The sequence below is a fragment of the Aotus nancymaae genome, unplaced genomic scaffold (genome assembly GCF_030222135.1).
Source record: "Aotus nancymaae isolate 86718 unplaced genomic scaffold, 86718_ANA_hifiasm-v0.15.2.pri h1tg000016l, whole genome shotgun sequence".
NCBI classification, from domain to species: Eukaryota; Metazoa; Chordata; class Mammalia; order Primates; family Aotidae; genus Aotus; species Aotus nancymaae.
In genome coordinates this window covers 9,503,525-9,575,613 of record NW_026988428.1, presented here as the reverse complement: position 1 = coordinate 9,575,613, position 72,089 = coordinate 9,503,525, and the positions used below count along the sequence as shown (strand labels likewise).

The window sequence follows — 72,089 nt, the reverse complement described above, 5'->3', positions numbered from 1 at the left end:
ATACTCTAATCTGACAAACCACACTTTTAGTTAAAAATAGGTTCCATAAAAAAAGTGGCTAGTCCAACCAGAATCAGCTGTAGATTTGTCCATTTGTAAGGCAAAAATACAATCCCACCAGTATGCTATTAATTCGATCTTCATGTCTTGAGTAAATATTTATTTTGATTAATTACTATATCATTGGAAATAAGCTTGTTGTGATTTATTTCACTGACTTTTGTTCAGCAGACAATCAGCAATGACATTGTAGTTGTCAACATTTGTGTGTACTTCTCAGACCATGCAATATACTTCATCTAGTAAAATGCTCAGTGGCTTTGTGATTTCCAGTTTGAAAAGCTATAACAAATATTTTTTGGCTTTTAGGGTCCACTACATCTACAGTTAACTATTTAGCTCATTTTTTTATTGTACTTTAGGTTCTGCAGTACATGTGCAGATCATACAAGACCGTTGCGTAGGTACACACATGGCAATGTGGTTTGTTTCCTCCATCCGTCTGTCACCCACATCTGGCATTTCTCCCCATGTTATCCCTCCCCGACCTCCCCACCTCCCTGCTGTCCCTCCCTTGCCCCCACCAACAGAACCCGGTGTGTGATGCTACCCTCCCTGTGCCCCTATGTTCTCATTGTTTAATACCTGCTTATGAGGGAGAACATGCAGTGTTTGATTTTCTGTTCTTGTGTCAGTCTGCTGAGAATGATGGTTTCCAGATTCATCCATGTCCCTACAAAGGACACGAACTCATCATTTTTTATGGCTGCATAGTGTTCCATGGTGTATATGTGCCACATTTTCCTTGTCCAGTCTATCGTTGATGGGCATTTGGGTTGGTTCCAGGTCTTTGCTACTGTAAACACTGCTGCTATGAACATACATGTGCATGTGTCTTTATAGTAGAGTGATTTATAATCCTCTGGGTATATACCTAGCAATAGGATTCCTGTGTCAAATGGAATTTATATTTCTAGGTTCTTGAGGAATTGCCACACTTATCTTCCACAATGGTTGAACTAGTTTACACTCCCACCAACAGTATAAGAGTGTTCCTTTGCCTCCATGTCCTCTCCAGCATCTGTTGTCTCCAGATTTTTTAGTGATTGCCATTCTAACTGGTGTGAGGTGATATCTCAATGTGGTTTTGATTTGCATTTCTCTAATAATCAGTGATGAGAGCATTTTTTCATATGTTTGTTGGCCTCATAGATGTCTTCTTTTGAAAAGTGTCTGTTCATATCCTTCACCCACTTTTGGATGGGTTTGTTTGTTTTTCTCTTGTAAATCTGTTTTAGTTCTTTGTAGATTCTGGATATTAACCCTTTGTCAGATGGGTAGATTGCAAAAACTTATTCCCATTCTGTTGGTTGCCAGTTCACTCTAATGATTGTTTCTTTTGCTATACAGGGGCTCTGGTGTTTAATTAGGTCTCATTTGTCTATTTTGGCTTTTGTTGCCAATGCTTTTGGTGTTTTAGTCATGAAGTCCTTGCCTATGCCTATGTCCTGAATGGTTTTTGCCTAGGTTTTCTTCTAGGTTTTTTATGGTGTTAGGTCTTATGTTTAAGTCCTTAATCCATCTGGAGTTAATTTTAGTGTAAGGTGTCAGGAAGGGGTCCAGTTTCTGCTTTCTGCACACTGCTAGCCAGTTTTTCCAACACCATTTATTAAACAGGGAATCCTTTCCCCATTGCTTGTTTTTGTCAGGTTTGTCAAAGATCAGATGGTAGTAGATGTGTGGCATTGCCTCTAAGGCCTCTGTTCTGTTCCATTGGTCTATAGCTCTGTTTTGATACCAGTACCATGCTGTTTTGATTATTGTAGCCTTGCAGTATAGTTTGAAATCAGGTAGCGTGATGCCTCTGGCTTTGTTCTTTTCACTTAGGATTGTCTTGGCTATGTGAGCTCTCTTTTGGTTTCATATGAAGTTTAAGGTGTTTTTTTCCAGTTCTGTGAAGGTCATTGGTAGCTTGATGGGGATAGCATTGAATCTATAAATTACTTTGGACAGTATGGCCATTTTCATGATATTGATCCTTCCTAATCATGAGCATGGAATGTTTCTCCATCTGCTTGTGTACTCTCTTATTCCCTTGAGCAGTGGTTTGTAGTTCTCCTTGAAGAGGTCCTTTACATCATTTGTTAGTTGTATTCCTAGGTACTTTATTCTCTTTGTAGCAATTGTGAATGGGTGTTCGCTCATGATTTGGCTCTCTGTTAGTCTGTTATTGGTGTACAGAAATGTTTGTGATTTCTGCACATTGATTTTGTATCCCGAGTCTTTGTTGAAGTTGTTTATCAGTTTAAGGAGATTTTGGGCTGAGATGATAAAAGAAAACTTCAGGCCAATATCAACGATGAACATCAATGTGAAAATCTTCAACAAAATACTGGCAAACAGATTGCAACAGCACATCAAAAAGCTTATCCGTCACGATCAAGTAGGCTTCATCCCAGGGATGCAAGGCTGATTCAACATACGCAAGTCTATAAACGTAATTCACCACATAAACAGAACTAAAGACAAAAACCACATGATTATCTCAATAGATGCAGAGAAGACCTTTGATAAAATTCAACATCTCTTTATGCTAAAAACTCTCAATAAACTAGGTTTCAAAGGAGCATATCTCAAAATAATAAAAGCTATTTATGACAAACCAACAGCCAATATCATACTGAATGGGCAAAAACTGGAAGCATTCCCTTTGAAATCCAGCACTAGACAAGGTTGCCCTCTCTCACCACTCCTATTCAATATAGTATTGGAAGTTCTAGCCAGAGCAATTAGGCAATAAAAAAAAATAAAGGATATTCAGTTAGGAAAGGAGGAACTCAAATTGTCTCCACTTGTAGATGACATGATTGTATATTTAGCTCATTTTTTTTTAAGCTGAATGATTGGTCTCTAAATGTTGCTACAATTCAGTTGTTACCTTAAAAATATTTAAAATATTTTCTTGCATAAGACAAATAAAGCAAATTGTTAATATCAGCAATTCAAAGGTAAATATTATTTATTAATATTACTATTTAATAATATTGATTACTATTATTTATTGGTTTTCATTATATTTCTGTTGCCTATTTTAATTTTCACTTACCTTCTTTGGATTCAGATAAATAATTCTTTCTCATAATTTAGATAAATCCTTCATATATAAATTTTGTGCAGTGTAGCTATGGGTTACGAAAGAAAGTCTTGGAGAAAGAAAGTCTTCAATTTCTCCTTTTAAATATAATGTTTTATTTATTTATTTATTTTTGAGATGGAGTCTAGCTCTGTCTTCCAGGTTGGAATGCAGTGATGCAATCTCTGCTTACTGCAACCTCCACTTCCTGGGTTTAAGCAGTTCTCCTGATTCAGCCTGCCGAGTAGCTGGGACTGCAGGTGCCTGCTTCCAGGCTCATCCAATTTTTGGAGTTTTAAATGAAATAGGTTTTCACCTTGTTAGGTTATAATCAAACATAGCATTAAATTCAGAATACAAATTTGTTAAATGAAATTAAAAGAGTTAGCAAACTTTGAAGAAATAAAAATAGTATTACAAAACGAGCCTGCAAAGATTATAAAAGAATGATTTATTGGACAATAATTAGACTACACAAATAATAGCAGACAAAATCAAAGATAAATAGGAATACATAGTGTTACTGAGAACAACCTGAGTTAACCACTAAAAGCACATTTATGTTCCAAAATCATGACTATAGAAACTTTTAGAAAAAATAAGAATACATAAGCAGATACTCTTCTAGCCATCAGAACAATAACATCATCACATGTCACATGGCTTCTGGAAAACTCCATTGCTCGCTTATGAGATAATTAAAGTGAAAAGTACAAATAACATCTTAATATTATCAGAAAAATAATTTTTACCTTGTGGACTTCCTGAAAGGGTCCCAAGGTTCCTGATACACACTTAGAGAACTGTTGCCCTGAACTGTTTTATCATTGGCTGCTTCTCACTTAGGTCTCTGAGTCCTCAGACAGGCTTTGAACCACAAAACTGAAGTAGTCTTAGAACCTCCTTCAGTTATTCTCTACCATTTTAATATATTATAATTTCTGATCATTTACCACTCTTGGAAATTGTATTAATATTTAGTATATTTAGTAATCATTTATTTTTTGACTTTGGGCTTCTAGTATGTCACTTCCATGAAAATAAGGACTTGATATGTCTCTTTGGCTTGATAAAAGGTAGACTCTCCACACATATTTGTTGCAGGAAAATATTCTGGAATATTTTTCCAGAATATTGCTTGTGATTCTTCATGTGTCTATTTTTTTCAGATGAATTTTCATATAAGTTTTGTTATAGAAAAAAATAATATAATGGTATTTTAACATAATCACACTGATTTTTATAGGTTATAGTAGGAGAAGTCGGCAAGTTTGTCATTTGTGATGTGTTTTGACATCCAAGGGTAGATTGTCTTGCATTCATCTGTGTGTTTGTAAACACCTAGCTTTTAATTGCATCTGAAAAATAAATTATTTAACTTTTGAAAGCTCCATACTATGCCAGAATCATGATGAAATATGGATCCCACTTTAAGTATTAAATAATTTAAGATGATATATTTTTAATCTTTTCTTCAGGTCCATATTATTTTATTTTAATCAATGAGCCAACCAAACCTTGAAGATATAATCTTGTGATGGGTGATGCTGATAAAGGTTTCAATTTTGTTGTACATGATGAGCAAGAAAAAATTAAACTTCTATATATTTCACATAAAAGCGAGTAAAGCACAAGAAATATATAGCCTTCTTTTAAACTTCAAACTTCAAACCAAGGTGTTTCTCTGACATGTTCTTTGAAGCTCTCATAGCAGATAAACACCACTGTATGTGAAGCATGTCTGCCAGATGTTAAGGTATGATATATGTTGATTATCATATACATAGCAATTACACATAGCCTGGAATTTAATTCAAATTAAATAAGAATATATGGAATATAGTATTTCAAATATGAAAAAAATACATACAAATTGAACTATACTAACTACAAACAGAAAAGTGATGACATCAGGCGTTCTGCCTTCTTCTGTCCCCCAGTAATCAATGAGTGTATATGTAATTAGTGAATACATTCTAGCAGTTAAGACTTCTTTACAACATATGTACTGTGTGATATTAGGCAATTCATTTCACCGTAGTTTATCATTAAAACAAGAATGGTCACGTTTCTATCTCATAAATCTTTCTTTGTGAGCCTAAATGAGTTACTGCATGTAAAATCCTTGAATAATTATTTGCCTAAAGTAAGCATTCAACAAATGTTAGTTATTATTACTGTTATAGAGATCCATCGTTTTCAGCATTTTTGAAAGAGAGTAACAAGGAGGGTGTTGAATAGTACAGGAGCAACAAATTCCAGTTCCCCAAGATCAGAATCTTTGCTTCTGTGCCTTTCATTGTCTGCTCTGCAGGTATCGCTCTCCATGGATATAAACTCTTTAAACCTCATTTTCCACTTTGATAAAATAGAATTAAATACCTTTATCATGTGGGTGTTAAGTATTTAAAAAGTTGATACATTAAGCACTTAAAGCATTGTAAGCATATAGTGATTTATTTTATGTAAACTGAAACATACAAATTATGTTTACATAAATTACATTTAATAATATTAATATTTATAAATATATGCTTGATATTTATACTAATATTTACACTTAAAAGGGTATAAAACCAAGTAAAAATGATAACTTATCATAAATGTTATAAATAAAGTAATGAGGGAGTGAGAGAGAATAAAAAGGTTGAGACAGCAGAGAAGTCCTCCCTCTTGGATGAACTAATACTTAAACTTGCTAGGGAAAGGTGAGAAAGTAGAAGAAAAGGTGTTCAATTTAGAGGTTTCAGAATTTTGAATTGGGGCCGGATGGTAAAATCTTGGTGGTTGAGTGGCATGAAAATTGTGATTAGGCATGTAATGATGATGGGTTCATGGAGTTCATTCAATTTATACTATAGCTATGGATTTTGGATTTTTTAAAAGTGTTTTAGGATGCTAGTGATTATAAGCAGTAGAGCCCAAGAGGAAGAAGGAAGTCAAAATGGGACATAACAGTATTAGTTCAGGCAAGAAATGAAGAAAATGGCTTGGACTAGAGAGGTGACATCTTTAATGTCATTAATTTGTAATTAATGTGTAATGTCATTACATTACACAATTGCAATGTAATCAGGTGTAGGAAAAGAGGTAAAGCTTCTGCTCCACCCTCTGAAGGTTTGCTGAAAAAGAATTTACTGTAGGAGATTGATAAGAGACAAAGATATACAAACTTGTTAATGTGCATGGAGGAAAACCACAAGAAAGTGATTACCCAATAACCCAATGAGGTCCAGATGCTTATGTAGCCTTCTTCATAAGGAAAGGGGAGATGCAAGAAATCTGGCAATTTTGAGAAGTGCTGAATTATTTTTAGGGAGAATGAATGGACATTTTTTTGGAAATGAATCTGCAGCAAACCATGGTGGCATGAGTATACCTATGTAACAGTCCTGCACGATATGCACATGTACCCCAGAACTTTAAAGTATGATAAAAAGAAAGAAAGAAAGAAAGAAAAATTTAAAAAAAAAGAAACTTAACGGGACTGATAAGTTACAGGAAGGTCAGGAGCATAACTGCACTGTGAACCAAGGTTGTCTTAGTATGTAGACAGCTTCCCAGGTAATCTTTTGGTACCACCTTCTGAAGAATAGATTAAAAAGTCAGCCTAGGCCTGGTGACCACTGACTTTAGTCTTTTTTCTTCTCTGGTGGTTAATCTTTTCTAGTTATTTGACGAGATTTCCAGGGGTGATGAGTGTCTTAACACATTAACATTTATTTTTGAAAGATGGTTCCTTAGTCAGATAAGGAAATTCCAGAGAGTTGTTCCCTGTGCTTGTGGGGTGAAGGTCAGAGAGAGCTTGAGGCTGTTTTTTAGATCAGCATGTCAAAACATCGTATTTTGGGATATTGTTTTCTAAGCCCCAACATAGTGAACAAGTTAAAAACATAGCAATATTCCCTTATAAGTTCTACGACTTTGTATAGATTCTTCTGAGTTTTGTGTTTGCTATAGATTGATTGTAATTTGTTTATTATACTTTAAGTTCTGTGATAAATGTGCAGAATGTGCAGATTTTTTACATAAGTACACATGTGCCATGGTGGTTTGCTGTACCTATCAACCCATCATCTGGGTTTTAAGCCCCGCATGCATTAGGTATTTTTCCTAATGCTCTCTTTCCCTTCACCCCCTCAATCTCTGACACATAGACGCAGGGAGGGAAACATCACACACTGAGGCCTGTAGATTGATTATAATTTTAAAGCATATTAGCTTTTGTGTTTGGTGTTTGCTTGCATGTGTGTGTATGTGTTCACGTGTTTATGTTGGGTTTCTTTTTATTCATGGACCACTGCTTTTGTCCTTTGTGAATCAATACACAGTGCTTCTGTATGTGTTTCAGTGTGTATTTGCTAATTTTGATTAATTCTAATTTTTCTTTAAATAAATTTGACTTTCCTTTCTGTAAATCAGGTTTTTCCTTATTTTTTTCTGCTATTTTAAAGTTAGTGTCTTTCGATATGTGGAATTTTTTATGGTAAAATTTTTACTATGCTTTCAATACATATTTTCTTTTCCCCGTTGACTAGTTCATTAGAAATATTCTAAAATCAGCTATTTTATCAAGATATGAGCTCCAGAAAGTAAAGGTGACATCAGAAAAATGATCAAAAGCTTTTTAAAGTAGCTATAAAATGATCTCTGTTTCTTTCTCTCTAATTAAGGGCCTAATTAAGAACGTTAAAGATCCTATGCACTGAATTAGTAAATAAGTAATGGTAGAACTCAAATTAAAATCAATATAAACCTATAAAATAAGTGTAAGACAGTTTAAAATTTTTGATTTGCTCCTTATAAAAACCAATCATTTATTCATCCATTCATATATGAATATTCATGAAGACTTAGGCATCATTTTTCACTAGAAAACAACCCCCAATCTCAAGAAGAAGCACTAACTCTAGTTGGAAAAGATGCAAATAAATATACAGTTATGTTAACATGGAGTAATGTAGTTTGGTTATCTTCTCCAAATCTCATATTGAATTGTAATCCCCAGTGTTAGAGGTGGGACCTGCTGGAAGGTGTTTGGGTCATGCAGGAGGAACCCATGTCTTGGTGCTGTCCTGGAGACTGAGTGAACTCTCAGGAGATCTAGTTGGTTATGGGTGTGCGGCACCTCCCTACCACTTGCTCTCTGGCTGCTACTCTCAACGTGTGAACTGCTGTTCCCCTTTGCCTTCCACTGTAGGTAAAAGCTCCCTGAGGCCTTCCCAGAAATGGAACCAATGCCAGCACCATGATTCCTGTACAACTTGCAGAACCGTGAGCCAATTCAACTTCTTTCATTTATAAATTACGTAGTCTCAATTATTTCTTTATAGCAACACAAGAAAAGCCTAACACAAGGAAAGTGAAAAAAGTACTTTGGGATCATAGAGCAGCAGCCTCAGACCCAACCCTGTGTTATCGGAGACGGTTTCACAAAAGAAGGTGAATACCAAGATGGAGTTTTAGAGTAAAGAATGAGCTGATGTTAGCCAGGGGTAAGAGACCGAACAATTCCAGAAGGAGGGAGAGCTTTGTAAAGGTCCAAGTAAATGGAGGAGCCTAGGCTTTGGGAAATTTGCAGGCTCTCTGTGACAGAATTCATAAACAGAAGATCTGTAGGGGCACTCAAAATTAGAAGTAAATTCCTTTATCTTTGAATTAACTATAATGGCTGAGAACGCACCATTTTCCAAGGAGATAAATTCGTCAAAATTTAACTATGTGTAAGTAACATGTAAGATTAAAAATATTTTTCACTTAACCTATTAACAAATGAATACTTTCCTAAGAGTCCAATAGGCATATCCTCATAAAAATACAGTTTTAAAGACTTAAATAATCTAATGTGTGTTTTTTAGTACTAATGTCCTGTGACATGTTTTGAAAGTGACATAATGTTGACTCATTAGAAAATTGATTCCACTAAAAACAAATTAACCTCTAACAGCAAATGGTACAAGTGCTCCTTATTTTTAGTGTTGAAAGTTTTGATTCTGAAATTTAATATGTACCTGTCATTCCAAATATCCTTCCTCTGTTATATTTGCAAGGAAATGGGTGAACTTTAGGATTAAGTAGTTTAGAAACTTTTAGATGATACACATTTTCCAAGGTTATATGGTTTCTCCTAAGCTTCAGAAGGGAATTTCAGAAAATAGCTCTGGGGTTTTAAAATGCAAGTTGTATTTGACTTATTCATAAACCACAAAGAAATTTTCATAATAATTATTTCAACATTGAAAACTCCCATAATCCTCATAATCCCCATGTGTCAAGGGAGAGATCAGGTGGAGGTAATTGGATCATGGAGGTGGTTTCCCCCATGCTGTTCTCATCATGGTGAGTGAGTTGTCAGGAGATCTGGTGGTTTTATAAGGGCTCTTCTCTCTTTGCTCGATAGTTCTTCTTCCTGATGTCTTGTGAAGAAGGTGCCTTGCTTCCCTTTCACCTTTTTCCATGATTATAAGTTTCCTGAGGCCTCCCCAGCCGTGCTGAACCATGAGTCAATTAAACCTCTTTCCTATATAAACTACCCAGTCTTGGGCAATTCTTTATGGAACTGTAAAAACGGACTAAGACACCCTGCTTGGGTGGTTGACTCTGCAGTAGCAGAACCATGTACAGAGTGCATGGAGCATAGGGAAAGAAGGAGACAAGGGACCCTGGTGGGTTCCTGCATTAGTTTCGTATTGCTCCTATAATAAATTACCAAAAATGTAGTGGCATAAAATAACACAAATGTATTATCTTATAAATCTGTAGTTTGGAAGCCCAAAATGAGTTTCACTGGGTTAAAATCAAAGTGTCAGCAGAACTGTATTACTCCTGAAGTAGCTAAGACAGAATCCATTTTGTTGTCTTTTCCACATTCTAAGGCCACCAACATTCCTTGGCTCTTAAACTCACCATCTTCAAAGACCGCAATGGCCACTTGAGTCGTCCTTGCATCATATCAGTGACATTGGCTCTTCTGTCTCCTTTTCTGTTTAAAGCTGCTGTGATTATATTAGGCCCTCTCAGATGATCTAGGACAATCTCCTTATCTTAAGGTCAGATGAGTAGAACCCTTATTTCTTTCCAGCTACCCAAATCCCTTATTGTCATACAATGTAATATATTCACAAGTTCTGAAAACTAAAATGTGGTCACCTTTGAGAAGCCATTACTATACCTACAATAGTTTCCAAAACATTTTGTGAAATTATAGGTTCACTTAAATAAAATCTGTAAAAATATTTGATTAGAAGAAACTCTTGTTTAGAGCTATGACTTCTAATATGTTCAATAATTTAAAAAATAAATTATAGCCATACTACATGGGATTTTCTAGTATATACTCTAACATTAGAGAATTTGACTTTCTGTTTTTATGTTTTTCACATTCAGTTAGGAAGGGTTAGGAAGGTGAGTTGAGATGTGATCTTTAATAAAGTTATTCGGCTGTTATATCTCCAAATTGTTAATTTAGTATTCCTTAGGAAGCCAGGGGAAATAAAATTATAAGGGACTTATTCTGGGTCTGGTTAACATCCTTTCTGGGAATAGATTTTGGATTAGCCTAAAAAATACACTGGGACTTTTGCTTGTGGGTATGTGGATTGTTCTTCCCAGAAGTGATGCTGCACACTAGACTGGGCAAACAGAAGAGGGAGGGCCTGAGTGCTGGCAGGTCTGGATTTGGTTCTGTGATTATGACTCAGAGTGGAATCTCAAAATGAATTATAATCTTATTTTGCCACTTTGGAAAAAAGAAAAAGACAAGTACCTAAGTAGAAAAGCACACTGCAGTTGTGCTGAATCACGGATCACAACCATTGAAAACACTTTCCCAAATTTCTAATATCATGGTGGCTATGAACAGCATCAGGATTCATATTTATCTTCTCTCTCTCCTTTCTCTGTCTTCTTATCAATCATATTCATTTCATTGTTCTTGTGATCGCTTGTGACACCTGCCTGCCATTATTCTACGAATATATATGTGTTAATTACATATGCTCTGCACACAAACAGGGACTGAACAGAACTAGAAACTACAAAAACAGGGAATGTCTCATGACCTTTAGATTCAGTACCTCATACTTTATTATCCTTTATAGATAATTATTTCTGACATCCACTGTGGCATCAGCTATATGGTTAGAGTATATATTGAGAACATTTATTAGAAAAAGTTTTAAAAGGAAATAAAATATATATTCTTAAATATAGTTAATATGTGGCTTAACTTGAATTCCTTCCCTCCCTTTCTCAATTTCAAACATTACTTTATTCTAAAGAATATTTTAAAATGTAGAAAGGAAAAAGTAACACTGGGAAAGAGGTGAGTTTTAAACATGAATTAAATCCCAACTCCCTCTCCCAATTAAATCTCTCTCCCACCAAAACAAAAGTCTTTCTAAATGGGCGTGAAAGATGCCCATGATACTACTTTTCTTTTCTAGAATATGATTCTAAAGTGCCAGGTGTAACCGGGTCTCTCTAAAGAGGTTTCATTATCTAAGCAGGGCTCCATAAGTAGTTTATTTTAATGCTTTATTCTTTAAAAGAGACTTTTACGGTAGTGATAGCCAAAGAAAATCCAGTTCATCATTCTTAACAAAGATAATAACAATTAACATTTATTTGGTGATTCATGACATAGGACATTCTTGTATGTGTATTATTTTACTTGATCCTTATTAAAACCCAGAGAAATACAAATTAGTCTATATTAAAGATGAGGAAAGTCAGGCCTCTGGCACAGGACTTTAGCCTCCAAAATTCTATGACTTTTCAGTTCGAACAACTTTGAAATAGATAATATTTTCTCTAAGATTTTCCCTATACCTTTGGGTGGTGGCTCTCCCACCAGCCTTTTCTACCACCCTACTCCCAGCCCTGCCCCAAACTCAACTCAGATTCTTCTCCCATACATAGCTCACGTAAGCCCTGGGACTTTGCATTCGGTATGCTGCCTCTACCAGTTTCAGTTACTCTTGTTTCTGTCAGAGCCCCATGACAATTTACCTTTTATTTACTTTCCTGCTTACTTTTCTTATGTATATGTATGTGTGTGCCTGTATCCCATGTTAGAATGGGCCCATGTCTGTTATTTACGGCGTTTTCACTATGGTACTTTTAGTATCTAACACAACATTCTGCACAGGTAGGAATTCAAATATTTGTTAAATGAGTCAATTCACAAATGAAGATCCTGGTTTAATCTAGTCATTGTTCAAATTTTATACACACCAAAGGATTCTGAATTCTATTAGGTGCATCTTGGGTACCTTGTAAGAATTGAACCAAAATGGGGGGCAGTGCAGAGATGAAGTGATTTCCTTGAAGATGTTGGGAGACACCAGAATTTCCCCACACTTCTCAAGCCATATCATGCAATCATTTGAGTTTGATTCTTTTGCATCACAGTGGTCTCTTAAAACTCCTCCTTCTCAACCAACATTTGTTTCAAAATTATTCACATTCTGGATTCCACAAATTTAACGGTCTGTCTTTGCCAATTTAACAGGTATTATTATCACTAAAGTTGCCTGTAAATGATAAGAATATAGGACTTGAGGGCAAGAGATATTATTAGTTCTTCCACTAACTTGGTATTCTTTCTGTTCTTTCTCTGGGCATTCATGTAACCTCTTCGGTCTTTACAATCTTTAACATTTTTGAAAAGTTAATGAAGTATAATTAGGTAAAAAACACAAAAATAATAGCAAGCATATAAAATGCTATTAAAATGAGATACCATTTTGAACCTATAAAAATAAGATCAAATAAGTGTATTTTATTTTATTATAGTGCTAATTTAAGAAATATTTTCAATTAGTCATATGTAACCAAACGTTCATATGCTTTGATCCAGTAATCCCAATAGATACATAAAATATTAAGTGATTTATAATCAGAACAATGTATGTTTCCACACTGCATAATAACAGAAACAGAAGAAATTCTAAAATAGAAGACAAAGAACACAGATAAGTGATTATATAGTTACTTCAAACAATAGAATATGCATTATTAAAATTATACAGTATAATATAATAAAGTGGAAACAATACTATTCAAGGAATGTAAATCAGTAAACATGTAATACAAAAGTTCATTATTTCTATTTGCAGTGATATAACAATATGCACTTGGATTGCAACACAATGAAGCAAAATAAAGTTAATTAAATCGTTGAAAATAAAATTTAATTGGATCATTGAATCGATTATCTCCTTGAGCTAATGATTTCCTTTAGCTTTTATTTAGTATTATAATTTTGTACAACTGTATCAATAAATAATTTCCAATGCAGATATCGGATTTGTGATTGCATGAGACCTTTTTCAAAATCATGATTTAATTCTCTCATTTTATTAATGCATTCTTACTCTAACCAAAAATAAAGTAAAATATTTACCTGTTAAACTTATTTGAGCATTTTTGATGAAACCTCACAAACTTTTCATTTAATTTTTACACTGGTAGTTTTGGTAGCTTTATGAGATGGAATTACACTTTCTGATTTGAGAAAAGAAAAATTATAAGTCAAAATTATATAGTCTATGAATGCCATCACATTTTTATATAGTATGATAAACATTATGATCTATTTTGTCAAGTACTTCTCTCATCCATATATCTATGTTTATTTTAAAGAACATAGTGTGGCCGGGCAAGGTGGCTCACGCCTGTAATTGCAGCACTTTGGGAGGCTGAGGCGGGCAGATCACAAGGTCAGGAGTTCGAGACCAGCCTGGCCAACATGGTGAAACCTGTCTCTACTAAAAATACAAAAAGTAGCCAGGCATGGTGACCTATAATTTCAGCTACTCAGAAAGAATTGCTTGAACCTGGGAGATGGAGGTTGCAGTGAGCTAAGATAATGCCACTGCCCTCCAGCCTGGGTGACAGAGCAAGCCTTCCTCTCAAAAAAAAAGAAAAATATGATTACTCGGAAATCATTACCTCATTTAAAAACAACACTGTTTCATAAGAAATACACACTCCAATGACCAGAGAAGACTTCTCAGACATTATGCCTATTGTAAACATAAGCAAAACCTCAAACAAGACGGCCCAGTTTGCAAAAAGAAATCTTTGAGGTGACTGTTTTTAAACTTCATTAACTCTAAATTTCCATTTCATCAGTAATGACACTTCATAGTTCCTAAAGACCATTCCCTAAGGGGTGTGTCTAACTCACCAAGACACACAACTCCGTAACTGTGGAGGTGACTCTCCTTCATTTTGCTTGCTGAAAATAATGTGGTGTTTTACCACAACTGCAGTTTTTTGGTTCCAGAACCAAACCAGAGAATTTCATTTGGTTTTCTAATTTGGTCCAGCTGTAGAAATAGATCTCTCTCCTTTTCTTTTTTTCTTTTCTTTTCTTTTCTTCCTTTTTTGCTTTCCTTTCCTTTCTCTCTCTTTTTTTCTCTCTCATTCTCCTTCCTTCCTTCTTTTCTTCCTTCCTTTTTGTTCTTCCTTCTTACCCTTCTCTTCCTACCTTTCCTTCCTTCTACCTCCTCACCCTCTCTCTTTTTCTTTCTCTTTCCTGAAATCATTCTTTGGAAACTCATAGCAAAACAGAAGTAATCTTATTGAAAGGGTAAGTTTCCATCATCAAAATTGCTAGTAGCACACCAGTTTCATAGTGCAGATGTCCTTGAATATTTACAAGAAGTCATGAGGAGTATACTAAATGTGGTAGTACTGTGTCACCTTGAGCTTCCCCCGCCCCACCCCCACCCGGTATCCAAATACTCCTTCAGCTTCCTCTGGCACTCTGGAAGAACTCAAGTAACAAAACATCCCTTTCATTTGACCTCCCCTACCCCCTGCCACGATCACTCCAAATTAAAAGAAAGAAGGTAAATAAAAGGAAAGATAAAATAATAGTTTTGAATAATATTTCCACCTTTTGAATAATTGTTTTGAAAGTGAGAGACCAATCAAATAGTCTCCTTTGTTTAACCATTCATTTATTCAATTCACTCATTCAGTCAATACAAAAAGTCCAACTGTGTGTCTGAAATCATCCTGTGTTATGGGAACACAACTAGAAAGGAAGGGTTTCTTTCGTTAAAGAGCTTATGTATTTAAGAGAAGAAAGGTAATTAAAACATAAACAATGTAATTTCTTAAAATAGCATGTGTTATGAAAAATAAATAGATGAAAGATTGAAAGTGATGAGAGTATATGTTGTTTTATATCAGTATAAGTGGCAGTCAGGGAAGTGACATGTGTGCCCAGATCTGGAAGTATCTTAGGCAGAGAGAAGAACAAATATAAATATCCTGAAATAGGTCAAGCTTATCATGTCAGTGGTAAGAGTTAAGTGCAGAGAGCTGGGCAAAGAAGTAATCCTGTATGGCCTCATCATTTGTGTTGTTGTCCAGATATAATAGACAATAAGAACAATAACTTCTTGAATGTTTAATTGTAGAGTGATAGGATTCAATCTAACTTTTATAAAGGAACCGAAACTGCTGAGTGAAACAGTGGAGTAGAGAGAGAGAGTAAAATGGAAGCAGAAAAGTCCCTCAGAATATTTCCTAGTCCAGGGAGGCAATCGTGGTGTTGAATTGGGTGGTAGCAGGAGAGATTATCAACAAACAATATCGAGGACGTGTTTCAGATGGGTCACCAGTAGTACTTGTCAATGGATTATCAAAAATACTTCATACATTTTCAATGAATGAATAAATGGTGCTATATCATATAGGTAAGTAAGAACCTGTTCACTTTTACAACCCTGAAGCCATAAAAATCATATGTTCTCTTGGAAGAAAAAGGCTAAGCATACTAATAACAATTAGCAGCAAACACATTTAGAAACCAGGTACACCACTAGTACTTCAAAATTGATGAGAAAAAAAAACTATACCTCTAACATTTAGGGTGTCCACAATCAGTACATAAAGCTGTTCCTTCCCTGGTGATTAAAAAAAAAAAAAGTGCTCCACTCACATTTTTATTATTCCTCTATTTCACTTATTTAACAAATATTTATTTACTGCCTGCTACGATCCAAGTCCCAAGGAAGTAACATAAAGAACCACATAGGCATAGTCAAATTGTTTCTGTTAAAATTCTGACAATTTTGCGTCATTTTCTTCGAGGTTTAGTGCTGTGGAGAAGTCTGAAGTAACTATCATTGTTTTTTTTTTTTTTCCTTTGTACACGGTATGTTTAATTCATGTTTGTTCCCGTTTATATTTGTGTGACTTTTAAAATCGATATTGATGTTCATATTTGAAATTGAAATACTTTACCAGGTTTTATTAATTTTTTAAATACTTCATTGGCCCACTTTCAGCCTGAACATTCAAACTTTCAACTCAGAGAATGTTTTTCTGCTTTGTCTTTCATTATTTTTCCTACGCTGTATAGATTAGTTTCTTTTTAAAGATTACCAGTTAGCCACAAGGTAGACTTCCCTTTTCACTTTTACTTTTCATCACATTATATCCTTTCATCTTTGTGTCTTTTCTTTGGCCCCCTAGTAGACAACTAATATAAAAAATGTGTCCGTTTGAATTTCTGTAGTGTTTATTCACCTCTGTACTGTTTCTGAAACTATATATTTTTTTCTTCTCACATTGTATTTCATTTATTTAAACTCTGCCTACCATCCAGTTTTTTATTTTTTCTATCTCAGTATCTCTTATTTCATACATACAATTTATTCAGCATTAACTTAGAGTAGAAGATAGAGCTGTCAACATTTGTTTCCTAAAAAATGATTTTCAAACGACTGCTTTATTTCCACAACTTCAGTGTTTCTCTTTATGTTACATAATCTTTTCATAAGATTGTAACTATTTTAAAATGCTTTCTCATCCCTGAGTGATTTCTATCCAGTCTGGCATTTTCAGGTTCTATTTGACATACTTTTCTTCCAACCTTTTTTTTTTTTTTTTTTTGGATTTTGATTGACCTTCAGAAAGTACATTCATTTTGACTCTTGTTTTCTTTTTTGAGATGGAGTCTCTGTCACCCAGGCTGGAGTGCAGTGGCATGATCACGGCTCACTGCAATCCCCACCTCCCGGATTCAAGCGATTCTTCTGCCTTAGCCTCCTGAGTAGCTGGGATTATAGGCATGCCCCAGCACACTCACCTAGTTTTTGTATTTTTATTTTTTTATTATTGAACTTTAAGCTCTGGGGTACTTGCACATCCCGCAGGGTTGCTGCGTAGGTACACACGTGCCATGGTGGTTTGCAGTCAGTCTCCTTTCCCCGTCGCCTGCATCAGGCATTCCTACCAGTGTTTTCCCTTCCCAGCCTCCCCACCCCGCGCTGTCCCTCCCGTAGTCCCCCACCCCTCAACCTACCCCAGTGTGTGATATTCTCCTGCCTATGCCCACGTGCTCTCATTGTTCAACACCCCTCTATGAATGAGAACATGAGGTGTTTGTTTTTCTGCTTCCAGCTTTTAAAGAAGAATCATTTTAGATATTGAGTGGGAAAATTAAGTGGTGAGCAACATTTTGTGTTTTTACAGGGTGTTTTTTTTGGGTGTGAATCTGCTGAGCTAAGAGGAAGTTTCTAATTCCATTACCTGGTCATCTTATCTTGCCAGATACAGTAAAAGTGAAATTTAACAAATAACTTAGAGACTCAAGAGCCTATCTGTGACTCTCTCAAGAAACTTAAAAACAAAAGCCTAGGTAAGATATTCTTAAAATGAATTGCCTGTTTCCAACTTCACGTTGTTAAACATGAAATACTATCACCTATGCAATTTTGCATGAACTTATTGAAATTCTGATCCCCAAATTAGTGCCAAAAAATAGTTTAATAAAGTCGCAGTTTAAGGATTTTAAAAGGTCTTTTTACTCTAGAAATTAACTTTAGATCATGTTCTTGATCTCCTCATTCTGACCAGCAAAGGATCATTATTTTAGTGGTAAGATAATGCGGTGGGAAGTATGCACGGAAGACTCTTTAGTTTTATTCCATGACTCCCCTTAGTCTATGAAAATTACTTTATGGCTTCCCAGTTCTTTTTTTATATCTGAGTTTGGTTAAGAAAACTCTTCCTGGAGTCTAGCAGGGCATTTATCAATAATGTAGTTCATTGTGTTGCTGAAAACTTGCAGCTTCGGGTAAAGAACCCACCAAAAGTTTTCTCTGGAGAGCAGTTCCTCATCGGGGATTTCATTCTCTAGCCCTATCACAAAAGGAGGTGCCATGATTAGTGCTCACTAATGTAATGTGAGCGGAAGTGATGATTGGCATTTCTAGGGGGAGGTGTATGTGAGATGAGGTTTCATTTTTCACACTCCCATCTGCCATTTGCCAGCTGAATGCCAGATGCCAATCCTCTCAGGAAAGGTGGAGCCACAAGACAGAAGGAGTCTGGACCCCTGCATCACCACAGAAGGGCAAGTTGCATATCAACCAATATCCATATTGGACCTGTTTATGAGCAAGAAATTCTCTTTTATTGTATCAAATCACCAGTGGGTAGATTTTTTCCCTAAAACATCTAGTGTCATAACTAGAACTAATTCACGTTTAGTTTCTTATTAGGATGGTGGAAAAAATCAAATCAGTTGTTTGTAACTTCCCAATGTTTCTCAAAAGTATCTCAAAATAAGACACAATAAGTAACTAGATGTGGGAAAACTCCCACCATTTTGAGTTGCCTTTTCACAAGAAACACAAATTGACTACCTCATCCTGCATGACGGTGACGTTTTTGGGGAATTTGCTGTGTGTTTATAAGAAACCATATGGGATGGAATTTCAAGAAATACTTCATGTTGTTTGCACATCGCACCCTAAACATGTTCACAAATCTCTTTTGGTCTTTTTGTAATAATGAGTCAATAACAAAGGATGAATTTCCTAGGGCCATCTCACACTTTACACTCACCCTTCTCTTCAGTCCAGAAAGCACAAATACTATTTAGATTTATGTATTAGGGAAACCATAGCATGGAATAGGAAAATTTAACACAGATGCCATGTATCACTACCTACACAGCCCACTGGATATATCCCTTCAAAGCTATTCCCTCCTGGCCATCTCTCTCTTTATAACCTCTACTTTGCCATGTTGTCCATGTTACTGGAGACAGATCTCACATGCAGGACTAATATTTCCCACGTGTTGTCTTTTCTTATCTAAATTAATATATGATAACCTAAATACACACAATGAGTTATGACAGATGTATACACTTGTGAAACTAATAATTTGTACAGAACTTTGCCATCATCAACTAAAATTTTCTCTTTCTCCTTTGCAGTTCATATCTCCCTTGGCCCTCTTTTTATTACTATTACATTTTATAAATAAATTACTTTATAAAATAATTTCATTCATCTCTGAATGGACATTTGAGTTGTTTCTAGTTTGGGGTTATTACAAATAAAACTGCTATGAAGATTTATGTCCAAGTCGTCTTAGTGTGGATATGTGTTGTCTACGAAAAATACTTTTAAGTGGAATAACTGGATCATATGGTAGGTGTACATTTAACTTACAGTAATTATCAAAAATGATTTTTAAGTGCCTCTAATATTATACCTTGTCACCACAATATGTGAGAGCTCCGGTTGCTCCAAATTATTTTAAAGACTTGGTATTAGGAGTTTTAAATTTTAGCCATTTTCATAGGTACATAGTAATATCTTACTATGGTTTTAATTAACATTCCCCTGATGACTATTGGTATTAATTTTATGTGGTTTTTGAATATTTATATTTTTTTTAAGTTTTATTTATAATTTTTGTAGGTACATAATAGGTATATATATTTATGGGGTACATGAGATGTTTTGATATAGCAATGCCTATGAAATAAGCAATCATAAATCACCTCAAACATTTATCCATGAAGCTGCAAACAATTCAGTAATACTCTAAGTTATTTTAAAATTTTCAGTGGAGTTATTATTGACTACAGTCGCCTTGTTGTGCTGTCATATAGTAGGACTTATTCATTCTTGCTATTTTGTTTTATATCCATTAACCTTCCCTACGTCCTCCCCAACCCTCCCCAACCCTCCCTGACCTTCCCAGCCTCTGAGAATCATCCTTGTACTCTCTATGTCCATTGGTTAAACTGTTTTGATTTTTAGATCCCACACATAAGTGAGAATATGGAATTGTCTTTCCGTGCTTGGTTTATTTCACTTAACGTAATGATCTCCAGTTCCATCTATGTTGTTGCAAATGACTGGATCTCATTATATTTTATGGCTAAATAGTACTCCATTGTGTATATATGCCACATTTTCTTTATCCATTCATCTGTTGATAGACACTTAGTTGCCTCCAAATCTAAACTATTAAAAGCAGTACTGCAACAAAACGTAGGAGTGCAGATATCTCTTTGATATACTGATTTCTTTCTTTTGGGTATATACCTAAAATAAATTAATTGAATATTAGAAATAGGAATGCTTTTGCACTGTTGGTGGGAGTGCAAATTAGTTCAACCACTGTGGAAAACTGTGACAATTCCTCAAGGATCTAGAACCAGAAATACCATTTGACCCAGCAATCCATTTACTGGTATATTCCAAAGAATTATAAATCATTCTACTATAAAGACACATGCACACATATGTTTATTGCAGCACTATTCACAATAGGAAAAACTTGGAACCAACCCAAATGCCTATCAATGATAGACTAGATAAAGAAAATGTGGCACGTATATGCCATGGAATACTATGCAGCCATAAAAAAGGAGGAGTTCATGTCCTTTGCAGGGACATGGATGAAGCTGGAAGTCATTATTCTCAGCAAACTAACACAGGAACAGAAATCTAAGCACTGCATGTTCTCACTCATAAGTGGGAGCTGAACAATGAGAACACATGGACACAGGGAGGGGAACATCACACATTGGAGCTCGTAGGGGGGTGGGGGGGCTAAGGGAGGGACAGCATTAGGAGAATTACCTAACGTAGATGATGGGTTGGTGGGTGCAGTAAACCACCATGGCACATGTGTACCTATGTAACAAATCTGCACATTCTGCACATGTATCCCAGAACTTAAAGTATAATGCAACTAAATTTAAAAAATAAAAATAAAAAAATATATATATATATATATATACACACACACATATATATATTCTCTTTTATGAAGTGGATATTCAATAATTTGCTCATTTTCGAATGCTAATTGATCTTATTAAACTTTGAAATTGTACAAACACACACACACATAAATACGTACACATAGACACTCTGGATAGAAATATTTTGTTAAATACATGTAGTGTAAACATTGTCTTTCAGTCTGGTGCTCTCTTTTTTCTTGAGATGTCTTTTGAAGAGCAAAGAATTTTAATTTGATAAGGTTTAATGTATCACTTTTTATATAATAGTTTATGCTTTTTGTATCTTATCTAAAAACTGTATGTATCTCAACCTTGCAAAGATTTTCTCCAATATTTTCTTTAAGAAGTTTTTAAATTTTAGCTTTTAATTACACTTACACATTTTGGGTTAATTTGTATATATAACATTAATATAAGGTAATAGTCAGTGTGGATTTCCCATACCAATATCCAGTTGTGCCGGCACCACTTGCTGAAGAGATTTCCTTTCCTGATTGAATTGACTTGTTATTTTGTTGAAAATCATTTGATTGTTTATGGGTGGGCTCATTTCTGCACTGTTTTCCATTCAATTGATCTTTATGTCTGTCATTTTGCCAATACTACTATATCTTCATGAAAAGACTTAAAAGTGTAAGTTATCAATTTTTCCTCTTTATAAAGGGCATTGTATCCATTAGATTGTTTGCATTTTCATAAAATCTTTAGAATTAGCTTATTAATTTCTATATAAAGACTATGTAAAATTATGATTAGAATTGTGATAAGCTATATGTCAGTTATCAATACTGAATCTTTAAATTATGTATATGGTACATGTGTCAATTTTTCAGGTCTTCTTTAATTTCCATTGTAAATATTCTATATATTTTAACATATATATTACACATATCTCTTGTTAAATTTATTCACATCATTTTTTTGAATTCAAGATAAATTTTAAAAAATTCCAGTTTTTTGCTATTAGTAAATAAAACTTAAACTGATTGCTGTACACTAATATTGCATTCTGTGACCATGCTAAATTCATTTATTAAGCTAGTCGGTATTTTTTATTCATGTATTTTTGATGGACATGTACATATCATTTTCAAGTGAACATCATTTTATGTTTTTTCTTTCCAATTTTCATGTTTTTCATTTCTTTTTTCTACTGTACTATCTAGTACTTTCTATTCAATGTCTAGCAGAAATGGTGACCACAACCATTTTCCTGATCTTAAGGGAAAGGCATTCTGTCTTTTCCTGTTTACAAACAGTATCTCAGTTAATGGCCTTAAATAACTTCAGTGGTAGGGACCTTAATCTTGGTTCTCATTTGGATATGCCTATTGTCTCACAGCTTGTGAACACCAAAACAAAGACTACGCAAGTTCAGATTGACCATAGGCTTTTATTCTCTTTTTGTTTAATTGCTATTTTTATAGATTTACGGAGTTACATGGATACATTGCATAATGGTGGAGTTTGGGCCTCTATATGCCTGTCACCTGAAGAGTGAACATTATGCTCAAGTAAGTTTTAAAACTTCATACCTCTCCCATTCTTACTACTTTTGGAGTCCCTATTACCTATGACTTCACTGTGTGTGTCCATGTGTACTCATTATTTAGCTCTCACTTCTAAGTGAGAACATGTATTATTTGATTTTCTGTTTCTAAGTTATTTTATTTAGCATAATGGCCTCCAGCTCCATCCATGTTGCTGAAAAATACATGATTATTTATTCTTTTTTATGGTTGCATAGTATTCTATGGTGTATATACACCGTATTTTATTTATCCAACTATCCATTAATAGACACAGGTCAATTCTGTGTCTTTGCTATTGTGAATAACCTACAATAAACATACAAGTGCAGGTGTCATTTTGGTATAATAATGAAGACTGGTCCTTTTAATTAAACCAGATGAAAATAAAGAAAAAAAGAATTTAAAGAAATGAACAAAGACTTCTGGAAATATAGGACTATGTGAAGCATCCACACCTAAAAGTTATAGGCATTACTGAGGGAAAAGAAGAAAAAGTAAAAGGCTTAGAAAATGTATGTGATGAAAAATTTCAGGAAGACGTCCCTGGCATAGCAATAGAATTAGACTTCCAGATACAAGAAGCTCAAAAAACACCTGGAAGATTCTCAGCAAGACAAATCTCATCAAAGTATATAATCATCAAACTATCCCAAGTCAATATGAAGGAAAAAAAAAAGCAGAGAGAAGCATCTAATCATTTATAAAGAAAATCCCATCAGACTAACAGTGAGCCTCTCAGCAGAAACCTTACAAAGCAGTAGAGATTTGGAGGCTATTTTTAGCTTTCTTAAAGCAAAAAGAATGCCAACCAAGAATTTTATATCCTGCTCAGTTGAGCTTCATAAATGAAGAATTAAAGTTTTTCCCAAGCAAGCTGGTAAGGGAATGTTTTACCCCTAGACTGGTCCCAGAAGAAATGCTCAAAGGAGTTCTAAATATGGAAACAAGGGGCAATGCTTGCCATCATAAAAGCACATGATAATATAGGACTTACAGATACCATGAAGTGATTACACAATTGAGACTACAAAGCAACTAGGTAACATTATGACAGGAGCAAAACCTTGCAGGCTTTTATTCTTAATGCCTGCTCTGCACTGCCTCAAGAGAAGCTGGGCCAGAGTCTGCAGCTAAATTTCAGTCCTCCACCCAGGCTGCCTGCAACAGGCTTAGACCCCCCCGACATATTCTCTCTCAGCTTTGAGACCCGGTCTGTGCCAGACACACAGCTGAAGCTCATTCCAGAAACTGCCTTTGCCAAGCCAGAGCTGCATTTTATGACCCATTCATCCAGCAAGGGTATGGCTCTGTGCATGGTGGGGGATGGAAGGCATAAATGGGAAAGAGAGGGAGTGAAGGAGTGAAAGGGTAGAGGACATGGCACTAAGAACATGGAGCCACTAAAAGAAATCTTTTTCTTCCCTAACTTTGTTAGTTCCTCAACTCTGTTTCCCCTGGATAATGGATTAAGCCTATGTCTAATCTCATAGGGCAATTCACTTACTAATCAAAACTCTTTTATTTATTCCTTGTCTCTTTTTCTTATCATAATATAACCCTATCTCACTGCTGATTGTGAAACAGCAATGAGATTGTATCAGTGAATATGCTCATAAACCAAAAGCTGCCATATAAATGAAAAGTAACTTGTCATTGTTATTTTTGGTACTGAAAGAAACTCCAAGAATGTACACAAAACTGAAATCATTTTGTTATTTCTGAGTGTCACAAAGGACCAAGGTTAAGGTGCCATAGAAACCTATAGAAAGATTGCTTTTACATTATTACATGATTTTCACCTTTTGCAGACGATACCAAAGTAGATCTTTCTGGGAAAGGAATTTAAAAGTGGATGTTAGTATCTGGGAAAAAATGTAGGCTCTGTGACTATGACAGCAGTTTTTAAACCTGGACTAAATTGTACAACCCATTCATGAGTAGTTAGAGTTTTTGCACTAACTTTCCCTTCCAAAAAACTACTAACTCTACTACTCTAGCATTTCTCTTAGGTAGATATATCTCTAGTATACTTCAATAAGAGTCACTGAAGCGAGGAAGGTATATATTTTTTTTCAATTTATCTATCCATCCAGATGGTGTGAAAAGAAGAATCATCTTAATCAAAATAACAGCACCCAGAAACATCTGGTCCCATAAGCTTTGTTTATCATTTCCTGAACCTCAGTAAAAGCTTTGTCTTGTGATTTGTAGGTGGCCTGGTATTTCTTACAGTGTTCCAGATGTTTTTCCTGAAGTCAAGACAGCCACAGGAAATTTGTTTAACATTATAATTTTTAATCATGAACGGGTATGCAATACTTTTGACTTTCATTTCCTTTCAGAACCTTCTCAGATATTGTCTTTTTATTTCATTTTAAAGCTTATTGAAATATCTCACTTTCACATTCCAAAGTTATCTGTTAGAGGGAAGAAAATATACATTATTTGTTTCTATTTTCTCTAGACCTAGCATAGTTCCTGTCATAAGTCCTCAATAAATATGTGAATTAGTTGAGTAAATGAATAAATGGTTAAATTATAATTTTATTTTCTCTCATATAAACATGTTAAGATTGCAAGATGATAAAGGCACACATACACGTTCCTGGTTTTGTAAAAAGAGGGGGGAAAAGTAAATTATTTCAAAAATTTTTTTTCATATCAATGTCAGACCAAGTGGCAATATGGTTGCTTTATAAACTAGTCATCAATATAAATATTTACAGAATTATATGGAGCCATTTTATGCTATGATTCCATGTAAAAATGGCCTTTGCTATAGAATTTGTAAGTGTTTTTATGATTTTCTAGTTAAATATGCTGGTATAATGCCTGAGGCTCACTGAGACCTCCTGCAGTTTCAGGAATATGCTTTCTTTATGCTATAAGACTGTTTATAACTGTCAAACCACCAGCAAGTTATCAACTCACATTCAAAATAGGCACCAAGCCACACTTTTGTTAATGTGAACTCTTGAAGAAAACAGAAACTAGACTGTTTTTATAATTTTAAAACTCGTAAGTCAAAACACAGGGTTTTTTTAAAAACAAAAAAACAATAATTTCTTTCTCAAGAGGTTTTTTTCTTTCCTTGGTGGTGTTCAAGCAAGAACTGTTTTGGAAATGCTGACAGGATCATAGCAAAGGCATCCAGAAGGAAACATATAACATGTTTATTTATCTTAGAAACCACAGAACATTGCAAAAGGCCAAATTGGCCCTGTAAAATGTGTTGCTAACATGTACAGTATGATTGCTTAGTTTGGATAAAGTCAAGTCATTTCTGTGCTGATAAAGAAGGACCACAATCTAGATTCTGGCATCTCAAGAATTTATGTCTACAGCTCAACTCTTTCCCTTGAACTCTAAAATTCTAGATCTAAATCCTCCTTGACACCTCCATATGGAAGTTGAATATGCATCTCAAAAAGAACAGATTCAAAACCAGACATTTGATTCTCAGTTCTTCCAACTCAACCTCCCAGTCATTCCCATCTCAGTAAATGGTGACTTCATCCTTCCAGTGGCCCAGGCCAAAATTCCTGAAGTCATCTCTGTCTTTTCTCTTTCTCTCTCATGCCCCATCTGATCATTCAGCCATCTGTGGCCTCTCTGCCATCAAAACAAACCCATATTTTGATCCCTTCTCAACAATTTTTCTACTGTTATCCAGATCAAAGTCTTCATCATCTCTCACCTGATTATTGCACTAGCATCCTAAATATTTGCTTTTGACCTATCCCTGTTATCTTACAGTCAATACACACAAAAGGATCCTCTCAAAGACAGTTGAATCAAGTCACTTCTCTGCTGAGACCCCTCTAATAGCTCCCTTCTTACTCAGAGTAAAAGCTTATCTCTACAGTGGCCTAAAAAGTCCTACAAGATGCAGTTGTCATTACCTTTCTAACCTTGTATCATCTATTGTCTCTCCTGGCTCACTTTACTCTGTTCACGTTTGTCCTCTCTGCTCTTACTGGAATCTGTCATGTATTTTCCAAATTCAGGGCCCCTTTTCTTGGCTTACTCCCTTCAGTTCTTCACCTCCCTGCTCAAATATCACTCCTGATAATGTCTTTTTCCAACCATCCTATATAAAATAACAAGTCCCACCCCCTTCTTATCCCTTATTCCCCAGTTCTGCTTGAAATTCCTACACTTTAATTGTCATGTCCTGGAATGTCTCATCCTGCTGCAACATCTGCTGCAGGTGGCAAGATATTATTCATTGCTGTGTCTCTGTCACTAACACTGTCAAGCACACAGTAGGTTGTTAATAAATATAGGCTGAATAAATGAAGTAATGTGTGCTAGTAGATATATATGATCAAGACAGAAAAGTTGGATTATTCTGGTATTTTTGAGTATATTTTTAAATTGATTTGTGTTTCTATTCTTGTTCCTGATGGCCTGGAAGCATTCATTCAGTCCTACAGTCCCTACAGAATGTGTGGCCTGGGAAGGCTCTCCTTATCTCCAATGCCTAAGTGATTGTTGGGAGTCATAATACTCAGGAGGCAACCCACCCAGTGCTTTTCTCGTTATCTTATACTGACTGGGGTGGGGTGCGCATATGGCCTTTCTCTTGGCTCAAAATTATTCAACTTCATTGAAGGCTGTTTTACTTTCCTGAATGTTTATGGTTATATGTGGTTTTAATAAGTTGAGTGTTCTCCCTTTCTTGATTTTACTTTGTTTTCCACTATTATACTTTGCAGTGTGAAATTGACAGTCTGTCACAGACCTGTGATTTGAAGTAATTGTGACAGATGGTGTGCTTGAATACATAAACAAATTCACCAAAAGGAATGTTTAAGCAATAAGTGTGGGAATTTAAAAGTGAGCAGCAAAAAAATCAAGAGTGAAATGACTGCAATGTCGACTCGAATGTCTGTGCTGCAGGAGAGTATGAAGGACAATGAAGCCTTGTGAAGAGTTGCATGTGAAGGGGCAGGCTTGGGACTGGGACTGCCTGAAACTTTGGATGAATGAGAAATGACTGTATAAAACATTTTTAGTTTACTTGAGGAATTAGGCATTTCTTCCTTTGTATAAAGATAAGATTATGATATCCTGCAGCTGCCTCTGCAATAAAATTGTGGAATAAAATGGTTTCTCAGAAGAGTGTTATGGAGAAGGGGAAAGGAAAATAATAAAGATAATGGTGATGATTCAGACAAATGAATGAGCAGAAGAGGAGATCCAAGTTATCCCTAAGTTATGTTGTGAGAATGACATAGTAACATTTATTGCCAGATCAAGGTCATTGAAGAGAAATGCTTTAAAAGGATGTGAATACTGTGCTCTGGAAAATCTGGATCACTTGAATGAACTAAGATGGCTGTCCGTAAGACAGAAAGTGGCATGGCCAAGGCTAGCATAAATGTACAACAGAGGTTTCTCCAACCGGGTGGGGTCAGAGATAAGTTCATAATTTTCAATCTTTTATGTTAACCACACATGATCGAACAACAGTTTTAATAAAAATGAAAACACAAAAATAATTAAACATTTAATAAAGAAAAAAGAAAGCAGATATTAATGATTAAGTTGTGTCTCCTCCCAGAAGCTATGTTCAAGATTGAATCCTCAACACCTGTAAATATGACTTTGTTTGGAAATAGAGTCTTTGCAGATATAATCAAGTTAAGATGAGTTCATACTAAATTAGGGTGAGCCCTAATCCAATATAACTCATGTCCGTAGAGGAAGAGGAGAAAAGACACAAACACATGAGAGAGAAGGCCACGTGAAGAGAAGATAAAGGCAGAAATAAAAAAGATAAATAAATAAATATATATATATATTGAACTATTATGCATTTCAAAGGAAATAAAGATATATTTATAAAGATATCTTTGTATCTTTATTTGATTTAAAAAATATAAACATCTTTATTATATATATATTTATCTTTATTTTGAAATGCATAATAGTTCAAGAGCAAGATATATATATGTGTGTATACATATGTATATGTGTGTGTGTATCTATCTATCTATATATATGTATATGAGGGGAAGTTGTGTTGACACTTAAGAGAGGACTGTTGGATGGAGAATCAGGCCTGTCTCTCATTTTGATACTGAACAAAATTAGAAATAGCTTGATCCTGAGAAAGTGTATTGGATCTGCCTTACAGATAAGTGTCCAAAATGGTCTTCTCCTCTTTAGATTTCTACTTATGGTTGGAGCTGGAGGCCATTATCCTAAGTGACCAAATGCATGCAAAAAAAAAAAAAAAATAGATTTCTACTTATTTCTCACCACAGTTGTCAGTTAAGCAGCGGGATAACTGCAGGCTTTTACCCATAAGAGAAAGGCTGCAACATAGAGGGTGTATCATTCAAGGCTCTAACATGGAGTGTGCATCACTGAAGGCTACAACATGACGGGTGAATCACTCAAGGCTACACCATACAGGGTGTATCATTCAAGGTCACAATAAGAAGAGTGTATCATTCAAGGCTATAACGTGAAGGGTGCATTATTTAAGGTTACAATGAAGAGAGGGATGCATCATTCAAGGTCCAGCACTAAAGAAAAAAATGTCCATTGATGGACATCCTCCCTGAATTCCTGAACGTCTTCCAATGGAAACCACCTCTTCAACTGTAGTCATGAGAGGACAATCTCTTGGGAGATGAAAGAGAGGAGGAGAAAAAAAAAGGTTTCCTCCCTTTTATTAAATATACTGGAAAATTCAGATTTTATGGTCCTGCAAGAATGTGAAAAGACAGAAAAGCGTTAAGTTTCCTTAATGTTAATATTAGCTCAGGATATGTCAAATGTAAATGAAAATTATTGCTCCTGTTTCAGAAGAAGAAAAAGTTTGACTAAGCCTCCTTTATGCTAATCTGTGAGAGATGTATCCAGGCATACCTCCTGGTTTTTGAACTTAGTCCCTGTCCTGAATAGTGCCTCCCCACAAAATCTTGTTCCTGAGCTATTATGCATCTATGGAAATTCACCTCAACTGCTATCTCCTCGAGTTTTCATGTTCCACTGTATTCAGTCTGCTACTATTAGCAGAATTGATCACCTCTCATGTGAACCACTGCTATAACTGCATATATTTCTGTGATAAAATTTATTCTATCATATTTCAATTATTTGCTGTATTTAATAAATTATTTAGATGTATCCTGTAGTATTTCAATTACTATTTGCCATATGAAACTACAATTGATAGGGTTTTTAACTGTCAAACATTCAACTTCATAGAAAACTGTTTTCACATATTTGCTTATTAATTGTTGATAGCATAAATGTACAATTTGATAAATGTTTACTCTAAGTAAATCATCCCCAGGCTTGTTAAATTGTCTGCATTGATAGCTGTTGCTAAATTCTACAGAAAACACTTTTAACACTGGATGTTTAACTAAAGAGAATAATTATGTCTAATGCAGCTAGTAATTGTAGAAATGTTCAGCCTGATTACATGAAGTACACATGATAGTTTTAATATTTATTTAGTAGAAGAGTAAATAGAAATATCAGTTCTCTAGACCAATCAGGAAATGTATGCTTTGTGCTTTTAAGCTTACGTTAAACAGATGACCATACTCAAATGAAAGACAGGGAGAGGTAGAAGAAATAGCTGAGAACTTGAAAAGATGTACTGTTATTGTCAACAAAGCAATGTCTGCTCCCTTCATAAAATTGTGTTTAGGGAATATTTACAATTAAGCTTGTATACAATAGTAATTTTGAATGTATTTTTAAATTTATTTTTTCAAAATAATGACAGTAGCAAAAATTTTACATAGCCTGTATTGAATTCACACATTCAAATGAGGCTTTACCAGTAATAATGGGGGTTAATACAGAGCTAGTGTTTGGCATTTGACTTTATCTCAAAGGAGCTAACCGCTCAATGAATTACAGAAGACTCATACTCTTTTTATTTTTTCCTGGAAATTAAAAAAGAAAAGCTTTACTAAATATTGACATATATATTTACTCCAAATTTTACATTAAGTGAAATAAGAATATCTCTAGTAGCTTAGTTAACATCAACAGAAAGCTTCAAAGGATGATTCTGAAAATGGCAGGCAAAATTTCTTTTTATTGTAGGCAATTACTCAAACTGGAAATTTGGCTTTATGCATAATAAGTCATGTGGGTAAAACATCCACATTGCAGTTAGGCTTCCAGTATCTAGCTTTTATTTATTTTTTAGCAATGACATTAACAAGATTTTGCCAGGTTATAAAAATGAGGGCTTTCTTGAGAATTACTTATAATTTCCGAGCTGAATGGCAGAGCGCACGTAGACACATCTGAAGGTAGATGGCTGTATCTCCCAGTACTGGACCGGGTTGCTGAAAAGACTCACACCGGAATAAGAAGCCTTTTTGGTGTTGTGTCCAGGTGGGCAGAAGTCACTTGATCCAACTACAGAGATATTGTTGTTATGAAGGTAGACAACCTGCAACATGAAACAATAATTATTATTCTCTAAATGTTGAGGCCCTTCAGCTAAATAGTTTCTTCTTTTTAATATTTTTTATCTTTCACTTTTTTTTTTTTGAGACAGTCTTGCTCTGTCACCCAGGCAGTGGGTGTGTGTGTGTGTGTGTGTGTGTGTGTGTGAGACCCCAGTGCATTGCAGCCTCTGCCTCCAAGGCTCAAGCTATTCTCCTGTCTCAGTCTACTGAGTAGCTGGGACTACAGGCTCATGCCACCATGCCTAGCTATTTTTTGTGTTTTTAGTAGAGATGGGGTTTCACCATGTTGGCCAGACTGGTCTCAAACTCATGACCTCAAGTGATCCACCCACCTTGGCCTCCTAAAGTGCTGTGATTACAGGCATGAGCCTCCATGACCGGCCCCACTTTAAATAACTGACTACTTCTCATACAAAACTTTCAATTTCTCCTTTCTTTTCTAAAATTTGTTTTTCCCTTCCTTAGTCTTGTCTTCCCCATCTCAATAAGTTGCATGTCAGTCATTTCAGATGTTCAGGCTATATACATTGTCATTATCCTTGAGCTCCAATTCTCTTATGCTCTTTATTCAATCAACAAATCTTGCTAGCTCAGCCTTCAAAATGTACACTTAATTCAGTTCTTCTCTCCATGTCTACTCCTACAGCCTTGTTCAAGTCACCATTCTTTCTTTTCAAATGATTGAAGTTGTCCTGATTATTCTTTCTTCTTTCCCCTTTGCCTTCCTAAATTCTATTTTGTTTAAGCTCTCAGAGCAATTGCTTTAAAAAGTAAACCAAATTACATGTTCTTTGCCTTAGCACTCCAGTGGTTTCCAATCTTAGGCAGAATAATAAAATCCAAAGTTCTCACAGGGTCTTACAAATCCTACATGATCTAATATCCTTTTACTCTGACCTCTTCCTTTACTGTACAAGCCAATCATCTGGTCTACTTGCTCCTCTTCTAATGCACGAAGCATGATCTCTTCTTATCAACAGCATTTACTCAACCTGGAATGATCTCTAAAGCATCTTCAAAGCTTGCTGCCTCATGTAATTCACTGTTTCTTACCAGAGATACGTTCCTTGACCACCCCATTCTGCCATTCTCTGGGGCAGAACTACATTAAATTTCTTTATTTTTCTTCATAGCATTATCAATATGTAGCATATTATGCATATTTTCTATTGTTTGTTTCTCTCCTCTAGAGTAAAATCTCCATGAGACAGGAATGGTTCTGCTTGTTTATGGATGCATTTCCAGTACTAGAACAGAGCAGGTGTTCGATAAATTTATATTGAATGAATAAATGTTATTTCATATACTAGGTCTACATGACTATATTGGGTCTACATGAAACATTATGGTTTCAGGGTAAAAATATATAAACCTTTTAACAAAATTATATAGAATGAGAAAGTGCTATGTAGTGAAAAAGAAAAAGAGAGTATAAAGTAGTGGAATTGAAATAATCACAAACTCCAAAAAGTACTTAAATATTTAAATATCACAGCATTAAGAATAAATTTGTTAAACCTAGGAAGTTTTAACAAATGTGGACTTTATGTAATCCATTTTACTCAATGAATATAGTGCTATATAATTAATCATAATTTTTTTCTGAATTATGTTTTACAATCATGTTTAAGATAATGGTAATTTGTCCATAGATTTTCTTAGGGTCACTAAATAACAGACTTATACAAAGAATGTTAGAAATAAGTTTACACTTCCACTCTGAGGATATGAATTCTGTAGGTCAAGAAGCAACTTATCCAAAATCATACAAGCTAGGCTAGAATATAACGCTAAGACAACAAGGTCTAAAGTGAACTATAAAACCTGTGAAGTACTCCCTTAAAAAATAACTTGAAACATTGCTCCACCTCCTAGGACATTCACATTCATGTGCTGGTTAAAATGACTTTGTTTTTGTAAGGGTTTAAAAGCAAACTAGTAGATGCCGTATAAAAACAGAAACAAGGAATATTCAAGTGAAAGCAACACTTATATGCATGGTTTATGAGTCTCAAATTTTGAAAGTTTCTTGTTGTCATTTACCATCCTCTATGTTTCAGCAGTAAAGGAAGGGGTGTTTGCTGAGCACTTATGGCTAATATTGAAAACAAGAGAGGAAAATATCAAGACATAAGTATTAGTCTGTGTAAAGAAAATAAAAGTCGATTCCAAACTCATTCTATGGGGTCAATATTTTCTAAGACTAAAGCCAGACAAAATTAATCATAAGAAGAGAAAACTGTAATCAAATATCTCTTATGAATATGGACAAAAAAATCTTTAACAAAATATTAGGAAGCTACATTTCACAACATGTAAAACAATTATATACTATGGGACCAAACATGATTTATCTCAGGGTTGTAAAATTAGTTTAACATACAAAAATCAATCAATGTAATACAGTATATCAAAAATATAAAGGCCAAAACTCACACGATTATCTCAATAGATGCAGGAAAAACATGTAAGAAAAAACAACATTCATAATAAGTGTTTTTGGTAAGCTTGAAATAGAAGGGAACTTCTTCAACTTGATAAAAAGCATCTATAGAAGACTTGTAGCTAGCATCATAACTAATGGTAGAATGAATGCTCCCTCCTCCTAAACTAGCAAATAAGGCAAAGATGTCTAATTTCATTACCTCTATTCAACATTGCACTGGAGATTTCAGCCAATGTAATGGGTGGGTTGGGGACAGAGAGGGGTACTAAAAGAATCCAAATAAAATAATTAAAGCTGTCTATTTGTGAATAATATATCCTGAATATAGAATATCCAAAGGAACTCACAGAAGTCACTGTAACTAAAAATAAATTTAGCGTAGTACTAGGATAGCTCAATACATAAGCCATCAATTATACTTTTACACATTAGCAGCAAACCAGTAAAAAATTAATAATTCAAAACAGCATCAAAAAGAATGAAAAAAAATGAATGTAGTAAAAGAATTGCAAGACATATATGCTAAAGATGACAAAACCCGTTGAGAATAAGAAAAGAAGATATAAATAATCCTTGTGTATTGGAAGGCTTAATGTTATTAATATAGTAATTATCTATAGATTCAAAACAATCAAAGCCCTACAAGAATATTTTTCCAGAAATGAACAAGTTAATCCTAAAGTTTATATGGAATGCAAAAGAACTAGAATAGCCAAAATAACTTTGAAAACAAAACAAAACAAAACAAAGTTAGAGAACCTACATTTCCTTTTTTTTTTTTGAGACGAAGTCTCACTCTGTCACCCAGACTGGAGTGCAGTGGCACGATCATGGCTCACTGCATGATCATGTAGGTTCTCGGCCAGAACCTACACTTTCTAATTTCAAAACTTAACCTAAGGCTACAATAATTGAAAGGTATAATATTACATATACCCCAAAACCTAAAATGCAATTAAAAAAAAGAAAGGTACAATACTGTCATGTGACTAAACATATAGATAAATGTAAAAGCATTGAAAGTCCAGAAATAAACTCTTACATTTATGGTCAAGTGATTTTCAACAAAGAAGCAAGACAATTCCTTGGAGAAAGAATATTGTTTCCCACAAATGGCATTGGGACAATTGCCATCCACATATAGAAAATGAATTAGACTCTTATACCATATACAAGGATTATCTCAAAATTGGATTACAAACCCAAATATAGGAGCTAAAATTATAAAATTTCTAGATGTTAAAGTATTCTCAGGTTCCACACAAAACTATGGTCTATGAAAGTAAACAAAAGTGATAAAATAGATTAATAATCCCCTGTGGCTGGAGATAAGATACCATCTCACTCCAGTTAGAATGGCAATTATTTAAAAGTCAGGAAACAGTAAATGCTGGTGAGGCCATGGAGAAATAAGACCGCTTTTACATTGTTGGTGAAAGCATAAATTAATTCAACCATTGTAGAAGACAGTGTGGTGATTCCTCAAGGATCTAGAACCAGAAATACCATTTGACCCATCAATCCCATTACTGGGTATATACCCAAAGAAATATAAATCATTCTACTATAAAGACACATGCACACATATGTTTATTGTAGCACTACCACTACTTACAATAGCAAAGACATGAAACTGACCCAAATGCCCATTAGTGATAGACTGGACAAATAAAACGTGGTACATATATACCATGGAATACTATGTAGCCATAATAGGGAATGAGATCATGTCCTTTGCAGGGACATGGATGAACTGGAAGCCATCATCCTCAGCAAACTAACACAGGAACAGAAAACCAAACCCTGCATATTCTTACTCATAAGTGGGAGTTGAACACTGAGAACACATGGATACAGACAGGGGAACAAAACACACAATAAGGGGTGGGGGGATGAGGGGAGTGAACTTAGAGGATGGGTCAATACATGCAGCCACCATAGAGCATATATACCTATACAACAAACCTGCATGTTCTGCACATGTAGCTCATATTTATTTTTTAGAGAAAATTAAAAAAAAGAAAAGAAAAATGAGGAGGCCATGTCAAAATATGCAGGAACTGGACCAAAGAAGCTCCTCCCAGTGAATTATTGAATAATTTGAAAATTAAAATTAATAATGACAGTTAAAAAAAAAGAATTTTGATTTTCCTTGTGTCTTCAAACTCCCCCTACTCACTATTGCGCCACCAATACCACCAGCCCTACTGAAAAAATATCAGCATTAAAAAAAGACTAAGTTTCATCTTCATACTTCTAAATCAAACACTTTATTGAGACCTAGCTAATGTAAATTGTGCTTGTTGATTTAATTTTAGTTTATGGGCTTTTGTCATAGAAATTCTAAGACACTCTGCAAAAAAAAAAAAAAAAAAAGTTCTAAGGAGAGCTTCCGGCCTCCTAGCATCCCACCAAAGAGGGGTTTGCTCTCTGGATATTCCTCGCATAAGCAGTGGCTTTGCATTACCTGGATGTACTTATGCTCTGCCAGCCCAGGAGGTACTCTGGTAAGCTTGTTGTTGTTCAAGTGAAGCTCCCTCAGATGAGGTGTGTTGGCCAGAGAGCCGTTATCGACACCAGAGATGCTGTTGAAACTCAGTCCCAACCTATAACAGAAAGCAGAAATAAAAGCAAACACCAACATGGATGCCTTCCTTACAAGCATTGTGAAATTATCAAGTCTATAGGAAAGGACATTTTTTGTTGTTGCACTTACTGTCTCTAGTTGTTGGTGTGCTTTTTCTAACCTTTATGAGCCTGGACAAAACCCATTTATTCTTAAGGTCTTGGCTAAAAGTTACTCTCTTTGAGATTCATCTGACAGAATGTGATTGGATATAATCTCCTATTTCTTATAAAACCCAAATTCCAACATTCAATTTTGGACTACCATATTATTGGAACACAATAACCCTAATAATTTATTTTTAAAAACTGTTCACTTATTCAAACATCTATTTGCATATTTAATAAACAAATGGTCTCGAGAACTTATTATATGCATGATATTATACTAGGCATTGTGAGGGACAGAGGTCTCATGGGTCAAAAACCACTTTTCCCATCAAAGAATATTTTACCTAGTAAGGGAGTTGATTATACATACACACACATATGCACGCACATACACAGGCATATACATATATATATATATAAAATTATAAGACATAATTTTCTTTTTACTTAATAAGAAAAGTAAGAGAAGGTTGTCTGAAAACCATTTTATATTTTTGCAGAGGATACATTATTTTCATACATTATTTTCTCCCTACTTGTTCCTAATAACCAATTCACACATTTGTACCGTAAAAATTGTTCTGAGATCAGTGGCTGTTTCTTTCATCTTTTCAGTTTTTATTTTCAGAACCAAAATACTTCTCATGTTCCAATATCAATTAGAAATAAACAACATAAGGATTTGATGGCTTAATAGACAGATTTTCCTGGATTTGTTTCCAAAAATAAATATGTTTGATAAATTCAGGAATTGAGAAAGTTTTCTGACCAATTAGGTATTCTGTTCTAATTTAATAAATGAAATTCAAAATTAATTTAAAGAGATATCTGAATTTCTGTTGGTCTCTTCAAAGTTTCTGAGGTCCTAACACCTTGCTTTGATGCAAAGCATATAATATCAATATTAAAGTACAGAATGTCAAATGTCATAACACTTTTAGTGCAAAATAAACTTTTTCTAAGATGGCACACATTTTGAGAATGATTTTCTATATTAAAAACTTTAGAATATTGTTTATTTCTACTACAATTACTACTACTGATAATAACAAATAATAAAAATGGTCCTAAAGTCAGTTCTACACATTAACCAAGGCAATGTATCTGTCTACATTTTTCTGCAGCTAAATGAACCTAATCAATGAAGAAGGGTGGGTGATACATAATACTATTGTGGAAAATACTTACTACGTTAGAGACTGAAATTAAAAGATGTGAATGAAGGATGTCTTATTACCTGAGACACCATGGTAATATAGCATAACTACAGTCACACGCATTTGTACACCTTCAACCCTCACCACCTACTGGGCCATTGAGGAATAGCTATAGAAATTGGAAAAGCCGCATTACACATCCATTTGGTCTCATGTATTTCTTAAAGATTCAAAGATATATTTTATAATTATTGATCCACCTTGAAATTTATACATAAAAACAGGAATGAGTAAATTTGGCATGATACTGTGCTTCTCTGTAGGAACAGTCAGCAATATGTGCAGATCAAGAAGAATATAGTGTTGCTGAAGACAAATGAAAATGTTTGCCAGATGGAAGTTATGTTTGAAAGCAGGACAAGTACTAGTATCACTTAGTTTTTTAAAAAAATCATTAAGAAGGGCTAGTAAAAACAACAACAAAACAACAAAAGCTTTTCTTTTGTTGATCTACATCAAATGTCCAGAGATATTTGATTTTAAACTCCTCAGAGAAGAGGGGTTTCGAGAATCTCATTACTATTAAAATAGTAATTTGTGTGATGCTCAATATTTCTATGTCTCAGTAGATTTCATTTTAATGCATTTTCAAATTCTGGACACTGTGTTATAATTTACACCTTCTGTTTGAGGCAAATAAGCTAGAACATATTAAATGCACATGTTGATTTAATCAAATACTTTGTTTATCAAATATTACTAATCTATAAACAGTACAGTATTAATAAAATATGAAGCTGATCTTGGTGGTTTTAGTAGGTATACTAGTTCATTGGCTTTTTCTCAAGAAATAATTGGATATGCTAAAGTTTCAGATTATTAGAAACAAGAACAACAGTGAAATGTAGTACAGTCAAAAATCAATCATGTTTTTAATTCTCATCATATAAGCACTAATATACCTAGCTATTGTTCTGATAGAATGTCATGAAAGAACATTATTACTTAGCCAAATTATTCAGTCCTTTTAGGCCAGCTGCATCAACTTTGCTGATTTTGTTGCCATCGAGGTGTAATTCAGTAAGGGAAGGAGGAAGACCTGGAATGTGGAATTAAAGATGTTAAATTAGGAGATAAATATTACAAGTACAGAATGTGGACAGACTTAATGAAGACATATGCCATCAATTTTATAAAAGACATACAGTTCCAAGGATTAGTTTTACTTATCAACTTTTTTTTCATCCAAAGTAGTGCAAGCCCTTGCTATTTTTCTCTTAGGCTGATTTAACAAAAACATGGATTATTTTTATCATGTAGTCAATATTTGTTCTTGGAATAGAATAACTGAAGTCAATGCTGACTCTCATTATTCTCTTCCACCTTTGTTAATGGGTGAAAACCGACGTTGATAAAATATAGTAATTATAAAATGAGAAGGTCTCTATGTGAACCACAATGAAGAGATTATGTATAAGTTAAACCCATATACAAACTTAATTATTTCATTAATGAGTATCATTAAAAATTAACACGGATATGCTGTGCTGGTCTTAGCCTTTATTGATTTTGCCATAAAAACATCAGATACCTCTGCAAAATGTCTTTGTGGAAACAACTAACATTTACTTATGTCTATTAAATCCAGAATGTTTATGCAGGAGGAGTGGAGAGGTCTATAATCAAGTGATCTGCCATATGTGGAGCACCTGGGGGAATAATTTTAGATCCAAAGTACCCACTAAACCTCTGGATAGTACTTGAATGGCTGTGATTTCCAAAGATTATTATAAATATAAGAGTTTAAATATTTTATTTTCATTTCCTCCTAGCATCAGAGGATGTATTATATTTTATACAGCTTTTATAATAACATATTGTTCCACTTAATAGTAATAGATACAAAGAAAATAGCAAACTGGTGATGTGTAGAACATCTGATTGGCAGAAAGTCTTGGCTATTTGTCTGTAAAGACACAATTGAAAAACCATAGGTTTCCTTTGGTCTGAAATTTTTATCACATCACATTGAATTCTGTCAATATTGTCTATTAGACAAAGTTTAGTCCTTATTTGATTTGAAAATGATTTTTAGTTTCCTATGGTAGCATATTTTGTGTGGTAGCTGCTAGGAAAAGGAACATTTATTTATTGTATGTCTGTTATGCATCGAACATTGATCTTGGCACTTTTCCTACCTTCAAATCCTTTAAGTCTCTCAAAACATAAATTATTGGTCACTAATCCCCTTTCACAGATAAAGAAGCAAGACTCAAAGTTACAAATTTAGTAGATGATCTGTCTATTATGTAGGGAATGCAATATGCTCCTAGATGGCAAAAAAGAAGTTAAAATAGCATGTTCTTAACTGGAGGAAATAACAATTACATTATTCTTATACATAAATATTAGGAAATCACAATCACTCTGGGAATAAGGTATTTCAACCACTTGATTCTCCTGAGAATAAACAAACATAAATTTTCAAATACCCCCCAGTAGAACAAGTATGTATATAACAAATACACACCCTTTCTTCCCTATTGCCAAGAAGATATATGTATTTTTTTTTAATGCAGTGCCTCTAGTAGACCCATTGCTATCACATCCATCACCCTTACTTAGTTTCAAAATGTCTCCCTTTTTTGGATGTCAGTTTCCCAAATGTAGTTATAGCTAGGAAGAAGTTTGATTTTGGGAGAAATCTTCGCAATAGGTTTGAGATAGACAAATTTATAAAGTGCATCATTAGCTTCTGCCACTGTGGCATTGAGTTAGAGAACCCATACTCTAGTTCTTTATTTGTTTTTAATTTTCCTTTTTTAAGATAAAATATATTGAGGCTTACACTGGGCCAAATACTGTGCATGTACATTGCAAGCCTTACTTCTATATAGTAATTCTTACAATAATTCTAGCAAATAGCTATTATTAATATTGTCATGGAAGTGATAACAAACCTGAGGCGATAGAAATGCAGAATAATTATCCTGAAGTCACAGTACAACTAAATGAGTGAGTCAGGTCTCTCACCCAGGTTGGTGTAAGAGTATGATTTTATAGCCTCTACACTACATCCTACTGCCTTTCCATTTCCATGAATGATGGGAGAAAATATCATCAGGAGGTTGCTGATGTTCAAGCATAAGTATCCCAGCCTAAGCAAGGTGAAATCATGTATTAGGTAGGCATAAAGATGAATGAAAAGGAGGACTTAATATGGCAACAGAGTGAAATAGCTGAACACATGAGTTCTGATATCAACACCATACAATTCCATCTCTGCCGGTTCCTACCTCTAAGAACTTAATCACAATTTACTTTACCTGTTTAAGCTTCATTTTCCACTCTTATAAAACAGGAATGATAATACTACTATATAGGGATCTTGTAAGAATCCTATAAAAGACTCTATGACAAGCATTTGGCATGATACCTGGCACTAAATACATGCTTAAAAAGTTGTAGTTACTTAATTTTTCTGCTAAGTTGTAGTAAACAAAAGCAAGCTATAAATGATGAGGAAAGAACACCTGGGATAGAAAGACACAGGAAAGCAAGGGAAAACAGATCATGAAGTGATAAAAGATATTACTGAAGGATATTTTGGAGGATGCATTAAGAAGGAAAGCGAAGTCTGAGATTGTGCTTAATGTAAGTCATCTGGCAGCATGAAATAAATTTCAGCAAGAATTTTAGCAAGTTCTATCTATCTGTCTATCTGTATCTATCTATATCAATGCCCAATTTATATCTACTTGAGATATAAATATTTTATTCTTGCACTGAGGAGAGCGAAAGATCACTTGCTACATGGAACAAATTGAAGACTCAACATGAAAGTTCTTTCTAAACTATAAATCGGTCTTTATTGTCTATATATCTATCTATCCCTCCATCTGTCCCAGTAGTTGCTACTAACAAAATCAAAAGCAAGCTCTGTATTCAAAAGACTATGGAGAGGGTAAGGAGTGGTAAGAAAGCATCCTATGGAATATGTACTCAAAGGAGTTGAATTTCTATAAAAGAACAATAAAGGATAACTGGTGTTTTCTGTGGGCAAATACCTACATTTTGTATGCAGTCAAGAACAAGGCATCTAAGTTGAGAAAGGGACAGACTGAGGGGAAAACTAGAGAATATAAAGGGGCTTTTGTGAGACTGAAAAACCCAGAGTAGGGACAATGTGCAAGGTAGAGGAATTTATTATTAGTGGTTTGATGCCTTTTCTAATGCACCAAGAGTGGTTTTTATGTCTCTCCTGGGTATCCCCTGGAACGATGAGCTTATCCTTCGGATTATGTGGTTATTGCAGTGTATTTGTCTGGCTTGGTTTTAGATAGTAAGCTCCTAAAGGCATGTAGCATATCCTATTCACTGACCTGTCTTCAGTGTGTGGTACATTGCCTATACATACTGAGTGTTCAGACCATCTTTAATGAATAATAGAAAGTTATATTAAACTCCTACTTATCTATATGCTAAATATTTCTCTATTTATTTAACTTTAAAGCAACTCAATGAAGTGGATAGCAGTATTTCCATTTGACAGATAGAGAAATAGAGGATAGATGAATAACTTTTTCAAAGTCTTTGAACTGACTCCAAAATCTACATTTTCACAACATACAACCACCACTATCATTTAGACATTAATAACTGGAATGTCTTAAAAAAGAAAAAATTCCCTAAGTGATTGCAGACTCAAGGTAAAAATTGGATCAATTTCAGAATACTCCCATATCTCCATATCTCCCATATATCTTTTTTTTTTTTACAAACACAAAGGCATGCTACTTTTTAAAAAATCAATGGACTTTTTCTTTGTAATCTCACAATATTATAATATGAAATCACTGTGCATTAAGTTATGTCTTAGAGTAGACTTTATCAGGAGTCTACCCATCTCTACAGTGAGCCCGGATGACCCCGTGGTCATCCAGTTGGAAGCACTTCCAGTAATAGAGAATTTTCTGGAAATAAGTTTGCCCACTTAGGTGACAATTCAAATTCCCACAACTTTTTTTTCATCAAAGTCTTTGAATTTAAATTTTTCAAAATGTTTTAGAGAATCTTCTATCACCTTGAGGAATGCTGGTGATATTGGTATCAGCAATGCGGATGTAGGAGAGCTTCTTCATTCCCTGGAAAGCCCCATTTTCAATTCCTGAGCTCTTCAGTGGGTTGGTGCCCAGTTCTACAAATATAATAAGTGCAAGCCTTTTAGAGGACATTTTAGGATATTACTAGTCACTGTAGTATCTGTTTCAGCGAGGAATCTATAAAAAAAATTGGGATTAATACCAACTTGACTGAAAAACGAAAGTGAAATTAAAGGGCATGCTCCTCAGAAGAATAGTGAAATGAGATAAAACTTTCCCTTATTAAAACAAACAAAAGCCAACCAAACAATAATGACTTATGAAAGAGACTATTAGTGAAAGTGATAAGAATAAAATTATTTAAGATGCATACACAGGCTTGCCCAGAAATCAATTAAAGCAAGTTTACAAATCCCATCTTATGTTATTTATTACTTTCCTAAGATACTTTAAAATTTCATTAAAGAATTTCAATCTAGCATTTTGTAAGCCAATAATAAAATTACAATTTTTACCATATGTTTAGTAAAACATTATAACATATTTTTATAGCAACTGATTTATGAGTGTTTAGAATACAACAGGTCCCCCAAATGGAAAAGTATCTCAAAATATCTGTAGTTAAGCACTATATAAATTCATCTTTGCATACTGAGCATGTGGTAAGGTAACTTCAGTCATAGGGTTTTCTCCATATACCCAGATACTCAAAGACAGACATAAAAATATCACTAGAAGGTCCAGATTCAAAATCCCAATTTCTCTTGGCCCTGCTCTTATAAATAACATAGGCTTCAGGCATGTAGGTTGTAGCTAATTTACCTTCCTGCATCTAAAACCCAGTTGAAGTTTCTTAAGGTAAAACTTGAGTTTTGGTCTTAAAATTATAAAAATGTCTGTACCTATGACAATCATCTGGTTCAGTCCATTGAAGGTAGTTTTTCTCACTTTGGCGATCTCGTTCTCATGGGCACGCAGCTCCTGAAGAGTTTTGGGCATTTTTTCTGGCAATTCCTTTAGGTGATTCTTGGACAGATAAAGTCGTTCCAACTTCACCAAAGGTGTAAATGCTCCAGGGCTAATTTTGCTAATTTTGTTGTTGACAAGAATCAATGCCTGTAGTAAGGAAAGAAAAACATCTTAAATCCAAAACCTTCCACATATATATCAAACAAGTGAATGCTTGTTCAGTCCATTCTTAGGGCTAGCAGAGAAATCTAGAAAATTGCAAGAAATCAGAAAAAAAAATAAGCAAGTTAAGATTAGGCCAGGTGTGGTGGCGTACGTGTATAATCACAGCAAGTTGAAATTAAGCCAGGTGTGATGGCTCATGCCTATAATTCCAGCACTTTGGGAGGCCGAGGTGGGCAGATCACTTAAGACCAGGAGTTTGAGACCAGCCTGGCCAGCATAGCAAAACCCTGTCTCTACCAAAAATGCAAAAATTAGCTGGGTGTGGTGGTATGTGCCTGTAGTCCCAGCTACTTGGGAGGCTGAGGCAGGAGAAGCACTTGAACCTGGGAGGCCAAGGTTGCAGTGAGCCTAGATTGCACTGCTATACTCCAACCTTGGTGACAGAGCAAGACTCTGACTCAAACAAACAAAAAATAATGTATAATATGAAGATCTGAAAATCAGGAATGAAAAGGAGGGAAATGAAATAAGATATATAATATATACATCAACATACATACACCCTACACACACAGACATGTATGTATATGTGCATGTGTCTATATATAATTTTTAAATAATAAATACTCCTAACAATTTAAATGACCCAAGATACCTGAAAATAATCAATGCCACAGATATGTGTCCCCCAGTCAGCTTTTTAACCTAAAAGTATATCTTCATTGACTGTGATCACAGATTCTACTACAAAAGATGATACCAATTTACGCTATCACCAGCAATGCAAGGAACTAAAATTTTCCAGCAGCCTTGCAATATTTGATATTATCTTTCTTAAGAATATGGCCAAAATAATATAATGTAGCTCATTGCTTTTCTTTGTATTTCCTTGTCATTTAAAAAGGTTAAACAATTTTTCTTTTATTTTCCTACCATTTATTGTATTTTTTTGGAGAGAGGAGATTGCCTGATCACAAATACTTCTTGTGTTTATTAAATTTTAATATATTTTAATAATTTATTTAGAGAATAAAGATATAGTCAATATGGTACAGAGAGACTTAACATAGTTTCTTCTGAAGTTTTTTGCCTTTTTTTAGGTGTAAACGTTTTATATGACAAATACAAAGGTTTTATATGACAAATATGTTAGTATTTTGGGTAATTATTTGGTTTTTATTTCTGAGTTCCCTTTACATAAGAAATTACCTCTAATTCATTATTATTATACTTATAACTATTGCTAGGCCTATTTTTGGACTATTTTATTCTTTTTTGATTATCTGTATGTCTAACAAAACCACATTGTTTTATTAAGGCACTTTATTAACTAATTATAAGAAACTTAAAACAACTTATTAAGGTCTAAGAAGCTTGCATTTTCAATTGTTGCGTATCTTTTGCATATATGAGAATGTGGAGGGGCAAAAAGGAGGCGCGAACTTTTGGTCTCCCTGTCCTATTACTGAAATAGAAATGTAAGAATATTTTCTAAAGGTAATAGCTGGTTAATTAATCTATGTACATCCTCATATAGTTCACATTATTCAATAAATTAAAACTTCTTATTAAGTAATATAATCCTTTAACTAATCATGAATGATGCATTGGTTGATTAATACAAAATCCTAACACACTGAGGTGAACAACTTCAAAAACATGGGAGTTAAGGTCATAAAAAATTTGACATTAATAAACAAAAATTCAGGGAAAAGTCAGAGCCTGCTGAGTAGAGTGAGGTGACATATATCATTATAAGACATCCAAAATTGTGGGTGCCTAATGAAAATCATAAAGGAGATATTCAATTCCTATCCATGGAGGAAAATTTTAAAAGTGTAATACAATTAAACGTATTAAACATGATCTGAAAACTTTATTTTATGTTAAATGTTTTTGAAACCTGACTTCTAATAACATTTTTTTTTCTTCAAAGCCACTCATGGAGGGCTTACACTGTACCAAATATTGTTCTAAGGGTTTTTTTGGTGACTGTCATATTTATCAGCAATTATTAGTGTAAATACTCAAGCCAGAATTCTGAGTTTAGAATCTCAAGCTCTGGCTCTTATTTGGTCTGTGACTATGAGCAAGTACCTTAACCTTTCTGTGGCTGTTTAAAGGAGATATCAAGTGTGACTACCTCATAAAAATAGTTATAAGAATTAAGTAACTTAATGTATATAAGGTCCTAAAACAGTGCCTAGTATATACAGTAATTGCTAAACAAGTATTTGCTTTTATTCAGCCTTTGACGATTTTTGTTGATTTTTAATTAAAAAATCTTCCTTACTTGACTTACGAAGATTAAGCTTCAATTCAAAGAAAATACATTAAATGTTGGCATTACCACACTTAATTTCCCATTATTTTATAGAGCAAATACATAGTTTTTCCTACTATATATATAAAAAATTACTCTTATGCAATACATACCACTCATAATGAGGCACAGACAGGGAACTTGACTCTATTAAATTCTATTTTAATCCTTGCTAAATTTTCATTTCTCTCCTTCCTTATTTAAGTGTGGCTTTGCTATCTAAAATTATGATGTTTATTTGCATAATAACAAGGATTGAAAGGATCATGAATGAAAGAGTAAGAGAAAAACAGCTGTTTAACATCCTCGGAATGGTTGAAGGCTCTAATGAACTCTCTTTATTCATCTGTTGTATACTTTGAAGAAGAAAGAAAGAGATTGTCAAGACGATGGCTGCCTAAAAACATACTTAGAAGGAGACTTAGGAAAAGAAAGAACACATTATTACAAATGCCAGATTTAATGAGAATGCCACAGACACTAGATGTCTCTTATTTAAGGATATAAAGGGTTTTTTTAAAACATACTCAGATTATACTTAAATGTACAGGAAGTTGAGGTGAGAGTTATGTTTCATTGAGATGAGAATGTTTCATCCTTTAAAAAAGTAGCTATAAGGCAAACTTGTGCAAATAAAAGTTTTTAAAATATTTTAGTAATCTAAATGTAATAATATTCATTTTTTATGGTCTCCTTTTTAAACTTATGCCAATGGTAGCTTAAATAATCATTGATAAACCTTGCTGGTTTCAGCATCAACTCACTCCCAGTGAAACCTTAAGGTGAAGGCAGGGAGTTGATGAATAAGGTTCTAATCAGTGGAAAGAGACCCAAAGGTTGGAACCTCCAGCTTGTTCTTACCCTTCATTGTTTCAGCTGTTTCTTTCATTCTAGCCAATTTGTATTTGTATTTATCCGCTTCTTCTTTTCTTCTGCCTTTGCTTTCTTCTTATTCAGAGAGCCCTTTTCTCTCTGCCTTTCAAACTTCTGCTGATCATCTAAAACTCCTTCCTCACATATTCTCTCAAAATTGTATCTGGTAATTGGAAAAATAATGATGCCTAATTTTTTTGTTTACTATGTCACTATTTATATTGTTGTTATATTGTTGGACATGTCGATAAGTTGATCATGGCACTGTTTTATCTGACATTTTTAAATGATTCCATGTAGAATCTCAAAATTTTAGAAAAAAAATTATTTCTTCCCTTAAAAAATATAGTATATTTTCTTCTAATGGATACATGTTTACTGCTTTTCCCATCTTGGCTGTTGGAAAGTTTGTAACTAAATTGTATATTGATTATAGTAACTCTGTAATAATTATGACCAGTCCTATTTTATATTACATTATTTCCCCTGAGTCTATATTTTTTATTCTAAGGTATATCAGCTGATTTCTTTTATATTTATCTTGTAGTAAGTATTGCCTATTTTCATGATATATCTCCTCAATTATTTTCTATAATGACTAGAATAAATAAGTAGATATGAAATTAGAGTTTGGTATGTTTATGCTCCCAACATTAAGAATGTATTCCTATGACATTCATTATGCAAAGTTGTGAACTCTAATTTACACAGGCAGGTAACTAATCATGAGGTAAGTCTTTATTTTCTGAAAATTCTAATATATTAACTTTCATTTTCAATGTTGAATAAAAATCTGCTTCCCTAAAATCTACTCACTAGGATGATTCTGTCATCTTGTAGTTGAAGCAAGTAAATACAATTCTTTTCGTTCAACATGGCCCTTCAAATATGCCACTAGTGACCCTCATCACTCAGTTTAGACATCCACCTCTCCATCCACTGTGCCTATGAGACCTAATTTCCAGATTCTTTTCCTCCATGGTCATCATCTCTCAATGTTCTTTAATGCCTTTCTTAAAATGCCAAGAACCAGACTCAATACTTCAGAGTGATCTACCAGAATGGAAGCAGATACAGTGAGATTTCCAGAGTATATATTTTGGACATTGAAGTCTGGCTTATTTTTATTTAATGTGCACTCTTGTTTTGAGGGAAGACCACATCACACTCATCCCAGGGATAGACAGCTGGGCAAGAAAATACATTTTATAGTGATTCTGGTATTACATGTGAACAAACAGTGCATTTACTCTTATGGGTTGCCTTAGGAAGGGTTGCCTCTATTTCATTAGGTTGGTCATTCTTCTTGTACAGCATATTCTCTCCCTACTGCCACTATATTCATTCTTTGCCCTTTTCTGGGGCCCTTCTTCATGTCCCAGGAAGCTGACCTCTGGGGAATGCATCAATCAAATGGCCTCGTCTTTTGGTCTCAAGTAGATGCAACCATAGGAGACACAAGCAGGAAATTAGGAAGTGGAACTACAGTCCCCTAGATCTCCCATGACTCTTGAGACCCCCGAATTTTTCTAGACCTTTGTGGGACTGGGTGCCTCACCATGCCTTGTTGGGGTCACATGCCCCTTTGCAAATAGAGGTTTCAATAACTTCTCCTCCATGAAATCCCTTTGTGAGTGGCATCTCCTTTCTAATGAAAACCTGACTGACAGACTGAACATTATTAGAGGGTAGAGAAGTAAGTGAAATCAAAATAAGCATACAGATAATATCACAGCATACATAATCCTAAATATAAAGCAAGAAACATATATATATATAAAGATAGAATTATATTTTACTAAGTAAAATATGAATAATTATCTTTTCTTTGCTTGATGCCAATCTTTGAGACTTTAGAACATCATTCACACTTTTCTCAGCAAATGCATGGAAACAAACAAAATAAACAAAGAAATAAAACAATACTAGGATCAGTCCATTTTGCGTTTTGTTCCACTATAAAAATACAATTTAATTTGGAAGACCATTTTTATTCCCAAAACTGTCAGAGAAAATTAAGATCTGAAGTATTTTTATGGAAAAAAAAAAAAAAAAAACCTAAGATACATGGAGTATATGTAAAATAAAACTGGGTGAAATTTTAGTGGTTAATGAATATGATGCTTTGCTTCTCTACCACTGCTAAAAAGTGATGTTAATAAACACTAATGTGCTTCTTTGTTGATACATAGTAGTCTTGGTCTTATCTAGGTTGTGTTTTGAAAAATACTTTGAGTCTTATTATGATTGAAAAAATAGTTCTTACATGAAGGTTCTTCAGGTTCTTAAAGTCTCCATCTTTGATTTCAGTTATTTTGTTGTTTTGCAGGTCCAGCAGAGTTGTGTCAGGGGGAAGATCCTTTGGCACTTTCTCCAGACCTAGCATAAGAGTAACAGGAATGTGCAGTGAGTAGAAAGGACACATGGCTACAGAATCATACAGTATATATTTACCAAGAAATTAATGTTGTGATGAGCATTTCAACGTAACAACTTACTTTTCTTCTTCTAAGAATTACATTCATTGTAGGGTAAAACTTTTGCTTTGTCTTTTGCAACGAAGTCAAATAATTTTTTGCATTTAATAATAAACTCAATGTGATATTTTCCTCATGGAATTACTCCTCTGCATAAAAGGAACATTTGTGTTGCGTTAGGGTGTGACTCAAATCTGTTTTACCTCTTGGTTCTTGTATTGAAAAGTAGTTATTCTGATAAGTAGTCAGCATGAGTGATTTGTAAATCCATACATTTTTACATAAATACCATGTCAGTAATGACTCTAGCCAAATCATCAGTAATAAAGATCTTTTTGATAAACGTAACCCTGTCACAGATCTACAGTTAAAATTATAAGAACATATAATCACGTTGTGGCAGGATCTTGAAAATTTGTCTAATGTTTTGGGATAAAAGTTCTTTTAGTTTTCATTGGAATGCCAAAACAATATCAATTTCAGTTGATATTTTATGACCAATAGATATAGGGCTAGTTAGAATGAAATAAATTTGGTAGTATGACTTATCTAAAATTAATTTTATGAAGTATTATTTTTAGACTTAGATTTTGGTCTAACTGACTGAATTATTGTTTTTAGTTTGTAAATGTAAACTCATTGAATAACCAAATGGCATGGTATTAAAAAATATTTTAAGAGCCATTTGGCTAGTCAAATAAGGATAAATAAGAATTATAAAAAAGGTAGTTATTTTGAATAAATCATTTTGAATCATAATGGAGTAAAATATTAAATAAGGCCTTTTGCCTTTCTTTTTTTCCATTGTTTCATACTGAAGTAGGACATTAAGTAAAAATTTGATATTCTATTAACTCAAATCAATGTGATCATTTCCATATTTTAAGATTCCATAACATAAATCAGAAATATTTTTCAGCCTTTGGTAGAAGCAATCTCTCCATTATATCTGAAACTTGAAGTGCTGAAGATTATTTTTTCATAAATTCCACAAGCCTTTATTGAATACCTCCTGGGTACCATAAATTTATTAGATCCTGGGAATATATCAGGACCAAGGCAGATATTGTCCATGACTCCATAAAAAATAAAATTCAGTTTACCATTTTCAATTAAAATAAAATTACAACACGGTATAATGTTGAGAAAATAACATTTCAATTTTGAGTTTTATGTAAATATACTTGTAAACAAAATAGGTAGCCCTATTTTGACTATCTTCATTTCTTCCATGAAAATTACAAAAAAACATATCTGAAGCCATCTATTTCTGAGTCTTTCCCAAATAATTTTTTAGCCACAATATCACTGCTCCATTGATAGTTGGGGTTGGGGGTGAAATCTTGTTCTTAATTCAGTGACCACCTATCTTCATAAATTTAAATATCAAAAAAAAAGGTTAATTCTAAACTTACATAAATATGTTACATAAATATATAACTCTTATAGACACAGTTCCCATAGAAATGACAAGAGTTAAGTGCTTTCAGTGATAAACAGTAAAATACCAGAACAGCTATCTTGTAGGGGGTTGTTTAATGACACTGTACAGTTGTCCTTACTGCCATTTTCAGAAATGTCAATTTGCTAATTTCATGCAATTAGGTATAGTACACTTCTTCCAAATCTTTTATAATTAGTGTTCTCCAACCCAGAAAAGACAAGCTTCTTTTCATTTAGAACATAGTTACTCGATTTTATCATTTTTTCTTGGGCACCTTCGTCAAAGTCCTAATTTCCACTTATGCTTACTTTTATTCATGGTGAACTTAAGTTCTAGTGACTCTCAGCATTTGGTCAATGCCAAACTGCAGATAAAATTTCAAATGTGTAGGGAAAAAAATGATGTGACTGGATGGCTGACACTTTTGATTATGTTGTCATTCTAAAATTTTATAACAAAAGGAACTATTGAATAGGTAATTTATATACATCTTATTTCTAGAGATTTAGAAAAAAGGAATACCATCTACAGGATTCTAAATTTTGTAGTTTAGTTTTTGGAGAGCCATTTCAATGATTAAAATCTTAAATCTACAACCTGCTCTGAATTAGAAAATTTGTGTTTATTTGGGGGATTTCACATATTAGTATTTTTATTAATAATTTATGTAGTTTTAGAGTTTATTTTTAAAAATGAAAATATGTTCTCATTTACCTTACAACAACCCAATGAAATAGGTAAGGCAGTATGGTAATCTCATACTTTCGGATAATATTTTCATAATATGAACAAGCTTATGTAGCTAGGAATGACAAAATATGGATTAGAAGACAACTGTCCTGGATTCCAGCATGACTTTTTTTTTTCTGGCATACCTATCTGCATCCCCCAAAAGAACTGTTCTGACAGACCCAGTAATATGCTGTACCTGTAAGGGCTAGATAAGGCACTGCAGTGTTTACTAACTTCCTCAAAGACAACAGGCAGAGTATAATGGAGAATTTACCCTAGTTATGAGTTCCCTGAATGTCACAAAGGGAAGGGCCCTTAAATATCAGCTAGTCTATGATTCCCAAATGCTGATTAGGTAGACTCTATGATGAGGTTTTTAACAATCTGTATCAAAATAAAAAACAAGAGCAATGTGGTTAGTTTTAATGTAAATTATCTCACTCACACACAGACACACACACACACACACACACCTGAGACCAGTTCCTGCCTTCACTTCCATTTCTACTTTTAAATATACCTTCTTTAAAAAATGATTATGATAGCAGATGGCAGGCTGTTATTTTGTTAGATTTGGTATTGACCTTAATTAGAAATTAACTTGTTCATCATTCAAAAAGTTTACTTATCCCAGAAATCAGAGAATTTTAAGCCAGTCTAATCTCATTTCATAAGTAAAGAAACAGAAACCCAAAGACATTAAATAGCTTATCTAAGGTGACTCATGGCTAAAGTAGACCAAGAGTCAGGATAGTTTGTGTCCTCACTCCAGAACTATATGGTGTGTCTCTTTTTTCTTTTCTTTCTTTTATTTTATTTTGTTTTGTTTTGTTTTGTTTTCAGACAGAGTCTCGCTCTGTCACCCAGGCTGGAGTACAATGGTGCGATCTTGGCTGCTCACTGCATCCTCCATCTCCCAGGTTCAAGCGATCCTCCTATCTCAGCCTCCCAAGTAGCTGGGACTACAGGCACCAGCCACCACATCTAGTTAATTTTTGTATTTTTAGTAGAGATGGAATTTCACTGTATTAGCCAGGATGGTCTTGATCTCCCGACCTCATGATCTGCCCACTTCAAACTCCCAAAGTGCTGGGATTACAGATGTCAGCCACTGCACCTGGCTGCGGTGTGCCATTTATGCAGGTGATCATTATGCATATTTTAAAATGCTGATCTACAGCTACTCCTTGAGCATATTATGTCATTCCCAGCTACTCATTTTTGTTCATGCAAAGCATATTTTATGTAGAATTCCACTTATTCATTTATTTATATTTCCATTTTAACAATCCCTTGAAGCATATCCATTATCCCAGCTCCTCTGGAATATTCATCCTGACCACCCTGTATAACAGTAATCTTGCACCTCCAAAGTTCTTATAGGCTATAGATTTATAAGTTTACACTATACTGTCCTGTATTTCAGGGTCTGTGTTTGCTTTGTTATTTTTTGTTTTCAGTTTTGTTTTTCCTGAGTAAGGAGGACTAATTACTGTTTCACATCAGCACTTTGCTCTGGTTGCTTTGAAAACAGGAAGTGCCTTTCTGATTAATTAATTTTAAAGTCTATCTGCCTTGCTGTCCCATGATAAAAAGTTCATGAGCATGGATTTGAGATCATTTCTGCCATATTCTGTCATAACCATCTCCCTCTAACCTGCTATCATAGCAGAACTTATTTTTCCTCAGAAGTATTAGGATACAACTCGTTATAATGATTGTAATTTTCTTCCTGATTCTCCGTTGGCCAGGAACATTTTATAAATGAATGCTACCTACTACCAAATATGTCATTCCCATTACGTGCACCTGAAAATTGCTCTCACTTTCTTCAGTGTCTTTGCCATATTTGTGAAGCACCTTTTGTCACATACGTATCTCAAGAAGACTGACTTTTCTGTCTTACAGGGTGACTAATCCAGCAGTAAGAGTTTCTCTGCATGGCATATATTTCTCCTGGGAAAGGATCAATTAGAAGCTTCTAAATGAAGAAACAAATATTCATTCATAGATTTGTATTGTCAAAAACAAACAATCTTGAATCTGATTAAGCCTCTAAATTCCAAGAGAAAATGAAGAAATTGTGAATCTGTAATTTAAAGAAGAGTTATAAGCTATTTTAGCTGGGTGCTGTGGCTCAGGCCTCAAATTCCAGCACTTTGGGAAACTCAGAAAAATGGATTGCTTGAGCCCCAGAGTTCAAGACCAGTCTGGGCAACATGGCAAGGCCCGGTCTTTACAAAATATTAACTGGGCATTGTGCCACAAGCCTGTAGTCCCAGCTACTCAGGAGGGGGGATCCCCTGAGCCCGGAGAGGACGAGGCTACAGTGAGCTGTGATCATGCCACTGCACTACAGCCTGGGCAACAGAGTGAGATCCTGTCTCAGAAAAAAAAAAAAGAAAAAGAAAAAAGAAAAAAGCTATTTTAAAAAATGCAATGTATCTACTATGTACTTCATCTGGATCCTGATTCATATAAATAAACTATAAAATAAACAGATAAATTTTATGGTTATTCATAAAATGATATAGAAAGTAAAATGTTAAACATTTTAAATGATATTTGAATTACCCAGGTTAAATTTACATCAAAAAAATGTTCCAGAATGAAAACAAAGTAATCAAGATAGGACTTAATACTTTTATTACAATCCTGAGTAGAAGAATTAAGAAACTATTAAGTTAATTTGTAAATTAATTTAATTATGATTATTAATATCATAATATAGTTTGTAATCATTAAATAATGACCTTCATGGGGGACATGTAATATCTATGGGCCTTCTCTACATAATACATAATTATGCTCCAACTTCTCATTAGAAATGTATATAAATCTAAGTAAATATTCAGATGATTATATTTTCCAAAGATGGCATAAATTAAATTTTCTATCCTACATTACTCTTCTACAATAGACATTTGTCCCAATGCCATCAGGAGGTAGTATCTAATTGCTCTCTCTTCCCTTTGAATTTAGGATGGTCTTGTGATGCCTCTAGGAATCAATAGACTGAAACACCATGACATTTGAGACTAGTTCAGAAAAGACTGTACAGCTGCTACCCCCGTCTTCTGGGATGCTTGCTCCGGGATAGTCAGGGGACATAGAAAAAAAGAGAGGCCACCTGAGGCACTCCAGAGGATAGAACAGCCAAGCTTGTGGGCAATAGCAGCAGCAACTGTTAGTCATGAGAGTGAACTGTCTAAGGTGTCCAGCCCAGGCTAGCCTTCCTATGACTATATTCCCAGCTAACATTTGACTACAAATGCAAGAGTGACCCCAAGTGAGAACAGCCCTTCAGAGTCCTTCCCAAATTTTCTATACCTCAAACCATGAGCAAATTAAATTATTTTTTAAGCCACCATGTCTTGGAGTAAAATTCATTCAGCTGTAGTAATAGGAGCACAGTAGTTTCCTAAATTTATTTTTCATTAAGCATCCTTTATTTAACATAATTCTGAATTTTCCACTAAAACACACTGTTTTCAAGGTAGCCTGGATGAGATGTTTGCTCTCCTAGGTTTTGTAAGGAACTTTATCTTTTTTAAAATCTAGTTATTTATTAAAGTAAATAAGACACTATTGAAGACATTACCAAAACATCATTTCTGAATAGAGACTAGTAAGAAATATGCTTCTTTTTTTCTTCCCTTCTTTTGGTTGTCCCAGTGATAAATAGTATTGTTCTCTAGCAAATGTCAGCAATCTGGTAAACATGATGTTGGACAAAGGCCAGGTCATCTTAAAACATCATGGTTTTTTTTCTGCCGTGTGGCTGGAGTCCAAACTCTTAAGATTTATTCTTACTGACTTTCAACAATTTTTTTTTATAATTCTGTACTCAACTTCGTAATTGGGACAGTGGTGATGTACTTCAGTTTTTGGGCAAATGACCAAAATAATATTTCGGAGCTCCAGCCCCACCAAAAAACTTATCCGCTCAAGGCAGGCATGTTTTCCTCTTTTCATCTTAAAAATGGCAGTCTAACTGCGTTATCAGTTAGACCAGGCTTCAGACATAGAAGATTCTTCTCTAATTCTATTCCCTTTCCAGTCAAACTCAAGGAATTTCTAAGCTTCTTGGCTTTACAGTCGTCCGTAAAGGGAAGGAGCTAGGATGTACTGAGAAATGACTTCTGTTTCTCAGTCAGACATGTTCCCTCCTCTTTGCAGCTTGGTAGAGTCTAGAATATTGTAGACTATTCATCCAAGCATTCACTCAAGCACCGAACCATGCATGTGTTTGTTTATTCATTCATCAGTCATTGACTGATGTTTGAAGAGTCTACAAAGTATAAGGCAGTTTGTTGTGTAGTGGTTGTACGAAGATAAATTATTGCAATACTTACAGTGAAGAAAAAATAAAATAGATATATAAATATAGTTAAAGATATTATATAATCATAGATATGTATATATAATTAGTTAATATAGAAAATCAAAGCAAATGTAGATTACGGTGAAAAGGCAGAAGCAGGCAAGCTACAGAAGTTAAAGCAGTCTGCAGACTAAGTCAAAAGTAACTGAGTCTTGAGTGTTACAGTACAATTGCTAAGGGCTTTCTCTTTTTATTAAGACTGAATTGTAAACTCATTTGTTTCTTTTTTCCTATTTTTTAGGAACTATCTAATCTTTTTCCACTCTTTTGAGGGAGAAAAGTTAAGGTTACAGGGTCTCATGGTTTTCCTCTCTTACCCAGGGAATGGATAGTTTAGCTAACCAATTCCCACCATATCCCCTGGAGCTAGGGATGTTCTTCCAAAGGAGAATGAATCCCAGCTGCAGTCTAACAAAATGCCTTGATCCCACACAGCTGCCTCTCTCTCCCTCCTGGGGCCGAGAAGGAAACCGGGGCTATGTTAGTTCTCAGTCAGGTCAAGGAGACAGACGCTTCCTTTGGCCTTCTTGACTCCCTCTCTTCCCCCTCTCCATCTTTAACCCCTTGAGTCAGGAGACTTGTTTAACTGGGTTGCATTGAGCATCACTCTTGCTTCATCTGAAGATCACCCGTACTCCACTCCTACTCAATGTCACCTTAGGCAACCCAGTGGCATGCTCTGTGCACAGCCTCCTTCCCATATCATGTTTTAGAAACACCCTTTTGGTGCATGCAAAACTCTGAATGAGGAACCCCTCATACCCCTGCTGCTGCAGAGCCAGACATAAAATAAGAAGGCAACTAAGCCTCTGGCATTCTGTCTGTTTCTCTGCAAAATAGTACAATTTATTTTTCTGGGTTGGTTTCATGAGAGAAGTCTAATGGTTCATTTACCTCATGTATAAGGTCTGCTTCTGGGAAAGCAGTTTTCCCAGCAAAGCGAGAAGCTGTGGTACAATATGTCCCAAGTGGTAACCACTGACAAAATTTTTCACCAGTTCAAGAAAAATGATTATGAAGAGGAAGCAACTATATAATTTAAAAGGTTGTACTTTTTCTGAGATTTTTTAAAATTACAACATTATTTGCATTATAAGCTACATTATTAGAAACCAGTAGTTATTTGTAATGCTTTTATATGGCAAATTCAAATGTGTTTCATCTTCTGGCACCATTTCTAGAGGGCTGTGTGGGGTATGAATCATTAATGATTATAAAAAAGCCAAATGCTTCATTGTTCTTAAATCAAACAAACTCATTTTGGTCAAAGGAATATTGGTTTGGAGAACATTCAATTGCTTGCTAAATGTACAATTTTTAAAAAATTCTTGTCTATTTACATTTGGAGATGATGTGGTCCTTTTTAGAGAGGTGGAGAGAGATGGTACTATTTTGTCTCTAGCTTGACAAGCCATATACTTATTAGTGAATTATTAGGAGTCTTATTTTCAATAAGGAAAAGATGATATCATTTGAATTGAGAATAATAAATACAAACCATTGAGAGTCTCTAAGTATATGGCTTATACTTATTATTCTCAATAATAAAAAGAAAAGAAAATATCAGAAACAGCATCATGTTCTTAGCTTTGTCTGAAATGGTAAGTGAAATGTAACAGTTACTATAATAAGCATTTTTACATATATTTTCTATTCTTATCCAGTGAAATAAGATATATTTCCATTTATCAAATGAGAAAACATCTTATGAAGTTTCAAGGTTACAGGTAGTGAACAGCAAAGCAGAATTTGAGATCAGAGGTGTTTAACTGCACAGCCCAAGTGTTTTCCACTATTAAACAGTATTAAGAGGTATTTCAACTCTTTTGAAATTTGTTTATAAGAAATATATCCAGAATTATTATTTTAATTTTGGAGCCTAGTCAAAAGACAATACTTGTCCTTATTTGACTTGTCAGGGTTAATTTGCATTTCAGTAATGAGGTGTAAGTCCATACCAAATTATACTACCTGGTGACACTTGATCCAAAGATGATAGTTGGGTCAAAGAGTACCTAAGTAAGGAGAACTGTCTTCCTTCAGGATGTCAAACATATAAAATAGAGAATCCAATCAAAATCAGGACATTTTAAAAACATTTGATTTTTAAAAGAATGAGTTACATTGTGGATTTATTATTATAAAGTAACTGAAAGACTGAATTTGCTAACTCTATATTTATTTTTAATTCTGCTTTTTTGAAATAAATGCTATAATTAAGAGAGAACTGGTTTATGTCTTAACATGATAGATAAAAGGAGACAAGATATGAGTCTCATAAAATTGTGGTTCCAATTACAAGGTAAGTTGCAACAAGTTCAACAAAACAACTTGGCCAATATCTATGAAGAATTCATGTTTACTGTCTCAATCCCTCATCCTCTAAAGAAAAAAAGAAGCACATTTTAATACTACTGTGATAAATTAGAATTAGGGACTAAAACAGTCCATGCATCTTCCAAAGGCCTCAAATTACCCTGCAGAGTAATTACATAATTTTAACTTCACAGCTTGTTACTTCTTAGGTTTGAAAGAATTGTTTAAAAATTTGATGTAACTTAACTTTGCCAAGAATATTTCTTACTGGGAAAAAGTAGTCAAACATTTTAATTTTAAAAGTTTATATTAAACATTGTTTAGATAATAAGATGACAAAGGACTATTATCCTTTAACACTGTAGCTCCTCTCTGCTCATTAAATGTCTGCCAAGGATAATCTACCAAGGATAATCCTGAACACAACGTTGGTTTTTGATACAGATAAGCATTAACATTTGCCGTCCCCAACTGCATTGCATTTATTTTCTTTATAACAACAATTCAAGCTTCATGCTCAGATTACTAGAGGACATAAACAAAGAAAAAATCAACTGTATTGCATTTATAATGAATGAGGTGGTCCATTTCTCCTTCCTTTCTTTCTTTTTTTCTTCATCTGTTATTACATATAATCATCATATAATTTTAAAAATGCATTAAGCTGCTACTATGACCCAGGTACCTCACACATTTAACAGAATTTCTAAGACTGTGATTTTTCTGCAAATGAAGGTGTCAAGGCTCTCAACAGCTTGCCATCATCATAAAGTAAGAAAGAGTTAGATAATAGACAAAATATGAAATGAGTTCTTTTTTTTTTTTTTTTCTTTTGAGACGGAGTTTCGCTCTTGTTACCCAGGCTGGAGTGCAATGGCGCGATCTCGGCTCACCGCAACCTCCGCCTCCTGGGTTCAGGCAATTCTCCTGCCTCAGCCTCCTGAGTAGCTGGGATGACAGGCACGCGACACCATGCCCGGCTAATTTTTTGTATTTTTAGTAGAGACGGGGTTTCACCATGTTGATCAGGATGGTCTCGATCTCTTGACCTCGTGATCCACCCGCCTCGGCCTCCCACGAGCTCATATTTTTAAAGTCAAGTGAATTTCAATTCCCTTTAAGAAATGTATTTTCTTGGAAATATCTGATTAAAAATGTTATAATATATTTAAGTATTCACCTGTAAATTTTAAAATATTGAAAATACCTTGCATGAGAGCACTGCTCATTGGAACTTTAGTTCTCTTAGTTAAATATGGTCTTAAAATCAATTTTTTAAAAATAATTTTAGCTATTTCCTTAGTATATGGGTCAGTAAACCTAGCTGTCAGAAAGGAATGATGTATACTTTGAGCTCCTAGAAAAAAGATAACGTGTAGCAAACTTTCTTGTCTAAAAACAAAACAAAATAAACAAAACAATATCAACGCAAACAACAAAATTATCATAAAGCTCCCAAGTCAGTGAACTTACTGTTTCCTAAGACTACAATTTGTTGTTGTTTCGCTTTGAACAATAGACTTATGCCTTTTTACATAACAGAGAATTGGAAAACTAGCCCAATGCTTTCATCAGGGTCAAGCATTATGAACTATTTTTCACGAAAGCAAAGGCAAACTATACTTATGAAAAAATAAAACTTCAGCAAAGTGACTGGCCAACTCTTCTTTCCTTAAAAACATCAACCCTTCATTTTTGATAACAAAATGGGAATAATAATAAATTATTTTAACTTGTTCTCAGAGGCTAAGAAAAATTTAACCCGCATCACATTCTTTGGGAACTTTGCCATTTTAGTAACTTCACAAAAGATTATCCCGTGCATATCCTTCAAATGGTGACTTCTTTGTTCAGATTTTTTGAACCCTGTTATTTTCCTGCCCAAGATAATAATGCAGGTCATCTCTAGATTCTTATAAAGTTTCTGAAGAGTAATTCAATCTCCTCTGTGGCAAATACACAATTCAAAAAGTAGTAGTTACAACTACTAGAATATAAGATCCACAATAACTAGGGCCATATTTGTCTTCCTCATTCTTTCCTCCCCATGCCTAGAGCAGAGCTGATCTTAGTCACTGAATGAGTGAACAAATCAATCCACTGGAATTATCCTGTGGCCTTTTGAAAGCCTTTCTATAAAGTTTTTATTTGGGTTTTAAATGGCTATACAATATATGCATTGAAGAAGCTATTTCAAGCGTTTACTTTTCAGTTGTTACTACTGAATATATTTTATGTTTTTCTGGGTTCCTATAGGTAGTTTATTCCAATTGTAGAAGTTAATGGCTTTTTTTTTCCTGCAAACTACTGCTAGAAAGCATTTTCTAGGACCGAAAGAAGTGCCTGATCGTGGTATGGGATTTCTTCCAGAAGGAAGTACACATGGCAGAATCATGATATAAAGATTTTTTTCCCTTTAAATCTACAATAAGAAAATACACCCCCTCAGAAAGAGGAATGTGAATCAGCTGCCATGTAAACTGAGTTCATTCCCCTTAGGTCCATATACTGAGCTTCAATGTTTCTGGAGACTCATCTTCTAAATGTATTGCTCTTGGAATTTCCAGACCAAATTTTTCTTTAACGACGATAAATCAAATGGTCTTTAGGGTGTTAGGCTAAAGATATATGTAACACAATTATACTGAATATTTAGCATACCTTAGTGATAAATATTTCCTTTGAAACTTTCTAAAGAATATAAGCAGCTAGATTACAACATGTCAAAAGTAAAGACAAAAACGAAGACTCAGAGATTAAGGGAGTATTTTGGTACTTGAAGGATAAGAGTTTGTCATAAAAATTTACGTATTTTGCTTTTGATGACTGCATGTTTTACACTTTAGTAATGTTGAAACTCTGTTATCTGGGCTAAGTGAATAGTACAGAGACTGACCTGGTTTTCTTAATATCTAATATATCATAAAAGCACATTACAAAATTAAGATTAAACCATCACTCTGAAATTTTAGAACATAAGACATTGTTCAGCTCAAAATTTTATTTTGTAGAAGAAGGGATGTAAAGCTCAGAAATATTTTTAAAAGTGATTCGCCCAAGAATGCAAAGTAATGGAGGAAAGAAGGAAGAAAGAGAAAGGGACAGAGGAGAGAGAGAATCACAAAGCTGCTTTTCTTTCTATCCTGTTCTGCTTCCTTTACTCCTCATTAGGTGGCACTCTCTCACATTTGGAGATACTAAAACTGAAAACGCTAAACTCTCAGAGTTTCCATTCTCAAGAACAAAACAAATAAGGTAGGTAAAGAGAACCTGCATCCCACTCACCCAAATCAGAACACTGGACCACTCGAAGATGGCATTGACAGCGGAAGGGGCACACTGGACCTAGGGGTGGCTCTAAACCGGGGTCATAAGGGTCTTCTGGGCCTATCCCAGAAGCCTCATCTTCTAGCATAAAGTCAAATAAGCCTCTCTGTTGAAATGGTCCGGCCCAGGAAACTTGTGCAAGCAGAAGGAGGATGATAGTGGCCTTCATGTTTTATCTCATGTATTTTCACAACCAGGGAACCTAGGAAACAAGTGAGAGATTTAAGAAAAATAGCACTGCCTATATTGTATGTGGTTTTTCATATAATATGCCACAATAGAGTGAGCACAGAGAAAAGGTGAAAAATAATCTTTCATTTATTATCAGGAAACAGAGCATTAAAAATGTATTGAAAGGTGATCAGGTACATTTTAACATCTTTTGCACAGCTATTTACTTAGGATGAGAAATCTGAATATTATTTAAATCTGCTTGTTTGAATCTTGGGTCTGAACTATGATGATATATATCCAAATCATTTGCAAAATTGTCATGATAGTCAGTCATGTTGGACTTTTCAATCCTTACTTAACTCAAGCCTTGCCATGGTCAAATAAAATTCTCTCTATACACATAGGAGATCTCCAATTTCTGCTTCAGAAATATTTCTGGAAGCCAGTCACATCTCTCCATCCCACCACATTTATTTTGGTCTAGGCCCTTCTCATCTCTCCCTAAACCACTACAAGAGCTTCCAATTCATTTCTGCCTTGCATATTTCCTCTATTTCAGGCCATCTTCCACTTTGCTGCCTGAATCATCTTCTAAAAATTCAATGTCATTTATTAATTTCTACTACAAATCATTTATTAACTTCCCATGGTTTATCAATACTGTCCACAGTTCCTGTGCTGTTTTCAGACCACTCATAATTTGATACGAATTAATAGCTCTAGCCACATTCCTTTTCATTGTCACTACATTCCCCATCCTCATCCTCACCTGAACCATGACAATCAAAGCTACTTGCCATGTAGAATACCGACCTTGCAGGAGTGTTGTAAAGATTAAATGAGATAGTGGTCTTCTCTTCTGTGTTCCCTGGCTCATCCAGGCAGGATGCTGCTTTCTCCCTCTTCTCTGCTCCCAAAGCACGTTGCTCTTACCTCTTTTAAATAACTTATCACATTATATTGCAATTTGCTTTGCGTGCTTGGTCTGTCCCCCCACTAGACGATGTACTGCTTCAGGGCGTGTCTTATTATTCCTTGTTCTGTACCCGCGCCTTGCACAATATTTTGCACACAAATGACTCAAATGGCCATCACTTTATTCATAATATGATTTATTCCATTTGTTCCAAGTAATCGGTTTGATTTTTTAAAACAAAAAATTAGCTTTTTTTCAATATCAAATTTCTGATATAAAACAGTTAGCAGATTGAAAACTTCAACTTGGTATAAGCAAGATCGACTTTTAAAAATAAATCAATTCCCTAGTTTCTTAAACACTATTTTTAATAAGCTAATAAACACATATGGGCAATCCTAACTGATTTTCATATGATGTATATATGATCTTGTTTTGCCAACAGGGCATTTTGTAAAAAACAAAGTATTGTTTCAATAAATGTATTGCATATTTATTTCATTCATTCCACAAGCATGAATCTATGTTGTCAAATCAATTGAAGTGCACTAAATAAATCTGTGACAAAATCGTAATTAATCTGAATAATAAAAGGTACTTGATTATATAGAAACAAAGTCATTTTGGGGATTAAATATTTTCAAATCTCACTGAAACTATTCTGATAGCTCCAAAACATTGTAGATAGTTAGCCTCATCATCTCCACCTTGAATTGTACACTTAGAAGAGTCCACATTAAAGTTGTATGTTTGTGAGTAGAATTTTAGAGTTATTTTGAGTCATTATCCAGTTGTAGTGTATGTTTAAAAAAAAAAGAAGAAAGGAAAGAAGAAAAGAAAAGAAAAGGAAAAAGGGAAAACAAAGATCTTTTATGTGTCTTCTGGAAATTTTCGCCTGGATTCGCTAAAGAAGAAACAAATGTTTTTTAGTTTCTTACATTTTTCCTTAGTTTATATTTACTACTGATATATGTCTAAAGCAGCATATGTCAAATACGGGCTTGTGGCTTTTCATTTAAAAAAAACATCATAAAGATTATTATTCGCGCTGCCACTTTAAGTTCAACATTAAGCTTTGTCTAGGAGCCCACTCAGTTACTGAGTTTCCCTTTAAGAGAAGACTTGTGTTGGCAGCCTGTTCCCTTGGATTGTAGCTGAGGGAGTGGTTTTGTATCTGTTTCCCATTAAAAATGCAATGTTTATGGTTTACCACAAGCTTGCTAGCCTTGCATATTTAATGTCTTACAAGTTTAAAAGAAAAATGAAGCAAAGTAATTGCAGATTTAATAAATAGCAACCACAGTTAATGCAGATGTCGCTTTGAAATCTTTTCTCCAGAGCAGAAAATGCCTGGTTGTTTCACTAACAACCCAAAAAAAGAAAATGTTGAGCATTAACTGAGAGGAACAGTATTACAATTTATGTTTGTTTATTCCTGTTAAAATAGTGCAAATTCTCCTAACAATATTCTTTTAGATTGAAGCTGAATATAGACAGGCATCTTACGACTTCAATCACTGATTTTTATTTCACTTTCATTTGCTTGTGTGTGTGTGTGTGTGTGTGTGTGTGTGTGAAAGAGAGAAAGAGAGAGAATGTGTGTATGTGTGCATTTAACCCTGACTTTCCTGTGGGGGAAAAAAAATAGCATATGCAGAAACTTTGTGCAAATTCTTCCATAAATCATCTCTTTTAAATTAGTGTCATGGTACTTGAAGACCCATTATCTTAAAACATTTCATGTGAGCTGTCGATGCTGATAATTCCTTTAGTCATTTCCTTATTTCCTCAACTAATTCGACATATAAAGAGCTAAGAGCAGCTGTCCAGGTAGAAACCAAGGAGACTGTTATTGAGATGATATGCTGTTTAAATTTTATTGAAACTGTTTTAAGTAGTCTCAAAATGCATGACACTTTCCACTTTCCAAGATGATAAGTACTATTGTAATATCATTGCTCCACTAAAGCTAGTTGCCATAGTTTACAAACGTTTTACCAAAAATAATAATTTCTGGTTCCTAAAACTACTTAAGCCCATTAAATGAACTGTATCATTCAGATCAACATTTGCATTATGTCATCTATGGCTTTGGTGTCACTTTCAAAGTCAAAATTTAACCCTCAAGAGATAAGTGAAGCTATAAATGCAAAGCAACATTAAATCCTACAGCACTAGATGATTAAAAACTTCAATAATAATAGATATAATTTAAAAATAAAGGATAAAACAGCATTTATCAGCAAACAAGGGTTACTATAGGAGGCATTTGGCTCTTTTTCTGGTTAGAAAGAGCAACAGGAAAAAAAAAAAGCCACAGGTATTTACATCACTGGGAGCCCACTTACCCAGTGGTCACTGTGTTACCCTGCTTTAAAATTAGAAAATTAACCCACATCCTCATTTTATAGTGAATGTGTCTTAAAATTTCACCTGCAGTGAAAACACTGACTAGGACTTAAGAAATTATACAGCATTGTGAATATCTTAGGCATTTAATAACAAATATTTTCAATGTTTGTTTTCACTTCTCTGGTGATAATTTCTATTCATTTCTGGGGTTGAAGAAATGCACATTAGATATCTTCAGCTAATCACCAGAGTTAACTTGTTTGGGGGTTTTAAAAGTTCTTAAAGCAGACAAAAATTCAGGAGAAAAATACATTTTTAAATATATAGCTCAATTACAAACTGTTATGCTACTTTAGAATACTTTTACCACCTCCTAAAGAGCTAAACATTCATTAATACAAACACAAAAACATCAAGATAGAGAGTCCTGGTGTTAGGTTACAGTTTTTTAAAAGCATCTTTGCAAAAACAGAAAAGAAAGAAAAGTAAAACAATGCATTCAATCATTTTACCAACTAACGTCTGTTTTCAAACAATACTTGTTTAAAATGTTGCATAAAGACTATAAAAGTTTAACAATTTTTTTTTTACGTTTCTTTTTCTCACCAAATAATCCCTTTTGCTCTCAGTTTGACTGAAGTTTTATTAGTCTGTAGCAGAGTTCAGGACAATTATTGAAAACCATACCTTTTAATCCAGGAATTTGCCACGGGAGCCCTCAAAGCTGAGATGTAATTACACTAAATATTCAGCCCAAGTAAAAGAGTTTGCAGGTGTGGAAAGGAGGAGGGGATAGGTGCTGCTCTGTGACTGTCACTAAGTTGAAAACCTCCTGCTTCTACTCCATAGCACAGTTAAAAAATAAGGTTTCCCTCAATGAACACAATCCGGCTGACACCCACATTAGATCATATGGTAATGATATGTCTCTTGTATTGTAGCCAGAAACTTTATCGGCCTTTTTTTTTCCCTCCCATTTGCTATATTCTTTTTGCATCTGCTTAAGATTCTAAGCTGCTTATGTAGTATAGTGGAGCAACTTGATTTGAAATTTGTCTTATTGTAGATTCATTTCCCTAAGACATTGTAACTAAAGGGTGTGTTTCCCCACCCCCATCCCATTCCACTCTCCACCCTTTCTAGCTTGTTTACAAGTAACATTTATTATACTTCCAAAATGGAATTTTTTTCTTGCTTTCAGGATGTGTAAGTCCAGAAAATGAAATGAAATTAATCTTGTAGTTGTTTTAAATGTGGACTGCAAAAATAAATGAGTAGCCTGATGTGAAAGTATTCATTCGGATTCTTACTTGCCTTGGAATGTTTGTGTAAATTCAAGCACTACGCTGTGGAGTTTTTCTATACATTTTGAACATATTTCTAAAGTGTCCTGAAAGCAAGCCATGGTTTTATATGAAAAGTAAGTCATCTATCACTTTTATTAATCATAGTTTAAAATCTTTCTCATTGCTCACCAGTTTTTAAGTAAAAAACATAGATAACTAGTAGCTGATAACAATATAGTTTAATCATTTATATATGGAAAATTTTATTTTCATAGATTATACTTTTATGTAAACTAGAACTTTGAAAAGGCAATAGAGTCTATGTCCCTTTTCAAATTTCAGTAAATGAAAAGAAAAACAAAACAAAACAAAGAGCAACTACAAGGAAAGGTATTTATTTAGCCACTGGAAATATTTTTTGAGCTTTTATAATTTCCTTGCTGGATGCTGTTAGTTGTCTCTGTGTAGGTCTCTGTGTTTTGACTTGTATCATTATGCGCTGGCCCCTAGGCTGTTACCAGGTGGAAACTGGAAATCCACATCTGTGAAATATGAAAGGATCCCCCTCCCATCCTTCAGCCTCCTTTCTTCCCTCCTCCAGTCATCAAAGTATATTATTCCACAGTAAATATATTTTTTCCTCAATAAAACTTAAAGATATTAAATTCTTGAGTGGGTACCTCAAGGAGGGGGAGGGGGGTTACCACTTTACAGTTTGCCTTATTTCCCAAGCCCAGTCTCCCAGATACACAATTTACCCTACTCTCCATCTCCTTGACATTTAATAACCACGTATCTAGTTATTCTGATAGTTTAGACAAAGGCAAGCACTATTGTCTCTGGACATTGGTGCGAAAGTCTATGATTCCCTTACCTGGAATTTATTAATTTTCTTTTCTGAACTCTCCCTGTATGGCATTGATCTCTTTTTGATGATATACTCACTCCTACCTCATAGCTATGGTATATAATAAGTTACTAAGACACATTTGCTAAATTAGTAAAGACAATCAAATGATTGGCTATGGACCATATCCAGACTTGTGTTTTGCCCCACTCCTGGTTTAATATTTATCAAAACTTAACCCTACTAAAGTGTGTATTACAAATAATAGCAGTCACTATTACAAGACAGAGAGAAAGAGAAGAAAGTATTAACGAAAAACTAGAAGAAAAATGCAGAGAAGGAAGAGGAGAAGAAAAATACATAATTTCTTTTTATATAGATAATTTTACTTTTATAAAAGCAGAACTATTGTGGTTAAGATTTAGATCTTGGTCCTTCCCTTCTGATATTAAGCTGTATGAAATCAGGCAACTTACTTAACCTCTCTGACTTTCAGTTTCCGTATCTTAAACATGGATAGAAATTCTTACTCAACTCATAGTGTTGGAGTGGAGATTAAACAAGGCCATATATATATATAGATATAGATATAGATATATATAAACACTTAACTCAGAACTTAATCCTTATAAGTAAAATCTCCATAAATGATAGCTTTTATTATTTTCTGATATATTTCAAAACAGTCCTTTGAGTTAGACAAGATAAGTCATATTTACTATTTCTGTTTTACAAAGGAGAAAATTGAAGCCCAACGACTTGCCCAAGTTCACAGAGCTGGCAAGAAACAAAGCAGAACCCAACATCCAGGTCTTCTCATACCTTATCCAGTTTTCATTACTAAACTATAATACGTCTTAAGAAAGAGCAAGCAAACTCTTACTGTATAGAAAATTAATTATCAAAATTTTGGGATAATATCTTTGCAGACTATTTTACAAACTGTGACCAAGTTACAACGCTTTTAAAACTTTATATTTGTTCAGGAACAAATAACTTTCTTGTCGTTAATGTTGTTTGGAAAGAAACTCAGCTCCAAAATCTCAAGCATTTTACCAAACATCATCATGTCTAAAAACTGCATCTTTAATCACAAGTTACATATATTGTCACACTCATTTTTTCAATAGAAGAAACTATGTCCCGACAAAGTCATATGCAGTTAAGTCACAAAGAAGACATGACACTATAACCAGAAACCAGGTCTCTTGCAATCTAACATAAAACGGAATAATTTTAAGGCTAGAAACAGCACTGTGCACACATTACTTAAATTCATTCTGGCTTGGAATGTTTGGGGTAGGATTCCCTGAATCCCTAGGTGTCATATAGATATGTGAAATATTCCAATTCAGAGCACATCCCACATCTGCTGTTAAAACCACTTAAACTTCCATTTCTACTGACAACCCACTAGCTAACAGGGTAACTGTATTCTGCACATTATTGAAGTTCATTTCAGGGCCATTCTCTCTCATTGACATCATATACAAAGTATTTAATTGTATCTGCACATTAAGGATATGAAGAACACCAGAGCTTAGAAAGGTCTCCTTCTGACACCACTTTACTTTCTAAGAGATCTGGAGGCAAGTGATTATCTTCACAATTCTGATGTGACTGGTTTATTTGTAGACTGACTCTTCAAAGTCATATGTGGGTCTGGTGTGAATTATCTGGCTCTATAGTTGCCACTGTAGACAGAGATCTTCCTAACCAAGGGTGAAACTGAGGGTGCCTTGAATACAGAAGAGCTTGAAAGAAAATTTGGTGTAGAAAACTTTTACCTTGGCTATCTTCCCAAGCCTCTATTCTTCTACCCCTCACCGTTGTGTTCAGTGTCCTGGTACCTTGTACAAGTAACTTAACCTTTGTTCTCCAGGTTTTTAACCAATGAAATGTGAATAGCCACAGTGAAACCTCCTTCACAGGTTTATAGTAAGGTTCAAAGAAGTTTAATCCATAAAGCATTCAGAACTGTACCTGACACATCTCAAACGACACATGAACATTTGTTGTTGTTTCTCCTGCTGCTTCTCTTGTGGTTTTGTTATTACAAACCTTACCTTGGACACTCCGGTACAATAACCAGACTGCACTTCTTTTATAATCTAATGGGTTTTCTGCCTAACGACACAAGAAATCAGCTAAACCATGATACAGTTGGAAGAACAAGGCCTTTGGAGTTAGATAAGCTTTGGTTTAAGCCTGGACTTAGTGTTGTTAAATAACAGTCTGGCTTTCTTTATGTGTAACATTTTATTGGGCTCCAACCAGCTGAAATTCATTCATGGACTTTATAAGGAAACAGAGACTCCAGGTTAAGAATCTCTACTCTAAGCAGTAAAGTAGAAATGGGAATAGAGACAGGGATAAGTCATGAATTAAAATAGATTAAAAAGTATTAAGGAGATATTTAGTTCCTTAATTTCCTAACTCTTCTTGAATCCTCTGGAGCATCTCTTTTATCGATTGTAATTTAAAGATTAATTATTATTTCCATAATATTGATCAGTTTGTACTTGGACAGTAAACCAACATTTATTGAATATCCATTAGTCTGCACAAGGTACATACCTCTCTGTTAAATACAAGGAAATTTACAATAACCCATCAATCAATCAATCAGCAAATACAGACTGAGGAAACACTGTGGGAGGAAGTGTTAATACCAGGCCCCATGGAAGACACCAAGAAATACAAAGTATGACGTGAAGGGCATAGCCTCAAGGGAAATATGCTACATACGGAGATACAGCATAAACTATTGATTTCTATAATAATATTGTAGTATTAGCATACCAGAAAACCTATAATGCATAATATCTGGCCAAAATAAAATATGATGTAATTAAAATAATTGCCTTAGCAAGTCAGAGGAGGGACTGAGGGAGAGATCACTTTACATTTGAGTGGTTAGGTAAGTGTTTATGAAGAACAAGGTACAATTTAAGCTGAGGAATAAAAAGAATGTGCATGGAGAGAAAAGAAAGAAATGGCTTTTTATCATGGCAAAACGACACTAACAAAACCTTGGCAATGGGAAAGCAGAAGACAATAAATAAATCCATGTGGCTTAAGCACATACTTTCCTTCAAAGAGGCCGTGAGTTCCGTTATTTCTTTGAATATTCAGTAACTCCCATGATATCTGACATGTCAAAGCCAAACAATAAATGAATGTTCCATGTTTTAGGAAATAACTAAAGGAAGATAAGGAAATAAACAAGGGTAAGGTCTAACTACTTGAAATTCTCCCATGGAGCACATATCCATTTATTTGTTCATCAAATATTCATTTGGTGATGAATATGTGCCAATTATTATGCTTGAAGCTAGATGTTATCAAAGGTATTTGAGTGAGGTGATAACATGATCCAATTTTTATTTTAGAAAATCAAATCCAGCAAGCACATGTAGAGTGGTGAAACTAGAGTCAAGGAAACTAGTTAGGAGGTTACAGCTTTAGTCTCAGTGTATTAATATCTTAGTAAGGGGAAGATAGATGAGCATGACAAAAATAGAGCCACTTCTCAGGAAGCTGATGTGATATATTAAAGGGAAAAGTTTGGAGCACTCATTCTGCACCAGGCACCGTGGTACATAGTCAATTTTAAAAGTACAAATAATGTATGATGAGGTCATGCACCCCGAACACTGTCCTCTGCACCACTCTAGCCAACACTTCTGCCGTTGTAAGTGATAGCAGAAGCAGTTGACTGCTTTGCCTGCATTTTCATCTCCAAGGAGAATATGCCTCCAATGGAACGGAAGAACAAACAAAAATGATTATGTTAACTAAAGTTCTTCATGTATGTGAAAATTATAAGAAATTAATCATTCTGTATGAGTTCAACTTTTAGGGTACTAAAATAATGCTTTATTTGAAAGTGACTCTAGTCTGAGCAATGTTGGAGAATCACACTATCTGAATTATAGAATGACAGAAAGAAGGAAAGGTTCACATAGAATTTTCCCCTGATTGGCTCGTTTCTCACATGGGAAAGAACCTTGTGTTGAATGAAGGCTTCTTGCACTGAGTGATGGCAAAATTTTTGACATTTTACAGATGAGATAATCTTTGGAATGTGTGTTCTGGGAGTGAGGGAAAACTACAAAAGAGAGTGATAAAAGCCAGACATTACCTGGAAGACTCCTTCCCTGGCTCTGCTCCTGCTTTTTTGCATATCAGTTGAATATGCTGCTGAAACCAGGCCTGCTACCATAAACCTGCCAAAATAGACCCTTTAACAATGGACTACTTCCTTTTACAACAAAGAAAAATGCCCTATGTGAGGTCAGAAGTTGAGGTCAAGCACAAGATAAGATAGAATAGTGTGGATTGCCTGGCATATGGAAAACAAAGAAGACCCTATATTTGTGATTTCCTTCAACAATGATAAGCTTCTCTTCACTAGCTTTTCAGGAATGTAGCATAATGCCACAGTTCAGCATGCAGACCTGGGGCCAGATTACTTATGTTTGATTCTCAGCTCTGCCACTGGCTATCTGTGTAACCTTAGGCACCTTCCACATTGATAGTGCCTCTTTACATGAGAATAAGATGAGTCAGTACACGTAAAGGTTTAGAACAGGCCTGTCATATAAGACAAACTCTGTTAAGTTAATGATACATAAGGAAAATTTCAGAATGGATTGAAGATTTTAAGAGATTGTTTTCTTTTTCTTCTTGCCTTTTATTCACATGCTAACCTGAAAGTTCTGTCCTGTTTAGTTTGGAGCATTCAAATGCAGGTCATGTCTGTGCAGCGTGTATTTACTGTAGAGCCCCTATTTGGTGTGTAAATATTCTCCTTTCAGTTTATCCAGTATCCTAGGAAAAGTAAATGCTCCACCACAGAGTACA

At 34.4% G+C, this 72,089-nt stretch overlaps 1 protein-coding gene across 2 annotated transcripts; it reads right to left on the bottom strand.

Annotated features, from left to right (window-relative positions):
• Window positions 1–30,451: 30,451 nt before the first annotated feature.
• On the bottom strand, window positions 30,452–66,125 carry DCN (decorin). Of its 2 annotated transcripts, none has more exons than XM_012469352.2 (8): window positions 65,778–66,125; window positions 61,607–61,850; window positions 49,235–49,347; window positions 43,541–43,754; window positions 42,620–42,733; window positions 38,542–38,635; window positions 36,111–36,249; window positions 30,452–31,178 (listed from the first exon to the last, which is right to left on the bottom strand). In XM_012469352.2, exons 2-8 carry the CDS (start codon window positions 61,815–61,817, stop codon window positions 30,984–30,986), a joined length of 1,080 nt encoding a protein of 359 aa, XP_012324775.1. In that variant the 5' UTR covers window positions 61,818–61,850; window positions 65,778–66,125; the 3' UTR covers window positions 30,452–30,983. The 2 variants fall into 2 exon arrangements, with proteins under 2 accessions (XP_012324775.1, XP_012324774.1); XM_012469351.2 differs by lacking the exon at window positions 65,778–66,125 and adding an exon at window positions 62,636–62,830.
• Window positions 66,126–72,089: the final 5,964 nt, after the last annotated feature.

What these genes read in the sequence shown, in the direction of transcription:
- DCN (XM_012469352.2), bottom strand. Translation starts at nt 61,817, where the DNA reads ATGAAGGCCACTATCATCCTCCTTCTGCTTGCACAAGTTTCCTGGGCC. An exon ending in GGACTGAATAATTTGGCTAA is followed by an intron (nt 36,250 to 38,541) that starts GTAATAATGTTC and finishes TTTCTGTTATAG; the next exon opens with GTTGGGACTGAGTTTCAACA. An exon ending in CAGAGCATAAGTACATCCAG is followed by an intron (nt 31,179 to 36,110) that starts GTAATGCAAAGC and finishes TTCATGTTGCAG; the next exon opens with GTTGTCTACCTTCATAACAA.